At 36.3% G+C, this 72,089-nt stretch overlaps 2 protein-coding genes across 2 annotated transcripts; one reads left to right on the top strand and one right to left on the bottom strand.

Moving 5' to 3' along the window:
• The first annotated feature begins 30,296 nt into the window (after nt 1–30,296).
• Nucleotides 30,297–30,765, top strand: LOC131172981 (uncharacterized). Its single transcript, XM_058134616.1, has 2 exons — nt 30,297–30,300; nt 30,395–30,765. Exons 1-2 carry the CDS (start codon nt 30,297–30,299, stop codon nt 30,763–30,765), a joined length of 375 nt encoding a protein of 124 aa, XP_057990599.1.
• Nucleotides 30,766–42,745: 11,980 nt separating this feature from the next.
• LOC110661224 (uncharacterized protein At2g27730, mitochondrial) lies at nt 42,746–58,259 on the bottom strand. The gene is made up of 3 exons (XM_021819798.2): nt 58,024–58,259; nt 57,344–57,421; nt 42,746–43,018 (listed from the first exon to the last, which is right to left on the bottom strand). Exons 1-3 carry the CDS (start codon nt 58,162–58,164, stop codon nt 42,992–42,994), a joined length of 246 nt encoding a protein of 81 aa, XP_021675490.2. The 5' UTR covers nt 58,165–58,259; the 3' UTR covers nt 42,746–42,991.
• Nucleotides 58,260–72,089: the final 13,830 nt, after the last annotated feature.

Raw genomic sequence — 72,089 nt, 5'->3', positions numbered from 1 at the left:
ACACTTCATAAAACAGTAGCATGAACTCCTACAATAACACCTTTTGAGGTTCTCTAGTGCAAAATAATCTTTGAAGGAAGTTGCAGATGTATAAAGAACAAAGGAAGTGTGGAAAATAAACGTAAACAACAGTATGAGCTCTTACCTGTGAGGAGCCAAATATATTGAAATAACTATGAGATAGTAAATAGTGATGAAGATGGCGGATTGATCACCGAGAGTTGATGTCGATAATGAACAAACCGAAATATGGAGTTCCAGTATTCAAAACCTTTTCCAAGAAAACACTCCTGAAAACTAGTTTCAAAAGTCTTTTAATCACTACAAAACAGCAGAGTAACAAACTGAATGAAGTTTCAGAGTTCCTCCACTATAATAGCAGCCTCTTGCCTATATTTTTTGTCCGTCCTTTTTTTGTCCCTTGAACAGTTTTTCATGCAGGTATTTATAGGAATCGTGCTCCCATGAAGGGTCGATTCATTTTGAGGAGATGGAGGGTCAAGATTTTGAAGTACATGATCGGATGTTTAGGAATTAAAGAGAATCAAAACGAATGGTGAGATCGCTTCTCAAAATATTTGTCCTTTTCCTCTTTTAATCCGGACGGTCTTGAATCCTCTTGTCCGAATGATCCGAGGGTCGAGTGAAAACGCTGGTATTGTCGTCTTCTTTTGATCCAAGGGTTCGGATTCATCCTTACAAGTGAGACCAATGGTGGAGATTGGGATGTACAGGATCACATGACATACCTCGGCACTCACAAGATTAAGGCGATTCTTAGGCGTGCGGTGGAGATCTCGCCCGCCACGCTTTAACTACCTCGGCTCGATTCGACGACGGTTATCGGAATTTGTCTTATTCTTTTTGTCTTCCGATCCTCCCTAGCTCCCATTCCGATCTCTCATGCCGATCTCCTATCTCCGATCTCTTTTATCCCTTGATCGACCTGGATTCGGTCCAAGCATTAATTACATCTCGATTTTCAAGCGCCCGCTGCTTTCCGCGACATTAAATGCCCATTTTCCCTATATATACCTCGTTGATAGTGGCATTTCCTTCATTCGATTTTTCTCTTTCTCCTTGTTTCTTGGTTCTAGCTGCTCGGGAAAGTTCCGGCTACAACTGTGGTTTTGATCCTCTTCCGATGGAATTCCCTATTCCTCGACTGAAAATTTACGATCCCGGTGATTGGATGGTCCTAATTGACGATGGTGAGAGAACTGGATTTGATCAATCTGTATTGCGGACCTCGGTTGTACCGATCTCGAGTCGCTCAACCGAAGTTCATTCGCTTCTCATCACATTGAGTGTTCCGATGTCCGATCCACATTGGGTGTTCCGACAGCGGATGAAGCATCCGGTCGGCAATATCCTTGGGATCAGTTATAAACTGATCCTTGGAACACCTGGGAGTATCCTTGGGATTAGTTATAAACTGATCTTTAGATCACCTGGGAGTATCCTTGGGATCAGTTATAAACTGATCCTTAGATCAGCCTCTTCAGATAGGATTTTTCACCGGTCTCTAGAGATCGTCCAAATGATGTAATTTTTCAATGTAATCAGATCTCTAGAGATCGGCCACATGATGTAGCTAGACCTTTATTGTAATCCGATCCCTAGAGATCGCCCAAATGATGTAATCCGATCTTTTGAGAATAAAGACTTTATTTTGTCGGTTATCATCTTATTTTTGCATTGATTATTTTCCGATCTCTACTGTGTTTATCCGATCTGGTTCTTTACCTGAATGACACTTAACTGATCCTTTATTCAAAAATGTTTAACTCATTATGCCGATCTCTGATTAACCGATCTCAGAACATTCGGATGTTTGAGAAAAGTGTCAAAACAGCTGTCCAATCCCACCAATCGATGCGCTGCCTAGAACCTCGCGAGCATTAAATGCTCGGACTAGTATAAATAGGGGCGGGAGGGTTAGCCAGTTATTCTCTCATTTCATTTTCGCCTCCGCTCATAGCTTCAAGTTCTCTCATTTTCTCCGTTTCTCGACGCCGATTAGACTCAGTAAGGACTTTGATCTTCTTTTTTGTTTATGTTCTTTGTTTATTTTGAAAATGAGCGTGCCAAGGTCGAGAGCGCGAGCCCTCCTTCCATTGAGTTCTCTTGGTCATCGCCCGATGAAAAAGAGGCACGACCAAGCGCGCAACTGGACCCTTAGGGTCCTCGCCTGTGTCGTGGCGGGTCGTACCATTAAGGCGTACGCGCCCTTCTTCAAGGAGAGAGACCCTTCCTATAGACGAGCTTCCATCGGTTCTTCGGGAATCCGATCTGCAATCGTTTGTTCAAGAATACAACATTTGTCCTGATTCATATGAGCTGATCAAGTGCCATGGCGATCTTCGTGTCGATCATTCTTTTGAAGAGGATGACATGGTCATGGTGTACGAAGAACAGTTAAAGGCCGGTCTGAGGTTCCCTCTAGCCGATTTCTATAAGGAGGTCCTAAAATTTCACCGAATATCCATTGTTCAAATCCACCCCAACTCGTGGCGGATCTTGGTAGCTTTCCGAGGTCTATGCCGAGCTAAGGGAATCAGACCTACGGCTAAAGTGTTCGCCAAGCTGCACCGGCTAACTCACCGAAAGGACGATGACCACTGGTTCTTTCAGGCGAAACCCAATTGCGGGCTCTTTTCCGATCTGCCCTCGTCTCTTAAGAACTGGAAGAATCGTTTCTTCATTGTGAGGAGCAAAGATCCGAGCCATTTTGAGGACTTCCCCCGCAGCTGGTGGTACCAGGGACCTTTGCTTCAATCACATTACCTCGAGCGAAGAGGAAAGTTTGATAGTGATGGATCAAAAGTGAGGCTGCCACTAAAAATATTCTTGTTTGATTTCGGATCGCCGAGCCGCACCATTGGACTGCTCAGCCATCGCCAAGACCGCGAACTTCCGCTCTCTAACCTCGGCATCGGTATTTTCTATATCTCAATTCTCACGACCTTAGTGATCTCACTAACCTTTTCTTTGTGCAGGTATGGCGGGTGGTGAAGGTTCAAGGAAACGGAAGAAGGAGAGAGAGATCTCCCGGAAGATAAAGGAGATAAAGCGTTCGGAACGACTCCAAACGCCTGGCACGAACCCGGGAGATACAAAGAGATCCTCCCCAACCTTCGGTCCGCCGACCACCGGCTACCCGATCTCCTCCTAGATCGGAGGAGCAGCCTCCGACTCTTGCAGCTTGTTCCAAGCGAGGAAGGGGGCCTACTCAAGCTCAGGAGGACCTCTTCTCGGGCGCTCAAGTATTGATCGATCGCTGAGGAACAACCGGATCAAGGAGAACTCGATTTCGCCAAAGTCCCGGGTCTACCATCTTCTTCAGAGGATCGGACAGTTATCCTGCAATGGTCTCGACGACATATGGACTCGGACCATGAGCTTAACGTGGAGTGTCCGTGAACCGCACCATGATCCGAAAGGATTCAGCTTGGGTAAGGAGATCGGGAAGAAGAACCAGAAGTGGATTCTCCGATCCCAGCTCTCATCGGCTCGGGATTATATATCTCGTGTCGAGGGACGGGCAAAGCTCCATGAAGACCGGTTGGCGAATGTAACCGTATTTTGGATGAGAGGGACCGTGCTCTTAAGGAAGTCCAGGCGCTCCACGCCAATGAAGCCTCTCAGGTCGCTCAACTTATAGAGGAACTTGAGGCGAAGGATAAGGAGCTTAAGGAGAAAGACAAGGAGCTTAAGGAGAGGGATGAGGAGATGGTGACGGGAATAGCCGAGGCCTATGTGAAGGCTCACAAGGATCTCTTGGCCGCACTCCAGAGCGTTACCTAAGAAGACTTTTCTTGGATGGCCGATGTGGCTCCCGAGGACAATGATGAAGACAGTGAGGATGAAGCCGAGGGTGAGAGGGAGAGAGGAGTGATCCAAATAGATCAGTGGGGTGATCCCCACCAATAACTTTGTACAAATGATGACATGAAATGAAATGCCTTTTGTTCAATGAATGATTGTGATCGGAAAATTTTAAACCATTGTTTGTCTGAGTATTTGATTGTATGAGCACAGCAAAACAAAAACTAAATGTGATTATTAATCTAAGTATGAGAGATCGGAAAGCACTTTAAACATGAGATCGGTAGGGGAGAAATGCTGAACGGAACTTGACTGAAAATTTAACTCGAACACTTAAGATCGGGATCGAACCAAAACTTTAGCTCTTAAACTTTCGGAAAGGAGGTCGGCAATAAAACTGGCAGGAAAAGATCTAGTGCCAGTTCATTTCATTTATCAACAGAGATCAGGAATATTCTTGACAGGTCCGGGAATCCGACATCGGGTTTGAGAGGTCGGTAAAATGATTTTGAGAGATCGGCGAGGCTTTAATGAATGTGAGGACTTAGCATTGATTCAATTCTCTGTGAGGAGAAATCGGAAATGTGACCGTTTATCAAAGAGGGATCGGAAACGTGATTAGCTGTTCAAAAAAGAATTTTTATTGATTCTAGGGATCGGCCAAAATATGGTGTCGACAGCTGCCCCTCTTTACATAATTTCAATTAAAGGAAAAATTTCCGTATAGGAATTATGTAAAGATTCCGACTCATATTTTGGACGATTAGGTATTTGAAATTAGGGAACTAAAGCACACCTAAGTTAATGACCTAGAAAATTAAAATCAACTTGGATCTAGAAACCAGAGGTTGATAACAGGAATGTAAGTCGCATGACATTAAAATCAACTTGGATCAAGGAACCAGAGGTTGATAACAGAAATTTAAATCGCATGAAATTAAAATCAACTTAGATCAAGGAACCAGAGGTTGATAGCAGAAATTTAAATTGCAGGAAATTAAAATCAACTTGGATCAAGGATCCAGAGGTCGATGGTGGAATTGCAGGAAATTAAAATCAACTTGGATCAAGGATCCAGAGGTTGATGGTGGAATTGCAGGAAATTAAAATCAACTTGGATCAAGGATCCAGAGGTTGATAGCAGAAATTTAAATTGCAGGAAATTAAAATCAACTTGGATCAAGGATCCAGAGGTTGATGGTGGAATTGCAGGAAATTAAAATCAACTTGGATCAAGGATCCAGAGGTTGATGGTGGAATTGCAGGAAATTAAAATCAACTTGGATCAAGGATCCAGAGGTTGATGGTGGAATTGCAGGAAATTAAAATCAACTTGGATCAAGGATCCAGAGGTTGATAGCAGAAATTTAAATTGCAGGAAATTAAAATCAACTTGGATCAAGGATCCAGAGGTTGATGGTGGAATTACAGGAAATTAAAATTAACTTACAAGGCGAGTCTAACCCTGACACATGAAGTTCTTTCCCTGAAGAAGTGTACTTAACAAGATAGCGAAGGCGGATGATTAATGGAGGAGGAGTTGCAAGACCTGACCTATGATCTCATTCTTCCGGATGCCCCTTTTTCATTCCCGACTTTCTTCTTACTCTACGGAGAGCGCCCTTGCAGGTTTTCACTTTCTCTTCGTCCATTCGACTGCGCCTTTCGGGTTTTCACCTCTAGATCTCATTTTTTTTTTTTTTTTTTTTTTTTTTTGGAGGCTATTTCCTGCAAATCTCATAATAAAGTACGTGAGGTTATCAACTTTCAAATTCAAATCTTATGGCAAAAATTTTAACTAATTAATAGCGCATTAAACAAAGAGAAAGGATAGCATGGGGAAAATAACAACAGAAGGAACTTTATTAGAAAGAATAGACTTTCAAAGGAGAGGAAAAGGTACAAAGATAGATCTCACATATTCCTTATGGTTAGTTTTGAAGTCTTTTAACTGCCATTATTTCGAGTTCTCCGGAGTCTCATGCCTTAACGGTCTCTTCTCTATTCGCGGTTTCATACCCTCTTCCTTATTTCTCCACTTTGGTTCTTGGGACGCCCTTTTGGGTTTTCACCCAGAAGGTTTTTTTGTTTTTTTTTTTTTTTTTTTTTTGGATGCCCTTTCGGGTTTTCACCCTTTCCCCTTTTTATGCATAGTATCTCTTGACAGTGTCGGCATTGACTGGTCTCGGGAATTCTTCACCGTCTATGTGGGTCAAGATCAAGGCTCCTCCGGAAAATGTCTTTTTAACCACATAGGGTCCCTCATAGGTTGGTGACCACTTGCCCCGGGGGTCGTTTTGGTTCAGCAGCACTTTCTTCAGTACTAGGTCCCCGGGTTGGAATTCACGTGTGCGTACATTTTTATCAAATGCCCTGGCCATTCTTCTCTGGTATAATTGTCCGTGACATGTCGCGTTAACCTCTTCTCATCCAAAGAAGTTTAGCCGATCCAACCTTGATCGATCCATTCTCGACTCATCGATCCTCGATTCCTTCAAAATCCTTAGGGACGGATTTCAACCTCAATAGGCACAGCCTTCCATCCCGTAGACCGGTGAGTATGGCGTTGCCCTGGCCGAGGTTCTTACTAAGTCCGGTATGCGTGAAGAGCGTAGGAAGCATATCATCCCAAACCCTATATGTGACCGTCATTTTCCGGATTATTCTCTTGAGGTTTTTGTTTGCAGCTTCCACCGCTCCATTCATCTGGGGACGGTATGGGGAGGAATTGAGGTGTCGGATTTTGTATTGATCACATAATTCCTGAATCTTCGGACCATTCAAGTTCTTGGCATTATCAGTGACAATTTCATTCGGGAGACCATGCCGGCAGATGATATTGCTTCTGAAGAATTTGAGAAACGTGTTCTGCGTGATGTGAGCATAGGATGTCGCCTCGACCCACTTGGAGAAATAGTCGATGGCTACAAGAATGAATCTGTGCCCATTGGATGCCTTGGGATTGATGGGACCAATCACATCTATGCCCCACATTGCAAAAGGCCACGGTGAGACGAGATTGAATAGCTTGTGAGGTGGCACGTTTATCGGATCTGCAGAATCGACACTTGTGGCACTTCCTAAATACTCGATGCAATCCTTTTCCATTGTGGTCCAAAAATACCCACGTCGCATGATTTGCTTCGCCATCATGTGACCATTGGCGTGAGTGGCACAATTTCCCTCATGAGTTTCAAAGAGGATTCTCTTTGCTTCTTTTGCATCTACGCATCTCAGTAATTCGCCGTTGGAGCTTCTTTTGTATAGGGTTTCTCCACTGGGAAAGTACCCTAATGCTAACCTCCGAATCATCTTCTTTTCATTTTTGCTTGCCCCTGAAGGGAATTCTCTGGTTCTACAGTAGACCAGGATGTCATGATACCAAGGCTTTCCGTCGGGCTCTTCTTCAATCATGAAGCAATAGGCTGGCTCATCCCTTACCTTAATCTTCAACGTCTGAAACGTCTGCCCTTCTTCGATTTGAGCCATAACAGCTAGAGTAGCTAAGGCATCAGCAAATTGATTCTTGTCTCTACTCAGGTGAGTGAAAGAGATTTCTTCGAATTTCTTGATCAACTCCAGTAAGTACTTCTGATATGGGATCAACTTGGGATCCTTAGTTTGCCATTCTCCCTTGACTTGATAGATTATCAGAGCCGAGTCTCCGTACACCTCCAACTTTCTGATTTTCATCTCTATAGCGGCATGTAGACCCATTACACAAGCTTCATATTCTGCGACATTATTGGTACAGTCAAACCCCAATTTAGTAGCTATCGGGAAATGTTTTCCGTCCGGGGATACTAGTACAGCTCCGATTCCATTTCCTGATAAATTGACTGCTCCATCAAAATACATTTCCCATACATCGGTTGGCTCGTCTTCTTTGCAGTCTACCTCATTAATATGTTCATCAGGGAACTCGAAATTCAGAGCTTCATAATCCTGGATAGGGTTTTCTGCTAGGAGGTCAGCAATCACGCTACCTTTCACCGCTTTTCGGGTCATGTAGACTATGTCGTATTGGGAGAGTATAACCTGCCACTTGGCTATCCTTCCCGGCACGAATGGGCTTTCAAATACGTATCTGATAGGATCCATCCTGGAGATAAGCCATGTCTTGTGATTCAACATGTAGTGCTTAAGGCGATTTGCCGTCCAGGCTAACGCGCAGCAAGTCTTTTCTAAGAAAGAATACTTCGACTCACAATCATTGAACTTCTTGCTTAGGTAATAAATGGCCCTCTCTTTTCGGCCGGTATCATCATGCTGTCCCAAAACACACCCCATAGAATTCTGTTGGACTGCCAGGTAAAGGATCAGAGGCCTGCCTGCCACAGGCGGGACCAATACTGGTGGGTTTGACAGATACTGCTTGATTTTCTCAAAAGCCTCTTGACAAACTGAATCCCATTGAGTAGAGTTGTTTTTCCGGAGTAATCTGAAAATAGGCTCAGCTTTGGCAGTGAGATTAGAAATAAACCTCGAAATGTAGTTCAGCTTTCCCAAAATCGCGCACCTCCTTTCTGCTTTTGGGGACGGCATTTCTTGAATAGCTCAACCTTGTCGGATCTACTTCTATCCCTTTCTCGCTACTATGAATCCCAACTTTTCCCGATCTAGCTCCGAATATGCACTTTGCAGGTTCACTTCAATCGGTATTTCCGAGTCTTTCAAACACCCTCCTTATCACCGAACGTGGCTCTCTCCCGGATTTGATGATCATATCATCCACATACACCTCCACTTCTTTATGCATCATATCGTGGAATAATGTGACCATTGCGCTGGTAAGTAGCCCCGCATTCTTCAACCCGAAGGGCATGACCCGATAGCGTAATACCCCCATTGGGTGATAAAAGCGCTTTATCCTTGTCTTCCTCGCCCATTGGGATCTGACGATTGTACCGATGCCCCATCAATACACGAACATCCGCCCAAACCCGCGGCATTGTCAACTAACACATCAATGTGGGGAGAGGGAAATCGTCTTTCAAACTAGCTTTATTAAGATCCTCGTAGTCAACACACACCCGACTCTCCCGTCTTTCTTCATCACTGGACGACGTTAGCCACCCATTGGGGATATTTGACCACTTCTAAGAACCCGCCATATCGTTTCTTGACTTCATCCCGAACCTTGAGCAAGGTATCGATTCATTCTCCTCGATTCCGCTTCACCGGATCGTTCCCGGAATTAAAGGAATCTTGTGCGTCACTATCTGAGGGTCCAAACCGACCATGTCATCATAGCTCCAAGAGAACACGTCGAGAAATTCCTTAAGCAGACCGATCATATCTCCCAACTCCTCACTCTCCACTACCTTAAGTTCCCTTTTTACTTCTTCCGAGCCTAAGTTTATTGTGCGCGTTTCGTCTTCACAAGGCACGAGGGAGGGTTCATCTTTTTCATTGCTTTCCTCCTGTAAGGTCTTCCTCGTAATCACTTGCAGTAATGGCAGTTATGGGGATTTCAAAATTAACCAGAGTAATTTCTGAGTCTATTGGATTATTAGGTGTTAATTGATGAATTGTCCTGAAGGAATAAAGAATAGAACATGTTATAAGGATGAAAAAAAAAGGAAAGAAAAAGAGTATTGGATTAAAAATGCGCTATTAATTCATTAATATTAATGCCATAAGAAAAGATCCATTTACAGTATTACACTTGTCATCATGGACAAAATGATCAAGTGTAGATAACCAGAGGTACTTTACTCGAGATTGAGTACAGGGATATCCTCCGTTGTCCAGTTGTCAAGCTCCTGCTCTTCAGCCATTGGCGAAACTAGGGCCTCATACAAGGAATCCAGTTGGATGACATCTATGGATGGATCATCAGGTGATTCTTCCAGACTTGCTTGATGTTGAATGACCGGTTTAGTGAAGATTTCCGTGATTCTCGGGACTACTTTCACCTTTCCCATCTTCTGGTCAAATCTCTGATCCCGAAGCATTTTTCTCATCCAGAATCGCCCATCCGCGAGGGCATCCTCCTCATACCCCAAACCATAACGGCCTATCTTTTGAATGGCCGGTATAGGCTCGACAATCCCTTGTAATGTGGCGCCTAGGCCTTTACCCTCTTCATACCCACTTCTTGACATTACTTTGGCCACCATAGCCATGGCCCCCTCCTTCCCAGTATCTTGCAATTCAAGGGCCTGGAAAGAACTTTCCAATGACTCTCTACCGCTTCCACATAAGGGAGTGATTGCGGCTTGGTGACCAAGATGGCCTCTTCGCCTCACCGTGATGATTTTGCCGCCCTTAATGTATTTGATCTTCTGGTGCAAAGTAGAAGGAACAGCATTCGCAGAATGGATCCAAGGCCTCCCTAACAGCATGGTGTAGGCTGGCTCAATGTTCATCACTTGAAACGTGATATTGAAAGTACATGCACCGACCTGGATTGGCAAGTCAATGTCCCCCAGCACCTCTCTCCTTGTTCCACAAAAGCTCTCACCACCATAGTACTTTGACGTATGTCCGATTGGTCAACCGCAATCTAGCCAAGGTAGCGCTAGGCGAGACATTGAGGGTCGATCCGTTATCGATGAGGACCTTGGCCACTATACGCCTTTACATTTTACCGTTATATGCGAGCTTTATTATGCCCTAAGCCCGCAGGTCTACCTCCTCTTCGTAAAAGGCTACAGAGCCGATGCCCGGATTTGTCCCACTAACTTCTCAAACCGCCCGAGTAATGTCGTGGTTGACAAAGGCCCGATCCAGATTCTCTCGCAAGGCTTGTCTGCACTTCCGAACTCAAAATCAGCGATAAATAAATCCGAAGCGGGTGTCTTTCTCAACTGCTCCACCACGCCATACTCGCTCTGCTTCATTATTTGGAGCAACAGCTTCTTCATCTTCTCTATGCTCAATGTGCTCGCTTCCCTCGCTTTCTCAACCTCCTCTTCCGTGTTTCTTGATGACTCTCCCATCTTTACTTTCCCTTTTCTCTTTTCTCTTTCCTCGTTCCCGTAACACCTCCCACTTCGGGTTATAAACTCGACTTCTTGCTCAGGTGGAGAGGGTTTTATTGCAATAACAGGCTGGGGACTTGTTTGGGGAGCGATGTTGCTGGCAGGTCCAGCATAAGTCATCCTGAAGTGCTCGTGAGGAGCGAAACATGGCTTTGGTAGTGCCGGAGGTGAGGCAAGGCTAGGAGCGGATGTGCTGCTTGACGCTCCCTGAGTAAAAACTTGGAAATTATAGTTCCAAGGGACAGCATGAGTGTTGGTGATGGGGAGCCGTATGAGTCCAATAATCATATCGTGGTGAGGCTACTGGGGGTGAGAAGGTGATTCTGGGCTTGGAGGTAGAAGCAGTTTGGCTGAATCTTGTGGTGTTCACTTCCCCTTCCGTTTTTGACCTCTTCTGACATCTCAACACCTTAAAAGACAATAAGTTCCGGACCTCTTGCCTGAACCCCTCACAATCTCGCAGCTCGTGGTCAGCTGCCCCTCCGTGATAAGGACACCCCGTATCCTCCTCAGCTCCCGCTACCTGAGGGGAAAGATAACCTTCCCTCATTGCTATAGCAAAAATCTCCTCAAAGTATGGAACCAGCTCATCCACTTCAGGTGTTGATCCCTTTCCCTTAGATTCGATCATATTTACACCACTACCCGCATTATGGTTGGGCAGTGGATTTGAGGTGACATTGGGGAGGGAACCATTCCCCTCAATCTTCAACCACCCGTTCCGGATTAAAGCGTGCACTCTCCCTCTGAGTGCCCCGCAGTTGTCAGTTGAATGCCCTTGTGCTCCTCCATGATACTCACAACGGGCTGTGGCATCATACCACCTGGGATATGGCGGCCGGATTGGGTCTAAAGGGACTGGTACGATTTGGTTTATACCGACAAGGTATCGGTATATTTCACTGAGAGGGAGGGGAAGGGGTGGATCAGGATTCCTTGGAGGTCTTGGGTTATTCAGTGGTGGCCGTGGTTGAGCTGGAGGAGGAGGTGGTCTTGGTTGGAAATTTGTGGGTGGGGCGTATTGTGGGCGTGTTTGTGGATAATTAGGGAAAGGAGGTGGAATGTTGGCGATGGTTTGGCCATGAGAGGGGGAATATGGCCGGTAGTTATTTTGGGGGTAATTATTTGGACGGGTGACAGAGTGTACATCACCTTCCTTCTTTTTGCCAAAATTGGCGGGCCTCTTCACAGGGTTTTCAGCCAACTCCTGTAGTCTTCCTATTCTCAGATTAGCTTCAATTCTCTCACCGGCTTGGATGATATCTGAGAAGCTATTGGAGGTATTGCCAATCATCAGGTTGAAGTAGGGAGCCTTCAATGTTTCGATGAATAGGAGCAAAGTTCATTGTTTGGCCACCGAGGATGTACTTCGCAGCCTTCTCCTCCATCGTTGGGCGTCGCTTGAAACTTTCCCGGTCTTTTCTGCACTGTGTTCCGAGGTCCTCCTTGTGGGTGCCGCATCACAATTAAATTTATATTGCTTCGTAAAGGTATCGGCTAAATCCTTCCAGAGTGTAGCTTGCTCGCCCAATTGTATGCACCATCTCGAGCCGCCCGAGAGGCTCGTGAAAGAAGTGAATGAGAAGTCTATCGCCTTCCGTTAAGGCGGACATTTTGGCAATGTAGGTTGCCGTGTGGATGCGGGATCCGAGTTTCCGGTACTTGTTGAAATCCGAACCTTGAATTTGGGTGGTACCACCACATCCGCACCAATCTCGGATTTACACATCGATCGAACCATAAATGTTCACCTCTATTGCTCTCGATCTTTCTTCTAGGCGAGATAGTTTCTCGTTATCTCTCGCCCTATGTTCTCCTTCCATCAGATGATATGCTCCTCAACCGAGCCGAGGGGTGGAGTAAACTGGAGGATCGGGATTGAATGGTGAGGCTCGGATTTGAGACGGCCGGGTAATAGGGAAAAGGTGGGTCATTATTTATGATCACCGGATTGACAAAGTGATTGTCGGTCCGAATGGGAGACCAAAGGTAAAAGAGGTTGAAGCTTGTTGAGGATCATTTGTCGTAGGGGCGGAGGAGGTAATGGTGGGCTAGATTCTCAAGTAGGTTTGTTGAGACATTTCCTTCATTAGTCTCATAATTTGTAAAGTCGATCTTTCAACTCGGAGACCTGCCCCTGTAGGTTCTGTACTTGCTCCTGATTTTCCATTATCTTCCTTGTTCGAGATCTTGTTAAGTACACTCGCTTGGGTTGAACCGTGTGTTTGGTCAGACTTGCCTTGTTCGAATCAATATTGATTTCCTGTGAGGGATAAAAAAAATTTAAATGAATTTGAGTTTTGCAAAGAAACTAAAAGCCCTGGTCTGGACGAAGGATACAGTGGCATTTGAGAGCCAGGTTGGAATCTGCAAAAGGATAATCGCCTCAACTTTACCATGGCATCGTTCGATAGTCTGACCGTGAATGACGGGATTGAATGCGCATTTATGATACCTGTCCATATAGCGCATTTCAATTTTTCACATAACCCTAGCGAGGAAGTTCCTACGGGAGTCATACTATTCATTCACAATTTTTGCTAAACAATGGTCCAAAAATCACTTCATTAACTGAGTAATTTGTACATCGTATCTTTTACATTGGCCTAGGCTCTGGAAGATTCTTTATAATAAGATGACATTTTCTGAGATACTCATATAACCTTTCTTCTTGCTTGGCAGGGTCGAACACTTTCAGAGCATACTCGGATTCAGGTAATAGTTCCTTTTTTCCCTGTGCTATCATCTTCTCCAACTGGTCCACATTTTCTTTCAGTCCTTGATAGAGAGCAGCTTGTTTTTCTTTCTCTTTCCTTTCTTTAGCACACTCTTTCAAGATATCGTTGATGAGTAGTGCTTGTTCTTTCAATTCGAGCTTCTTCTTCTTGTTTTCCTGTTTATACTCTTCAACGAGTACCTCTTGGTACTTCATCCTTTCCTGAAGCTTACTATTCTGCCCTTTCATCTCTTTGACCTCAGCTTGGAGAGAGTTTCTTTCTTTTTCCCACTGTACCTCTTGCTCTTCGAACCCTATCCTTTCGGCCCTTGCCTCTTCCCTGAGCTTTCTTATCCTCCTCTTAATTTTCTGCTGTTGGTCCTTCAGCTGTTTTATTTGTTCCTGCAGTTGTGAGTTCTCGGTATTTGCCTTTTGTAACGAGTCAACCAGGCGATTATCAGCTTCCTCTAATAGGGCGTCTTGGCGAGGGTTGTCGCCCTTGAATTCTACGGTAGAGCGTTCTTGGTCCCTATCAGCTCTCCATTTAAGGTAATCGTTCGAGGCACTCGGGCCTCTGGGTGATTTCTCCATTAGAGTGATGTTTTCCCAGGACTTGCGAGCCATTTTCAACCCTTCTTCTTCCTTGAGCTCATGGTAGAAGTGACCTTGGTGGTATTTTTTAATGTTGAACATGGACTGTGTTGAGCCAAACTGCCTCGTTACCAGCGCTGGAGTGTAATTTGTATACCCGGTTATTCCAATTAGGGACACCGACTGAATACCTCCTGTACCAATCAAGACAGGTTGGCTTGACGTCCACAGCTTCCTCCAACAGTAATCATGGCTATTGAAACTCGTAATCCGCTCCCGCCATCGCTTTTTCATTCTTGGGCTTATCACTAACCGGTCATCTTCTCAATGGGAGGTGGTCAAGGTACCAAGTCAATCCTTTTGTCTCCTCGGGACACATGTGGTGATAGTCCAGGTATAATAACCGAGAGCAACACTTAATGGACCCTTTCCTGTTGTCTGCAGTAGTTAGGTTAACAAGGTTTCGCAAGGATTGCCGTGATCGGGTTGATCCTCGCTTTCTCTTGTCCAAAATACCTCTCTTGCATCGCTAGTGATGATCCCCAATGGCCCCGGAACAGGATCGGACCATAGATTCCCAAAGGCGAGTGCTACGGAAGCTTGATCCCATCGTTTCTCTTGGAGGTGATGATCTAACCGCTTCTCAAGGTACGCCCAATACCATCCATACGTGTTCCCTTTGATCGCTCTGGACTTTACTTCTTCCGGGGAAAACCCAACATGTGTGCCAACCGCTTCCGTGTCCGCTTCATGCTCGAGGTGTAAGTAGATCCGGTTACGCAGGAGTATGGGATCCCCGGAATGCCGATATTCTTCCATAGTGGGGACCGTGTCAATATCATTGAAAGAGAATACTCCGTGCCTTAGGATTCCAAACCGACAACATGGCTTTTAATGCCGGGATTTGGACCTTGACTTGCATTAAGGTTTCAATCCTTCCGTACTTTTCTTCAAACTGTACCTTGACCTGATCGGGAAGCGACCTCCATCTACTAGACAGACCCTCGAGGTTGTTCATTTTGACCTCTATTTTATCCAAATCCAGTGAAGGTAGCGAGCTAGCAGGCGCCTCGAAAGCATCATTTTGGGAGGGTACCGGACTATGAGCCGATTCAGACCAAAGTTTAGCATTCTGAACCTTTTCTGCCGACTGACTCGAGGATGCCATGATAAAAATGATGCCTATCCTTTTACAGACCCTCGGTTTGGTAATGCCTGCGGGAAGATTCGTTAGTAAGACAAATTAGGGTAATTTTGAATCATACTGTTGACAGAGTGACACGTACACATTTATCAAAGTAGGAAAATGTGTAAGTGTTTCAGTAGAATTCAAGATTACCCTCACAAAATGAACGAAAGGAAATCAAAAGAGAGCAAGGTAAGAGTAAACATGTCCCTTTTTGTCCTATAATAGGGAGACTCCTGATACCGGGTAAGCGCTACCTATCTGGATGGTTCTATCTTATGAGGCAGTTTACTACGGCTTTCAGCTATCGTGACGGTTTAGCTCAGGATCTAATTTTTCTAATAGCCACAGGTTCCCAAATTGCCCCTCAGAACAGTAGAGCCCCATTCTACCCCCATGATATTGTCGGGAAAATTCCACGAGTATCACAATGGATAGAACGAGTTTCAATTTGAGCAGGAGCCTTCACGGATACTAACGGGGTAAAACCCACGGGCACCGCTACATGACCCCCTCCTACTTTCCTAAAAGGGTAAGAAAGCCCGGGTTAGGACCATAGTGTGTGAGGACATTGTGTGAGTGTTCAGTGTGTGAAGGGACACTTTTACCTCTTCCCAATTCAGGGGGATTTTATTTTTCCATTTTTTTTCTTTTCCTTTTTCTTTGAAATGAAGAGCGCTGTAGGAGATAGAACAGGCAAAACAAAATAGTTAGTAGCAATAATAATTAGCATATAAGACATCGCCAAGTGAGCCCCTCTAAATATAATTTGATCGGACAGAAATTAAGCCTACTTTTGGACCTCTAGACCGGGTTAAGTCGATAATGAGATATAGAGTCCCCAGCGGAGTCGCCAAGCTGTCGCAATGGGATTTTGCGGTCGCCCGGACGATCACTCACCGAAGTGGGAAAGAGTGAGGAGTCGCCACCTTAGTTTTGAGGGAAACTAAAGAAAACCATTTGAGAAGTTAAATTAAAAAATGAAACCACTTCAAAGCAGAGATTCTAAGTTCGGGGTCCGTAAACGGGTGGGGAAGGTGTTAGGCACCCCACCTCGTCCCTTAATAAGGGTAAGTAGATTTAATTCTGCGTCCTTTACAAATTAGTTAGAGGGGCTTAGGCGGCAATGTTAATCCTTTTGGTGGAAGGAATGTTTGATTTTTCACTAAATTTGGATCACCCAGATACATAAGTAAATGAGACAACCTTAGTGAACGGGTGTGAGAATCGGATAAGAACTCTCCTCCGACCTTTTTTTGAGTTGTTCATTAAAATTTTGAGGGGAGACCGGATAAGAACCCTCCTCCGGTCTCTTTTAAGTTATTTATTTGAAGTTTTGAGGATGAGACCGGATAAGAACTCTCCTCCGATCTCTTTCAGATGTTTATTAAAATTTGAGGTTGAGACCGGATAAGAACCCTCCTCCGATCCCTATTTAATGTTTATTAAAATTTTGAAGGGAGACCGGATAAGAATCCTCCTCCGATCTCTTTTAGAGTTATTCGTTAATGTTTTGAGTTGAGACCGGATAAGAACTCTCTTCCGACCCCTACTTAATGTTTATCAAAATTTGAAGGGAGACCGGATAAGAACCCTCCTCCGATCTCCTTTAAGAGTTTACTTAAAGCTTTTAGGCAAGGATAGGATAAGGACTCTTCCGACCCCTTCTATTTTGATGAGACTCGGACGAAGACTTCTCCGACCTTTAAAAATTTAACCACAGCTACGGGTCTTAAGAACCTAAAACTAAGAATTCTGACCTTCAAAAATGCCGGGGATAAGGTTTATGGATATCCTGTGGCTGAACGGGGAACACTAGACTTGATTCACTGACCTTTTCATGTAGTCATTTTACCAATATCTATTAATGACCTATCCAAACTGTTTAGATTAATTTGGTCTTATTCCATTTCATGACATCTTTGTCGAATTGCTGTTTACGTTGGCCTAATAGTTCGGCTATCTTCCTGACGTGTTATTCATGTTCTCTCTTTTAAAAGAGACCTCTAAGTTGCAGCTACCTACGTTTACCCAACCATTTACATACTACAAAGAGTTAGAAAACTGGTTTTCAGAAATGACGGAAATCAATAAAACAAACTGATCACAAAAAATGATTTGAGAGTGACTTTCTGTGGGATCGCTTGTGCAGAAAAGTAAACTTGAAGAAAATCGCAGATGTAAGAAAACAAGGAAAATGCGGAAAATAAACGTGGACACTTCATAAAACAGTAGCATGAACTCCTACAATAACACCTTTTGAGGTTCTCTAGTGCAAAATAATCTTTGAAGGAAGTTGCAGATGTATAAAGAACAAAGGAAGTGTGGAAAAATAAACGTAAACAACAGTATGAGCTCTTACCTGTGAGGAGCCAAATATATTGAAATAACTATGAGATGGTAAATAGTGATGAAGATGGCGGATTGATCAGCCTGAGAGTTGATGTCAGATAATGAACAAACTGGAAATATGGAGTTCCAGTATTCAAAACCTTTTCCAAGAAAACACTCCTGAAAACTAGTTTCAAAAGTCTTTTAATCACTACAAAACAGCAGAGTAACAAACTGAATGAAGTTTCAGAGTTCCTCCACTATAATAGCAGCCTCTTGCCTATATTTTTTGTGTCCCTTTTTTCGTCCCTTGAACAGTTTTTCATGCAGGTATTTATAGGAATCGGGTGCTCCCCATGAAGGGTCAGGATTCATTTTGAGGGAGATGGAGGGTCAAGATTTTGAAGTACATGATCGGATGTTTAGGAATTAAAGAGAATCAAAACGAATGGCTGAGATCGCTTCTCAAAATATTTGTCCTTTTCCTCTTTTAATCCGACGGTCTTGAATCCTCTTGTCCGGAATGATCTGAGGGCTGAGAGTGAAAACGCCGTATTGTCGTCTTCTCTTTTGATCCAAGGGTTCCGATTCATCCTTACAAGTGAGACCAACGGTGGAGATTGGGATGTACAGGATCACATGACATACCGCACTGTCGGATTATGCGGGCGATTCTTAGGCGTGCGGTGGAGATCTCGTCTGCCACGCTTTAACTACCTCGGCTCTGATTCTGACGACGGTTATCGGAATTTGTCTTATTCTTTTTGTCTTCCGATCCCTCCCCTAGCTCCCATTCCGATCTCTCATGCTGATCTCCTATCTCCCGATCTCTTTTATCCCTTGATCAGTCTGGATTCGGTCCAAGCATTAATTACATCTCGATTTTCGAAGCGTCCGCTTGCTTTCCGCCATTAAATGCCCATTTTCCCTATATATACCCCGTTGATAGTGGCATTTCCTTCATTCGATTTTCTCTCTTTCTCCTTGTTTCTTGGTTCTAGGCTCGGGAAAGTTCCGGCTACAACTGTGGTTTTGATCCTCTTCCGATGGAATTCCCTATTCCTCGACTGAAAATTTACGATCCCGGTGATTGGATGGTCCTAATTGACGATGGTGAGAGAACTGGATTTGATCAATCTGTATTGCGGACCTCGGTTGTACCGATCTCGAGTCGCTCAACTGAGTTCATTCGGCTTCTCATCACATTAAGTGTTCCGACAAATGATGTCGATCCACATTGGGTGTTCCGGCAAGGATGAAGCATCCGGCAATATCCTTGGGATCGCTTATAAACTGATCCTTGGAACACCTGGGAGTATCCTTGGGATTAGTTATAAACTGATCTTTAGATCACCTGGGAGTATCCTTGGGATCAGTTATAAACTGATCCTTAGATCAGCCTCTTCAGATAGGATTTTTCACCGGTCTCTAGAGATCGTCCAAATGATGTAATTTTTCAATGTAATCAGATCTCTAGAGATCGGCCACATGATGTAGCTAGACCTTTATTGTAATACGATCCCTAGATATCGCCCAAATGATGTAATCCGATCTTTAGAGAATAAAGACTTTATTTTCGGTTATCATCTTATTTTTGCATTGATTATTTTCCGATCTCTACTGTGTTTATCCGATCTGGTTCTTTACCTGAATGACACTTAACTGATCCTTTATTCAAAAATGTTTAACTCATTATGCCGATCTCTGATTAACCGATCTCAGAACATTCGGATGTTTGAGAAAAGTGTCAAAACAGCTGTCCAATCCCACCAATCGATGCACGCTTAGAACCTCGCGAGCATTAAATGCTCGGACTAGTATAAATAGGGCGGGAGGGTTAGCCGCTTATTCTCTCATTTCATTTTCGTCTCCCGCTCATAGCTTCAAGTTCTCTCATTTTCTCCGTTTCTCGACGCGATTAGACTCGTAAGGACTTTGATCTTCTTTTTTGTTTAAGTTCTTTGTTTCTTTTGAAAATGAGCGGTGCCAAGGTCGAGAGCGCGAGCCCTCCTTCCATTGAGTTCTCTTGGTCATCGTCGATGAAAAAGAGGCCGGGCTAAGCGCGCAACTGGACCCCTTAGGGTCCTCGCCTGTGTCGGGGGGTCGTACCATTAAGGCGCACGCCCTTCTTCAAGGAGAGACCCATCCTATAGACGAGCTTCCATCGGTTCTTCGGGAATCCGATCTGCAATCGTTTGTTCAAGAATACAACATTTGTCCTGATTCATATGAGCTGATCAAGTGCCATGGCGATCTTCGTGTCGATCATTCTTTTGAAGAGGATGACATGGTCATGGTGTACGAAGAACAGTTAAAGGCCGGTCTGAGGTTCCCTCTAGCCGATTTCTATAAGGAGGTCCTAAAATTTCACCGAATATCCATTGTTCAAATCCACCCCAACTCGTGGCGGATCTTGGTAGCTTTCCGAGGTCTATGCCGAGCTAAGGGAATCAGACCTACGGCTAAAGTGTTCGCCAAGCTGCACCGGCTAACTCACCGAAAGGACGATGACCACTGGTTCTTTCAGGCGAAACCCAATTGCGGGCTCTTTTCCGATCTGCCCTCGTCTCTTAAGAACTGGAAGAATCGTTTCTTCATTGTGAGGAGCAAAGATCCGAGCCATTTTGAGGACTTCCCCCGCAGCTGGTGGTACCAGGGACCTTTGCTTCCGAATCACATTACCCTGAGCGAAGAGGAAAGTTTGATAGTGATGGATCTGAAAAGTGAGGCTGCCACTAAAAAATATTCTTGTTTGGATTCGGTGACTGCCGAGCTGCACCATTGGACTGTTCACCGCCATCGCCAAGACCGCGAACTTCCGCTCTCTAACCTCGGCATCGGTATTTTCTATATCTCAATTCTCACGACCTTAGTGATCTCACTAACCTTTTCTTTGTGCAGGTATGGCGGGTGGTGAAGGTTCAAGGAAACGGAAGAAGGAGAGAGAGATCTCCCGGAAGATAAAGGAGATAAAGCGTTCGGAACGACTCCAAACGCCCGGTCACGAACCTGGGGAGATACAAAGAGATCCTCCCCAACCTTCGGGTCCGCCGACCACCGGCTACCCGATCTCCTCCTAGATCGGAGGAGCAGCCTCCGACTCTTGCAGTTGTTCCAAGCAGGGAAGGGGGGCCTACTCAAGCTTCTGGGAGGACCTCTTCTCGGGGCGCTCAAGTATTGATCGACTGCTTGAGGAACAACCGGACTGTCAAGGAGAACTCTGATTTCGCCAAAGTCCTGGGGTCTACCATCTTCTTTGAGGAGGATCGGGACAAAGCTATCCTGCAATGGTCTCGACGACATATTGACTCGGACCATGAGCTTAAACGTGGAGTGTCTGGTGAACCAGACCATGATCCGGGAAAGGATTCAGCGCTTGGGTAAGGAGATCGGGAAGAAGAACCAGGAAGTGGATTCCCTCCGATCCCAGCTCTCATCGGCTCGGGATTATATATCTCAGGTCGAGGGACGGGCAAAGCTCCATGAAGACCGGTTGGCCGAACAGAACCGTATTTTGGATGAGAGGGACCGCGCTCTTAAGGAAGTCCAGGCGCTCCACGCCAATGAAGCCTCTCAGGTCGCTCAACTTATAGAGGAACTTGAGGCGAAGGATAAGGAGCTTAAGGAGAAAGACAAGGAGCTTAAGGAGAGGGATGAGGAGATGGTGACGGGAATAGCCGAGGCCTATGTGAAGGCTCACAAGGATCTCTTGGCCGCAGTCGTTGAGCGTTACCCATAAGAAGACTTTTCTTGGATGGCCGATGTGGCTCCGAGGACAATGATGAAGACAGTGAGGATGAAGCCGAGGGTGAGAGGGAGAGAGGGAGTGATCCAAATGTAGATCAGGCTGGGGGTGATCCCCCAGCCGAATAACTTTGTACAAATTATGACATGAAATGAAATGCCTTTTGTTCAATGAATGATTGTGATCGGAAAATTTTAAACCATTGTTTGTCTGAGTATTTGATTGTATGATAAAATAAAAACAAAAACTAAATGTGATTATTAATCTAAGTATGAGAGATCGGAAAGCACTTTAAACATGAGATCGGTAGGGGAGAAATGCTGAACGGAACTTGACTGAAAATTTAACTCGAACACTTAAGATCGGGATCGAACCAAAACTTTAGCTCTTAAACTTTCGGAAAGGAGGTCGGCAATAAACCGCGGGGAAAAGATCTAGTGCCGTTCATTTCATTTATCAACAGAGATCAGGAATATTCTTGACAGGTCCGGGAATCCGACATCGGGTTTGAGAGGTCGGTAAAATGATTTTGAGAGATCGGCGAGGCTTTAATGAATGTGAGGACTTAGCATTGATTCAATTCTCTGTGAGGAGAAATCGGAAATGTGACCGTTTATCAAAGAGGGATCGGAAACGTGATTAGCTGTTCAAAAAAGAATTTTTATTGATTCTAGGGATCGGCCAAAATATGGTGTCGACAATTGGCAATGGCTGTAGCAACCCTGCAGGCACTTGGTGTTCTGCCTTTACTTGCTGACAAGTTAGGCATTTGGCAACATATTCTGTAATGTGTTTCTTCATTCCTCTCCACCAATAGTGCTCTTTCACACTTCTATACATTTTGGTTCCACCAAGGTGCATTGCAAAAGGTGAATCATGTGCTTCCTTTAAAATGGTCTGCCTCAGTTCAACATTCTCAGGAATGCACATTCTGCCCTTATATAACAACAAGCTCTCATCATTTACTAATAATTCTGGTTTCTTGCCATCTCGAGCCTCTTCCATCAACTTTACATACTTATCATCCTTCTGTGCAACTGCTTTAATTTGTTCTGCCAGCATTGGCTTCACTTGCCAAGTAACTACCATCTGCCCATCTTCATTAATCTCCAAATTAGCATGCAATGCCCTTAATTTATGCACCATGGATAAAGGAGAAACCCTCAAACCAGCCATAGTCTTGCGACTTAAAGCATCAGCTACAACATTAGCTTTTCCAGGCTGATAGTCTATCAAATAATCATAATCTTTTATCAGCTCTAACCATCTCCTTTGCCTCAAATTTAACTCCTTTTGTGTGCCCAAGTACTTCAAACTTTTATGATCTGTGTATATATAACATCTCTCCCCATACAAGTAATGTCTCCAGATCTTCAAGGCAAAGACAATGGCTGCTAGCTCCAAGTCATGTGTAGGATAATTCCTCTCATGCGGTTTAAGTTGGCGTGAAGCATAGGCAATGACGTTTCTATCTTGCATCAACACACAGCCTAATCCGTTATGAGAAGCATCACTGTAGATGGTATACTCCTTACCCAAAGTGGGCAAGGTTAAGACTGGAGCTTCAGTTAAATGCCTCTTTAACTCATCAAAACTTTCCTGGCATCGATCAGTCCACTGAAATTTTACATCCTTCCTAAGTAGCTTGGTCAGTGGAGATGCTAGTATGGAGAATCCTTTCACAAACCTTCGATAATACCCAGCTAAACTAAGGAAACTTCGAACTTCCGTGACATTTCTAGGTGGCTTCCAATTAAGAATGGCTTCTACTTTGCTAGGATCCACCTGGATACCTTCTGCAGATACAATATGCCCCAAAAATGAAATCTCCTTTAGCCAAAACTCACATTTCGACAGTTTGGCATACAACTGTTTCTCCCTCAAAGTCTGCAATACTATCCTCAAGTGCTTGTCGTGTTCCTCTGCATTCTTTGAGTACACCAAAATATCATCAATGAACACCACAACAAACTGGTCCAAATATGGCCTGAAGATAGTGTTCGTTAGGCCTATAAAAGCAGCTGGAGCATTAGTCAACCCGAATGGCATTACCAAGAACTCATAGTGGCCATACCGAGTCCTAAAGGCAGTTTTAGGAATACTTTGCTCCTGCACCCTCAACTGGTAGTAGCCCGATCTCAAGTCAATTTTGGAGAATACAGTTGCATCCTTCAACTGATCAAACAAATCATCGATCCGTGGCAAAGGATATCTATTCTTTATGGTCACCTTATTCAACTGTCTGTAGTCTATGCATAGGCGGAGAGTACCATCCTTCATCTTCATAAATAATACTGGTGCTCCCCAAGGTGACACGCTAGGGCGAATGAAACCCTTATCTAACAATTCCTGCAATTGTACCTTCAACTCTTTCAACTCAGCAGGTGCCATCCTGTAAGGAGTGATGGAGATTGGCTCCACACCAGGCATAGTCTCAATTTCAAACTGCACCTCTCTTTCTGGAGGCAATCCCGGTAATTCTTTCGGAAAGATATCCGGAAAATCCCATACTGTAGGAATATCTTTAAGATCTGGACTCCCTACCTGGGTGTCTATCACATGAGCTAGATAAGCTTCACATCCCTTTCTAATCATCTTTCTAGCAAGTGCAGCTGAAATGATGTTGGATGGCAATAACTGCCTCTCCCCGTGTATCACTACATCTGCATACTCGGGAAGACCAAAAGTGACTGTCTTCAGTCTACAGTCGATCATGGCGTGATGCCTGACTAACCAATCCATGCCCAAGATGATATCATAATCTCGGAAGGGCATGTCAATTAAGTCTGATAGGAATGTATGTCCTTGGATCACCAAAGGACAATCCTTATACAATTTGTTCACCCTAACCTCTTGTCCTAAAGGACTAGTCACTAGCACATCATAATCCAATTTCACACAAGGAATAGCAATAGAGCATGCAATCGGCACTAGCATAAGAATGTGTAGAACCAGGTCAAACAAAGACATATACATCTCTATCGAAAATGGAGAAAGTACCAGCCACAACATCCGATGTCTCACTTCATCCTCTCGCACATGGTGTACACCCCGATCGTGCACCACTGCTCTGGTTGGCTCATCAGGCCCTGCCGCCGTGTTACCTCTACCCCTGCCTCTGCCTCTACTAGTCGTCTGTTGTCCTCTGGAAGCAGAACCTTGAACAAATCTCTCAGTGGTAGTAGGAGGTCCAAATTTGCAGGCACTAGTGCAATCTCTAGCAAAATGCCCACTTCCACCACAGTTGTAACAGGCTCCTATAGCCTTATAACATACTCCTCCATGAGTCCTGCCACAAGTTTCACAAGCACGGGTAGGAAAGGAACCCCTAGATGTCTGCTGTCCGGATCTAGGTGGCCTCTGCCCTGAGAATCTTCCCCTACTAGATCCTCTGTTACTTGGTCCCCCAAAGCTCTTCCTCTTACCCGAATTGTTACTTGGACTCTGACTTGTAGGCTTACTGCTCTTCTCTTTTTTAGTGGTTACCTTCTCAGATGCCCCTTCCAGTTCTATCCTTTCCAATTCAAGGGCCTGTGATATCAACCCAGAGAAGTTGTCATGTCGAAACCCAACCACTTGCAATCTCAAACTAGGCCTCAAACCAGCCTCAAACCGTTTGCATCTGTCTCTACTGGTAGTGAGTAGGCTTCCAGCATAGTGGCTGAGGAGAGAAAAGTCTCTCTCATACTCGGCTACAGTCTTGTTCCCTTGCTTCAAACTGAGAAACTCCTGTAGCTTCATATCCACATAGGTATCAGGAACATACTTCTGTCTAAACTCCCTTAGAAAGTCATCCCATGTCAGCACTGGCGGCTCAGCCAAACTGTGGGGAATGGTCTTCCACCACTCATATGCATCTCCATGCAGCAAGGAAATTGAATATTCAAACTTCAACTCATCTGTGCAGTGTAATTTCTTGAAGACCCTCTCCATCCGTTCTAACCATTGCTCAGCTTCCAATGGGTCCATGCACTTTGAACTCTGTTGCCCCATACTTCATTAACTTGTCATATTGTCCGGTGGGGATGGTGGTTGCACCGAGGTGCTTGCACAGAGCTTGGATCGTATATTGCCGACCATTTGCTGAAATAGTGCGACCATCTGTGGCGAGTAGGAAACTGCATGGGTGGGATGGGTGCAGCCGATCCACTGGCATTCTGAGGAGCTGGGGCTTCCCCCTGTACCTCAGCTGCTACTGATTGCTCTACTGTGTGATCCCCCTCTTCCATATTGAATCACAAGGAATTCTACTCCCTGAACAACCAACACAAGGAGATTTCCCTCCATTAGTCCATATTTATGATGTAATGCACTATATGTATCAATAATGACAATTGAGCAGTTGTACTTATCAAAAATTTTCAAACATGCAATTTCAAAACTTGTATAAAAACCAAAGCTCTGATACCACTAAAACATGTCACACCCTATCCCTTATAAGGCACGACATGTTCCCGTAGCATACCTAATGAATTACCAAACTCCACCTACAGATAACCCATTAGTTATGCTACAAAGGATTTTAAAACAAACCATAAATTTTTATCTTATCAATTCTTTTGAAAACTGCATGAGAATAGTTAAAATTCCATGTAAACATTCATTGGAAATAATGATAGACTAAATATTACAAAAGTTACATTTTCATAAGTCTCAAAGTAAAATACAAAATAGTTACAAACTCAAAATGAGATAGCAATGCAATGCTTTTAAATACAAACTGCTCAATATCCGTACATCCATACATATAGGTACAAAATACATCCAAAGGAATCACAAGGGTATACCTAACGTAAATACCCACAAACAATACCAAAATGCTGCTTTCAAGTCTCTCACTCGGCAGCCTTCTCCTTTCCCTTACCTGCGACAGCATAAAGAAGCTATCGCTGAGTATATCACTCAGTGGTGCACAACTAATAACTTTAAAACTTAAGGTAAAACACAATTTATCAAAGCATAATAAATCACATTTTTCTTAAGCATGAAAACTTCACAAGAGTTCTAAGTTCATAAGAGCCATTTATTAGAATAACATTGCAAATGAGAAATCATACTTCATAAATCACAATTCACAAAGCATTAGTGTTGCCAACATCAACACACAGTTCAGGCCATGACACAAAATTTCACGATCAGTGCCGTGTTGTACACCACGACAAAGCAATCTCAACCTCACTAACCGTTATTAATGAGGGAAGGGCTAGCTAGCTAATGAGTACTCATATAGTCTTACCCCACTAACCGTTATTAATGGGAGACATAATCAATATCAATTACCAACCCCAAGTAGCCGTTACTACTGGGGAGTTCCGAAAGGGACTGTCATGCTAACTGTGGTTTCAAAACAGTTTCCAAAAATTTTCCATTCAACAATCACATTTATAAACCAATAAACACATTTAAATTCATCATAATATCCAAATAAAGGTAGCAACACCTAAATTTCTTAAATGCAAGAGAAAAACCATATTTCAGTCAAAGTAAACTTGTTCAAAGCAAACTCATTCAATTTAACACATTCCAAGCAATTTACAAATTTAAAAACGAAGAAAATGTTAGTTGTGCACAAACCTTCAATGCTCTCCTTTATTGTTACCTACTTCTCCTTGTCCGTTCCAACTTCTTTTTCTACTGAAAATACACAAATAGAATACCTCAATACCAATCTCAATTGCTGCCAAGAACTCATTATATGCATGTCTAATGCATCCCAAGTTAGCTTTGAAAATTTTAGAATATTTTGGTTTTGGGACAGCTTGGTGCCCCAATCTTTGAACCCAATTTTTACCTAGTTTCGATCATAATTTGGTGAGGTGTTCTTCATGAAAATTGTTTATTTAGGTCTTAACTTTATTTTCCTTTTTGAATCGCCTAATTCGGAGCTGTGTAGCTCAAGTTATGCCCAAACACCATTACTGTTCACGTCACTGTTAATGCTGCAGATTTTGTTCTGGCATATTTATCGATCCAACTTCGTTCAGCAATTTGACCAAGTTAACTCCATAATTTGGTCTAATATTCTTCACATGAAATGTTCTACTATGTCTTAGGTTTCCATCGCTTTAAGAATCGCCTAAATCGGAGTTTTCTAGAGAGAGTTATAGCCTTGCAAAGTTTACTGTTAATTTGGTCAATTTTAGGTGCCCAGATTCTGGCAGATTCGGTGACCCAAATTCGTTTCACAATTTGAACGAATTAAGTTCATAATTTGGCCTAACATTCTTCATATGAAATATTCTACTATGTCTTAGGTTTCCATCAGTTCAAGAATCGCCTAAATCGGAGTTTTCTAGAGAGAGTTATAGCCATTGAAACTTTACTGCTCATATGGAAATTCTGCAGTTTTGCAGATTCAATAACTCAACTTTGCTCAATAATTTGATTGGGTTAATGGAATAATTTGGGTTTGTGTTCTTCATGAAAGTTTTAGGTCTATATCTCATCTAACTAATGGTAAAATTTCAGGTCATTTTGACCTGCCTAGCTCGAGTTATGACCCAAACACGATTACTGTTCATGTGTACTGTTCATACTGCAGTTTTTCAAGTTTGATCAGTTTGTTCACTAGGTTTTGGTCACTTTTTGGGCATGCTTCCTAAATGAAAATTGTGTCATTTAGAGCCTATTTTCAGTCCCAATTGGTCCCATATCAATTGGACTTGTAAAATTTCATTTTTGATCCCTCAAAGTTGACTTTTGGTCATGCTTCATACCCAATCCGAATTTGGCTTTGATTTAAATACTTCTAACACACTTAATTAGGTCACAAATGGCCATTTCTTTCCTTAAACTATGTCAAAGACATCATTTAGCACTTCTTCACATTTTTTATCTCTAAACCCTAATGTTCAAAACCCTAATTTTTCTCCCATTTGGCCAAAACCCTAATTTAGGTTCCATATAAGTTTTCTTTCATTTTCTTATGAAATTTCATCATAAAGTAACTTCATTCCAAGCTTATATAACTAATCTAACATGAAAAGAAAATTACCTCTTGTTGATTTCTTTCCAACTTCACTTTTCTTCCAATTCTTGTTCTCCTTGCTTTTAATCTCTCAATCAAAGATCTCTTTGATGTTTTCTTTTAGTGGGCTATGGAATTTATGAAGGGAATTTAAGGGAATTAAAACTTGGGAGGGGAAATCAATGAGGGGAAGAAGTGGAAGAAGAAGAGAAAAAGAGAGAGAGAGAGGAAGAGAGAGAAGAGGGTGGTGGCCTCTTATGAAAAAAAAGAAATGAAGAAGACATTTGTCTTCTTATATATATATATATATATATATATATATATATATATATCCCCAAAATTAGCTTATTAAAATTATAAATTTTAATTGTGTCATAAGGATAATTAAACTTAAATTTTTATTCCCTTTTATTTTTTTTTACATTTACACTTAATTTTTCCTTTTAATTAAATAATTAAATTTAACTATCAAAAGCCCATAAGTCTTTCATTTTAATTTTGTCATAATGGAAATGAAAGTTTAAGTTTTCATTTCTTAAATTTTCTCTTACATATTTTTACTTGAATTTTTCTTCAATTTTTACCCCATAATTCAATTCATTAATTTCATTTAATTTAATTGACGTTTTGGTCAAAAGTTAACTCTTGAGGTGAATTGACCAAAATGCCACTCATCGGGTCATAATCCTTCTTTTTATAATACCCGATGAGTCCTTAGCTTTTTTGTTCACTAGAATTTTTATTGTGTCTATCTCAATCAATTTTTTATTTATTTTTGGTCCTCAAGGTGTCTTTGAATAGTATTAGTTACGGACCAAAAATTGTACTATTCATAACTCGGAGGTTCGGGGTGTTACATTAGATGGATCAAAATTATTATCTAATTATTTACAAAAAAATTGAATAAAATACTTATTACACTTACTATGCACTTAATTATAATGTAAGAGATAAAGTTAATAAAAATTAAATTTTATATTATTTTTTATTTTATGTTAACATATTAATTATATTGTATTAGTCGGCAATTTATCAATCTTATGTCTAATATATATAATTAAATATTATATTTAGAATGAGAATATATATATGTATATGAAATTATAATGAATTTATTTTATATAATTAAATTTAATAAATTTTGGTAATTTAATGATCTTCATGTCTAAATTTAAATTTTATATAATTCTACTTAATTTATTAAAAAAATACTAATTCATTTTCTATGGGTTCATATTTTGAAATAAAAAATATAATTTTTGTTTTCAGCGATTATTTTTTTTGTTAAGCTCCACCACCGAGTGAAATGAATCATGAATATATATATATATATATATATATATATATATATACACACACACACACTTAAGTTAGCAATTCTAATTCATTGATTTAGGGAACTGGCTGGATTATAAGGCCTTTCTTGTCTCGAGATGTCAATTTTAATTTCAATTCAATTTTGATTTATCTAATTTTAATTAAATCTAAAAATTGATTTTTTTTAGAGAAGAAAAAATTGATTTTAACTCGAAATTAGTTCGACCAAATCCTTCTAGTCCGGCTCAAAGTCGATTTAAGTTAAACCGATTTTAGTTCATTTTGAATTCAAGCTAAATTGGTTCGATTTTAAATCTAAACCGGACCGGCCATGTCCATCGAAAACCTTCCATGTACATAATTTTCCGTTGAACTTTTAAACTCATGCGTTACTCCTCTCTCTCTCTCTCTCTCCGCATACCAATATAAACCTTAGCCTTTTTAAATCTTTGACTTATGATTCTTGTTTTTGTCACCTTTCTTTCTCCAAAACTTTCAATATGTATGGAAGCTCACAGTTTTTTTAGCATGCTGAATTAGGTCTCCACCACCTCAACCCAGATGAAGTCTCAATCCACTTCCTCTTCTTCCTCCTCCTCCTCCTCCTCCGCCTCATCATCATCATCATCATGGGTACATACAAAACCCACTAACAGCACTCCCATTTCTGACTTCAGCGATCTTTCTCTTGAAGAGACTTCTTTATCATCGTCCTTCTATTTTCTAGATGCACAATTATCCTTATCATCCCTCTTTTCTTCATCATCATTTGAGCTTAATTCCCTGCTAGCAGAAACCGATGAAAAAGATGACATGTATAAGAAAGAAGAGATTCATCATTTGAAGAATTTATCATCTGGGAAGCCATTAACAAGAGGAAGATTATTTCCCCCACCAATTTCTTGCTTAAAAATATTTAAGACAGGGAGGCCTTACACATACCTTTCATTCAATGAAGAAGATGATAGCTTTGTCCTTGAGGAGATACGAATCCCTAACAGTGACATCTTTCGTGCTAGTAGAGAAGATGGGAGGTTGAGGCTGTTCTTTGATCATTCAGGGAAAGAAGAAGAAGAAGAAGAAGAAGAAGAGAATTAATAATATGAAGTTGAATGGTTAAAATGTACGGAATTTTCTTGAGCAAATTTGTTTGTTTGTGTGTGTCTGTGTGTGCGTGTCTTGAGAGACTTTGCTTCTTTCTGTTTGCCTTGCATGATGTCGTTACCAAGAAAGAATGGCAACTTAATGTTTTCCTTTTACATAGAATCTCCCTTTCATTAAGTTAGCTCTAAAAAAAAGCTTCTTCATTCCATGTCCCATTATTGTCATCACAAAGAGGATGGAAGTGTTAAAAATAGACAAAGAAAAAATAAAAGTTTGATGGTGGGAAGAAAATTAAAAATTAATTACATTAACTCGCACAAAAATAGTATCACAAAAAAATTATATCATTTTATTTTTCGATTATATATATATATATATATATATATATGGAGAGGAAAGTTGATTCTAAATCTCTTAAATTCAACATATATATAGCTACAACTCCGCTATACTTATTGTTACAAAAATTATATAAATTTTAATCAATAAAGAATAAATCATATTTATAATTAGACTAAACCTTTAAATTAGTTATTAGTTGCTCTAAATACTTTTTATGAATATTAATTTTTTTTATGTGATTTTAATATTATTTATTAAATAATTATTGAATTACATAAATGGTTAGTCTAATAATTCAATTCCTTTATTACTAAAATTATAATTTAAGAGAAACTCTAATCTCTTTATATTTTCAATTTTTTCAATGTAAAAAAAAAAAAAATCATACAATATAATAAAATTTGGATATGACCGTTAAGAAACAATTAGTTAGCAATAACTATAACTCAATTTCTTATTTTTTTTTTTTTAATTTTGTACAAATGATATAAGCTGAAATTATATATAGAGACACACCATATGCCAACAAAGATTAATGATGATGAGATGAGAGAGTGCAATAAATAAGGTTAGAAACTTAAACACTAACTCTTTAATTGTAAAGGAGGAAGCTATTAAATGCAACCAACATTTGTATGGTAGGCCATTTAGAACTTAACGAACCGTGAAAACTTCATATGGTTGAGTTTGGCAGGGTAATGCATGACATCACGTGGCCTTTCAATGGCACTCTCTTTGTTGACTGTGCCGGTGAACGTAAATTATGCAGCTATTTGTTTTTTTTTTTTTTTTTTTTGAGAATTATGCAGCTCTTGCTTTTGGAGAAATTATATTATGTAGGATTAATATATATGGAATAGTAAATAACTATAAATTGATTAAGTAAGTCAAAAAATTAGTTATAATTTAATAAAAAAATAGGTTTTAAAATATGAATAACTAAATTTTGTGAAATCCACTAATATTTATTTACTATTCTATAATTAATTTTCCATGTCATATGTACAGATTTACTTTAAATAATGAAGTTATCTTAGTTATTGCTGATACTTTCTTTCGTACTATTATTGAGCTATAGATTTTTTTTCGTTTAAATGCAGTTAATTGAATAAATTACAAATATTATGTGTTTATAGTCTTAAGGTCAAAGAGTGTCTATGATTATACCAAATAATTAATTTAATTCTTTAATTAGAATCTTAAGATTTTTAATGTTCGCATAATTTATTTTAATTTTATTGCTATTGGTGCCGTTGCTGGGGATTGATACTTTAATATCAAGATAGTTAATTTTACTAGTAATCTAAATTTTTTTTTTCTTTTGAATTTTATTCTTATGTATTTTTATCTTATTTTTCTTGTGAGATACTTCATGATGTTTTATCAACCAGTACTCTGCAAGTTTTGTTCAACGACACTAGGAATCGTTATATATTGTTTGAGGAAGATTCAATGAAATGGTAGAGTAATTTACAAATTATAATCTTCCAAATCATATTTTTATTCTTAGTTTCTACAGTAGTTTGAATGAAGTGACAAGAAGTTTGATAGATAATGGAGCTTGGGCAACTGGTAGTCATGAGGATGCAATTTACTTACAAAATGATATGATAGATTTTGGCTACCATTGACTTTGGGTCCTTCACTACAGGGATGGAGTCATCTCTCAGCCTATTGTTATAGACCATTCAATTGAGCATCAGGAAAAGAAGAGTTCAAGACGAGAAGAGTTCAAGACTCGAAGAGATAATTGCTCAATTGGAAGAAGCAATGAAAAAAAATATATATTTTGTGTGGGAGGATAATGAAAATCAAAAGATGAAACAAAGTTGGGATAATGAGGGCACTTCATGGGAATTTAAGCATCAGTTGGAAGAGAAGAATTTGAGATTTAAAGAGGTGTTTACTTAATTTGTAATTTTTGATAACCAATCTAGAGTGGAGAATGAGACTTTTGATAGTCCAGTGGTGCATAATGAGGTGCTACTCTATGATGATGACTCAAATACTTAATGTTCGGAGAAAGAGAAAGTTTCATGGGAATTTGAACCTACAGAAGAGATAGAGCCTAAAGTGGAAGAGCAATATTCCTATGAAGTTGAGTTATCAAGAGAATTCCCACATGAATATGAGCACCAATAGAGTTGATGGGTGAGGAAAAATATAAGACCATCAATTTAAGCTCATTGATGGCACTATTAAATACACTTCCTGAGGATCCTTATTTCCAATGATACCACCTTCACCGCACTATGTCTTTGTTGAGCTAAAAGAAAAATTAAAGTACTCTTCCATGCAAATCATTCCAAGCTAAGTGTTTTTCATGCTAGGTCCATAGTATTTAGTTTAATTAATTTTGTTGTTTTTGGTTATTTTGAGTGCTTTAGTTAGTAGTTTTTTTTTTTATTCATATATATATATATATATGGTTAATAGCAATTTTGTTAATTTTATTGCTCTTAGTTTAATTTTAGTGTTTTCACATTGTTCTAGATAAAAAAAGGTCATGAATTGTTAAAGTCAAGTTAAGGCAATCATTTGGGAGCATTTTAGTGCACAAAATTTATGCCTAGCCATGAATGGAGAGGTATTCCACCCCCAGGCCATGAAACTTCTGCATAATTTGGAGAAAAATTAAAGAATTAAAGAGCAAAGTGGAGGCACACCCCCAGGGTCTGAAAATTCCAAAACTGAGTTTTTCTCTTTGTAACGATTTGGACATGTGGGGAGAAAGGAGGGGAGCATAAAAAATGACTAGACCTACATTTTTATCAACCATTCTCATCCATTCTTGACTCTTAAGCTCCCAAACACACTAAAAGTTCTATCTTTGAGCTGGAACAAGGCTTTAGAGAGGAGAAATTTTGAGAAGATTGGAGCAAGTGTTCTTCACAGGTCTTCAAACTTCTTAGAGTTTTTTTTTTTCTACTCTTTCCTTTTCTTTAATTTTTGTTTAGTAACCCATTTGTTATTGTTATGATTGAATACAATTTTCTTAAGTTTGTGTTGATTTTTAATAATATGAATAGCTAAATCTTTTAGCTAGAGATTTTGATGTAGCTCGACCTAAGTAATTTTATCAATTTTGATATTTTCTCTATTTTAATGATTAATTATTATTCTTGTTTTTAATGCTTTTGGATGTTAGGAATAATGATTGAATGATCCTTGATTCATGATTTGGCTGAGAAATAGATTGTGAATCTTGCTTGAATAACCATTAACATAGATTTTTAGCAAAGAGTGAAAATTAAGGCTAAATGCTATCGGGTAATTTTTGATAACTTGGGGTTTAATGCTTTGGTTAACTAAATATCTCGTATTGGGAAATTTGGGTTGTTTTTGTTAATTGAGGCTTAATATTACCCAGGAAGGACTATTAAGCATGTTTGTGTTATTGCCCTTGCTAGGATAGTTAAATTGATTATATGACAAAATTGAGTATAATTGCATAATGGGTCAAGTGAAATCAAAATCCTCTAATCTTGTTTTCATTGTTTTTAATATTAATCCTTGTTGCATTTGCTACCTAATTTCCAATTAAAAGTCAATTTTAGTTTTATTCAGTTAATCTTTGCTTATAATTCACTTTTAATTTCTTTTAATCTTAAAATAATTGATAAATGTCTAGATATTGATAAAATTGATATAAATTTTGGTAATTAGAGATAATTCATGTGCAAATGATATCTTATTCATCACTGTATCACTTGTGTGATTCCGTGCACTTTTAGTCGCGTAATTACTATTTTAGTTAAATTGATAAAGATCAAAACCTGTTTCTTATTAACTAAAATTTAATTTTATTAGAAATACTTTAAAATTATTTATAAATTTTAAATATATTAAACTAATATAAAGGGAATATATTTTTAAAATGCTTGATGAAAAGATTTTGTTTTAATATACTAAATTAATCTAAAAATACTTCTAACCATTAAAAAAGAAATTATTATTAAATTATATGTTTCATGGTCCCTTCCTCTAAAATATCAAAAGAAATCCAGCTTCTTTAATCTATTACTATGAGTCAAAACAATACAAACAATATAATATCACTCAATTCTTCCATCAATAATCACTTATCTCTGTATTATCCATTTTGCATGTGTATCCATGTGAAAATATTAATTCACCCAATGTATCTTTCTTAAATTCTTCATTTGGATTGAGGGAAATTAAAGAAGATAAATGAAAGGCAATTTTAATTTCTCTAACTTTTTTTTGTTTAGACATTAAATAAAGGACAAAAAATGGAGAATAGATGAAAATTTTCATTTCCTAAATCCTCTTAATTTACCCAAAATATTTCCTTCAAATTGAAGTGAAATGGAGAGAAATGGAAACAAATGTGGAAATAAAAGCATTATTTGTATTAAAATTATTTAAAAGCCCTCATACTTCAAGAAAAATGTAACATCCTTGAATATTGGAAGAGTTTGTATAGTTATGTAGCATAAATTGAATATATATTTATATGTGTGTGTGTGTGTAAAATAAAAGGAAAACCTATTATCAAGTGAAGGAATCAAAATTTTCAAGTGAATAAATTAAGAATTCTTAGAAATGGAGGGACTAAGCAAGGAGTTTTTCCATCCCATCAATAGTAGATTGACAAGTGTTTAAATCTCTACCAAGTAAAAAATAAAAAACAAAAAGAAAAAGAAAAATCCAAGTGTTTTATTGTGGTAAAATGATTAGTTAAACTTTAGAAACATCTCTAAATGCAAACCATACAGCTGTGGTGTTGCATGATATTGATTCTTTCGAAGAGCCTTTTCCAATAGGAGTGATTGAAGAGAGATCAAATCTTCTATCTCAAAAGGAAGCTAGTACTAAGCCCCTGATCATGTGAAAGGTACTACGCTTCACAAATGCAACAAAGTGAAGTTTAAAGCTAAACCCTCTAGTAAAGGGTTCAAATCCTAATAAAGGATGTTATGAGAGACATTTCTAAGAATTTGAGAATAGTTTTAAAGGTTGAAGGAGGTAGGTTCGAACAAAATGCCCTCTTCATCATTGAGGATGATGAGATTGATATTACTAATGGTAATGGGGAGGGCCTTAGAGGTTTTGATCGAGTTTCTTCCTTCCTCTATTTGTTTATGTTTATGAATTGTAATTGTTTGGTATGGAATTGCCAGGGGGCAATTAGCAATAGATTTCATAGAGTAGTTAAGAAGTTTGTGATGAAATACAAGAATTTTTTTTTTTTTTTGGCTATTATTAATACAAACACAAGCAGTACCCAGGTTGTAGAAGTATTGCTAGGCTAGGTTTCGATTTCTTACATCAAGTGGAGGTTAAGGGATTCTTATGAGGGTTTTGGTTATTGTGGCATTGCAATTGGAAAGTTGATGTGATTCTTAATAACTCTTAATTCATTCATATGGAGGAGTGGATGGCATGGATAATTTGATTTGGTTCACTATTGTGTATGGGAGTCCCAATTCCAGGATAAGGAATTTACTTTAGCCTAAGGTGGGTAGGATTATGGAGAATTATTGTGTTCCTTAGTGTGTTGCTGATGATTTTAATGCTTTGCTAAGCTCTAATGAGAAAAGAGGTGGCAACACTCGTAATGATGGTGTGTTGGTTGAATTTCAAAACTAGTTTGATCATACTAGGCTAGTGGACATAGGTTATGAAGGTCCTCATTTCATTTGGAGAAGAGGAACGCTGCTTGAAAGGCTTGATAGGGCTTTGTGCAATATTGAGTGGATATCTAAATTCAACTCAATTAAAGTTTTACATTTAATGAGAGTAAAGTCGAACCATAGACATATTTTAATTTCCATGTGTTTAGATAAAGGTAGAAGGCCGGTGAGCAATTCTTTTAAGTTTTTAGTTACTTGGCAGCAATGGTGACTTCTTTAACTTCCTTCAATCGAATTGGATAGTGGGGGGGAAATATAGTGAGGTCCCTATCTGAACTCACTTCTAAACTATCAATTAACATAAGTAATTGGATGTCATTCATAGGAAGTTGGAAATTAGGAAAAATGCCTTTTTTGAAGAATTTGGAGTCCGAGTTACTTAAACAATATGAAGAGATATGGGAAGAATTATTCTAGCTGAAGAATCAAGATTGAAATGGTTAACCTATGGGGATAGAAATTCCATACACTTCCACACTTTGGCCCTTGGCGAATAAAGGAGGAATAAGGTTATGGTCCTTCAAAATGATGATGGTTTGCGGTGTGCGAATCAAACCATGTTGAGAAATAAAATTGTTGATTGTCTCTCAATGCTCTACTCTAAGGATAGAATAAATTTTGAGAACTGTTCTTTTCCTAATATGTTTAACACAATTTCACAAGAGGAAACATATGTTATGGGAAGAGATATTGATGATCAAGAAATTAAGGTTGCTCTTTTTTAGATGGAGCCCCCTAAAGGCCCCAAGCAATGATTGTTTCAACTCTTCTTTCAAAAAATTGGCTTGTGATGGGGTTGGATGTTAGCAAGGCAGTTAAGGGAATGTTTGATAAGGAGTTTAATTAGGAGGATTTTAATCAAATGATTATTGTCCTTATTCCTAAAATGGATAAACCATCCAAGATATCCTAGTTTAGGTCAATTAGCCTTTATAACACTCTGTACAAAGTGCTTTCAAAAGCAATTGCCAATAAATTAAAGCCAATCATGGGGAAATTAATTGGGTAGCCTCAGGCTAGTTTTGTTCCTGCACCACATAATGAAAAATATTGTTATTACTCAGGAGATCATTCACTCTACGCAAATTGAAAGGCAAGAGAAGAAAGGGATGGCAATAAAAGTTGATCTCTAAAAAGCCTATGACTAGCTGGGTAAGGTTTTTATTAAAAGAACTCTAATGGTAAATGGCATTCCTTAGAGAATTATTGGTATTATCATAAGATGTGTGGAACATACTTTTATGAGCATTCTCTAAAATAGGGAAACTTCAGCTACCTCCTCCCCTTCAAGGGGCAGTCAGACAAGGGGATCCCTTGTCTCCATACATTTTTGCATGGTATATGTCAAGCAATGGATGGAAAATTTTGGAAGCTTATTAGAATTTCCAAAGGAGGGCCAAGCATCTCTCATATCTTTTTAGTTAATGACCTCCTTTTATCTATGAAGGCTTCAATCTCTCAAATGGATGTTATGCTTAAGGTACATTTTGATTTTTCTAAATCCTCAGGTCAGTGAGCATTTATAAAACTGTTATGTTATGTTCAAAGAATGTTAGAGTGCAAGAAGCTGAGGCTATTAGTAGGCATAGTGGATTTGAACTTACTATGGATTTTGGGTGATACTTAAGTGTCCCCTTATTGCATGGAAGAGTTGGGTGTAGCACCTATAGTTTTATCTTGGATAAAGTCAGGAATAAGCTCTCGAAATGGAGGCTAGGGCTTTGACTTATTATACTCACTAAGTTGGTGTTATTAGCCATCCCTATTTATGTGCTTCAAACAAGATCTCTACCCATTTGATATGTAGAGCTATTAAGAGGCATTGTAGAAAGTTCATTTGGGTAGGTAACTCTAAGAATATAGGTATCTCTATGTTCAAATGGAGTATGGTTTGCCAACCTAAAGAATGTGGTGGTTTGGGAATAAGGGATATTGGAAAATTTAATGAAGCTTTCATGACGAAATTGGCCTAGGGATTTCTAACTCAAATAGGCAAACTGTGGGTTCAAGTCATTAGAGTTAAATACTATTTGGAGGATGTTTTAATTCCCTAGAGGTTTAGAAATAACAATTCTTCTTAGCTCTAGAAAGGAAACTTTAAAGTTTGGTATGCTATGCTGTGAGTGATCAAATAAAGCTTAGGATATGGTGTTTTAGTTTGCTTTTGGAGGGATATTTGGGTTCAAGATTACAAGCGATTTCTTAATTATTCTTTCATTCCCATTTTCAAGTAGAAGTCTTAATGAGTTGTGAAGGATTCTGTGCATGCTAATGGTAATTGGAATTGGGGTATGTTCAGCCATCTTCTCCCTTCGAAGGTTCTTTATAAAATTACAGAGATGTTGCCTCCTTCTAATCTCGACTCAACTGTTTCTATTTATTTAGGAGTGTCTAGGCATGGTAATTTTTCAGTTAAAATGATGTACTTTGCATTAACTGAGAATAACTGGCTACAAAATGAAAGAAAGTGGAGTTGTGTTTCGAATTGGCAAGGGCCTGAGAGGGTGCATGCTTTCCTTTGGTTAGTTGTTCAACAAAGACTTCTCACCAATTCTAAAAGGAAGTGCAACCATTTAATTCAAGGGGATGGTTGCCCTATGTGTGTGTTTTTATTTTGAATCAATTATGCATATCCTAAAAGATTGCTTAATTGCAGCAGATGCATGGAATGCGATAGTTCCTACTTCTCTAGCTCCTCATTTTTTGATGAGAACAATTTTGACTCATGGATTGATGTGAATATTAAGAAGTCAGAAGTGTTAGTGGAGCAGCTCCTTGGCAATTGCCCTTTAGAGTGTCTTATTGGTTTATTTAGAAATGGGGCAATAATTCAATGTTTGAGGTGGAAAGCAATAGGTCGAGAGATTACAAACTAGTCATTCCAAATTTATGTAAAGAATTTGTGTATGCTTCCTCTTACATGGATCTCAATGTTGAGGCTTATCGTCAAAGGGAAAGAGTGTGGCTAAGCTAGATTCCTCCGACGACTAGGTGGTGTAAACTTAACACTGATAGGTCTTTTAGTTCACCTTCTTGTCTTGCTTTTATAGGTGGGGTTATTAGAGATTGTGTGGGATCTTGGCTTGGGGGCTTTGCCACCAATTTGGGATTTTGCTCTATTGTATCTACTAAGCTTTAGGCATTCCTTATTAGTCTTTGTTATACTTGGGATAAGGGGTTTAGGTATCTTTGTGCTAAAGCTGATAGCTCCACTATTGTCTTCTTAATTAGCGAGAACGTTAAAGTTAATTCTTTTGCTACTCTAATCCATAGTATTAAGATCTTTTGCATAGAGACTGGAGAGTTAAGGTTAAGTATATCTATGACTGTGTTTACAGCTTGCTCGGGCAATTTACTCCCTCTAGGCACTCACCTGTACGAGGATCCTCTTCTAGGAATAAGTTCTCTCTTGCTTCATGATATCTGTGGGGTATCCTACCTTAGAATGTATTTGATGTAAGCTCTCTGTCTCTTCCTCCCCTCCCAGCCCCCCCAAAAAAAAAAAAACATTTAAAAAATATTTACATATTAGTTAATTTAGAAACTGTAGAAAATATTTACATATGAGTCTGTAGGATTTGTATCATTTACTATTGTATAAGGATTTTGAATGTGACAAGAAAAAAGGTTTTTCCTCTTTCTTTTAAGAGAAATTGTATTTGTCTTATATTTTACTAATCTATTTGAACAAAAAAAAAAAAAAAATCTTTCTCTTCTTTTCTCTTCATTTCCCTTATTCAATTTATCTTAATTTTCTTTGCATAATTAAGGATGAAAAAAAGGGAAAGTGATTTGGGAGGGAAATGAAGGAGTTTGGTGTTCTTTTGATCTCATGAATCAACACAGCACAAGTGATGGTTTAACAGTTAATATTCTGCAAGAAACTTTTCAAAAGTTAAAGGAAAAGAAAAGAAGAGAGTTGGAATCAAAAGAAATCCATATTACATGACCATATAAAAAATAAAAAGAAGAAGAAAAAGAAGAAGAAGCACGCAGCTTCCATGGATTAAGGGAGTTGCTTAAAAATAAGAGTTAAAATAAAATTATGAATAAAAAAAAATCAAAATGAAATTAAAAAAAAAATTGTGCAAGCAGAACCTAAGATCCGTAGTTAGAGAGAAATTATGAGCTTCATAGTTATGGGAACTTAGACCTTAATCTTTGGAAAAGTAAGTAAATAATACAAAATTGCTTTCAAAAGTACATAGAAAGTGGGTAAGGTAATGTGGGGATGTTGGTGGGAATAAAGAGCAAAAGGAGGAGAGAGAAGTGAAATTGAGAGGAGGAAGGAATTATGGAGTTAAAATTACATCATATTATAAGGAGTATTATTAGATATTTGTTTCATTTGTTTTGCCAAAAATAGTTTGTATATAAAAAATATTTTCTATGAAAATTGTTTTCTAAGAAAATTATTTTTCATGAAAATATTTTTCATTATTTAGTCACAATGTTAAATTCATTTTATGTGATTATGTCATAATTGTATTCACATTTTAAAAGATTGTAAAAATTTTTAAAATGACTTTTTTAAAAGAAAATTATTTTTTCAAAAATAATTTTATTTTTCATTTTACCGAGAAAATAATTTTTCCAAAACAAACTCAGCGTTGAAAATTAAAAATGAAGATGACTTCGTAGGCCAAAAAGTGGACCATATGGTGTTTTTGAGTCGCGAAGTTTTTCGTTATGAACATGGACATATTATATTTTGAGTTTCAAAGATGCCCAGGGCTACGTATAAATTACGGTAAAAGACTATAGCAGCTAGGTAAAAAAAATATCAAACCGCGTAAAATTTATATTCTCTTTATTTTTTTTTTATTGCTCTTTTCGTTTATTCTATGTGTATGCGTAATATTATTTTTCAACAAATATTTAATGCCTTTTTTTTAAATTATTCATATTCGGTTTAAAATATCAATTGCTAAAGTATTGAAAAATTTAACAGGGTGGGTTTTTTAAAGCATTTTTCCATACAAATATCAACGGGTTGTTAGGCCACATTCTTTACATTAACAAATGATATCAATAAAAACCATCAGCAAGTACAAAGGTGTAATTACAGCATTGAACAGATAATAGTTTGACCTCACTCCACCACCAGTCCCTTCAATTTGTAAATACCACAGCATTCTTTCTCCATCTGGACCTGCCCCAACTAACAATTGAAAGACGCCAGAGTATAACAATCAGGGCAAGAATTGCTTCTCCTACCATCAGCTTCAATTGGAGATTCTGCAGCCACATTTTCCGTCGCAGTTGTCTTCACTGACTCTGGAAACTGTCAGTGTGAAATTCAATAGATATCCACAAAACTGAATTATTACAAGCTCGCACATACTTTTCAGACCTAGTCAAATAAGGGACAACATGTACCTGAAACTGCAGGTTCTCTGTTTTGTCTACCAGAAGTTCAACTTTCTCCCCAAGGATAAAAACCTGCAATTCGTTGGATTAGTCCACTCGACCAATTAAAAAGCTTCTAATCACTTGGCTGCTTGACTAAAAAGTGCAAGCGTTAAGTGCAATGGTAAGGCTCATTGCCCTCTCAAGGCCAGAACTTAGATTTGATCCTTGAATAAGGTATTGTTGAAAGGAACAAGCACAATTTCCAAAGCTATTAATTTTCTATATAACCTAAAATGGACATAAAGATATCATGATGGAAAAAAGAAAAAAAAAAAAAAGAGAATAACACAACCATATAAAACTTTCAAACCCTAACTCAGTGTATTTTCCGAATGTCTCACAAATGTAAGATAAAAAACTGAATATCTCACAAATCTACCACAGAAAGCAAAATTTATACTAGTCCATACTGTCAAAGGCAACGAAGTCCAAAACTTATACCACATAAAATAACACATATAGTTGGATTTATAGGGTTATCAATATTACAGATATGTAGTTTTTATCTAATTTCATATTAATACATTTCTTTGTTCAGATACTTAGATAGCAAAAGAAAGAAATTGTAGAAGCTCAAATCAATATAAGGAAAAGAAAGATTTTAGGTTTTTAGAAGATAAACAACCACATAAACAACTCTTACAATTTCGAGTTTACAACAGTTCAAGAAACATTAGCAAGATCCTCACTATATACAAAGACCATATCTCACAAGTCACGAGTCAAGTCACATCTTTATTTTTTATGATTATTCCACAATCATGATTATTCCACAACAAGATTGTCCTCATCAAGTGCAATTGATGAATTCAACCCTTCTGGTTCCCTTCAGTTTTCTGCAAAAGAGAATAAACAAGAATATGAAACTGATACTGATGTATCTTTAAAGACAATGAAAGATTTAGTCTGTCAATAATTTGAAACAGAAACAGAATAAGGTATAACGAACAACGAAAGTGCGAGGCAAGAATTACTCAGTTGAGCTAAAATTTTCTGCTTCATAAATAGAGTCAACCAACATTGTACCACCAATGTGTATGATTAGTATTCTTCAGGCACACAACCTAGACGTAGGTCAGATGACTCAGAATGAAAAAATGGTAGATGTTTATCTAAACATAAAAATCCTCCATTTGAGCCACTCTCATTCATTATCTTAGAGTTTAACATCAGACCTCAAACTAATGAAATTGGTAGTTTAAGTGAAAATAACATAATCTATAAGCATAGATTAAATGCAGAAGTAGCATAGTAGATCGCCAAAATTTAAAATCAATATTTAAACTTTTCCGACACAGTGTTGCAATTATTTTTTTACCTTAAATGGAAAACTTGCAAATTTTTTTTCCAAGACATTTTTAAAAATTAATGTAGCCAGATAAAATGGTACAGATTTATGTCCTTCAAAATGATCTAAGCTGAAACAATTTTCATAATCAATAATGTAAAAGTCAAATAAAAGCAGAATCAGTTATGAGCTTATTGGGATGCATGTTTGATAGCACATCCTCCTAGGCTAAGACCATTAAAAGAGACCAAGGATCCTGATTATTTCAGGTAAGCTCCCTGGCTAATATTCAATTCGCACAAGGAAAAGAGAAAAATTAATTAGCAATCAGTACACCTCAAAGATTGCAGTACCCTAGGGTGACATTAGTAACCGAGTATTTTCACCATATCATCCTCAACACTATTACCAGGTTTGATTTTCCAACCAGCAAAAGCTAAAGTCAAATTTTCAATTCATTCTCCCATCCCCAACGAGGATTAACAAATACCCCTTCTTTTTATTCTAAGTTTTTCCACTCTTTTTAAATCTTTACTCCAAATTCTTATTACCAACAGCTGCAGACTTTGGGTAACATCCAGATATCTTGTGTAGACATTTACTCTATTTTTAATTCGACAATCTTACTTCAATTAAAAACACTTAAAAATTAACACCAAATCACAGATATATTAGCTTCCGCTAAGGCAACCTTAACACTGACACGTGTTTGCCTGGCTTGGTGGAAGACAAATTAAATGCCCAAGTTGAATATGTGCTCATCAATAACCAGGACTCAATAAGACAAATAAGTTTAATTTCTGAGCCTAAAACATTCATTTAGCTTGCCAAGAGACAGTTTTTTTCATGGAAATCAACAAGATCATAGGAATGTTCGTGAGATGATTCAAGATGCAATTGCACAAGAAGCTCCAATCACAAGGACTAAAGTTAAGAAGTTGCAAGAGTTGATTGAGAAAGCAGTTGCACAAGAAACTAAATATGGAGATACAATCAATAAATTGGGGTTACAAGAAGATAGAAAGTGGCTTAATTTGATCCAAGTTTGCGTGAGTGGTGATCAGGAAATATTTGGACAGAATTAATGGATTTTTATGCAAATTTAATGCGTTTTTTTTTTTTATCTAGGACAAGTCTGAATAGTTTTATTTAATTATTTTTTGTCAGATATATGTTTTGGGCCTTAGATAGCAGTACAACCCACTCCAGTTTTTTTATTAGTTTTTAGGATTTTATTTTAGTTTTTTTTTTTTTAGTTGAGGGAATTAGGGTTTTAGCCGCATATATAAAGCTAACTTAACACTTTTTCAAGAGAACAATACTTTTGATTAAATTAATATAAGAGAGGGATTTTTCCTAAGTTCTTTCTTGAACTAAACTAAATTCTTCAAGAGTAATTAATCTTGTAAAGTTTAACAATATTGATATTCTTGGTTCTTGTTTTATTATAAACTTTGGGTTAAGAATCCTTAATTCTACCTTTGAATTATATTAGTTTTCAATTCTATATAATTGATAGGTCAAGGTTTCTTTGGTGTTTGAATTTGATTTTGGCTTTCTTGGGATTATAAACCAAGCCTGTTCAAGACATCGTTTTTGAGGTTTGTATCAAATGTGGTATCCGAGCGTTCGCTCTAAATCAGGTTCTGTCTATCATTTTGTGTTTTCTTTGTGTTATTTGTTCATCGTACAATTTCGTTTTGTGACTTGTTCATCAATTTTCTTGTTTCCTTAAGTTTTGCGTTTTCTTCAATAATTCTTAATATGAATTTTTTTTTCCTTTCTTTCCTTTTGTGTCTCTTGTTCTTCTCAAAAAAAAAAAAATGCAGATTATTTTCTGCAGATTTTCAAATCTGCCACTAGAGTGAAAAAAAAAAAAAAAACTGCAGAATTTTTTATTTTTTTTATTTATTTTTTTTTTTTTACAGAATTTCAAATCTGCTGCTAGAGTAAAAAAAAAAAAAAAAAACAGCTGCAGAATTTTTTTTTTGGCAGAATTTCAGATCTGCCACTGGAGTAAAAAAAAATTGAATTGCAGCAGCTTATAAAAAAAACTACAGATTTTTTCTGCAGAATTTCAAAATTGCCACTAGAGAAAAAAAAAAAAAAAAAAAAAAAAAAAAAAAAAGAATTGTAGAATTTTAGGTCTGCTACTAGCGCCCCCCCCACAACCCACTCCAGTTTTTTTATTAGTTTTTAGGATTTTATTTTAGTTTTTTTTTTTTTAGTTGAGGGAATTAGGGTTTTAGCCGCATATATAAAGCTAACTTAACACTTTTTCAAGAGAACATTACTTTTGATTAAATTAATACAAGAGAGGGATTTTTCCTAAGTTCTTTCTTGAACTAAACTAAATTCTTCAAGAGTAATTAATCTTGTAAAGTTTAACAATTTTGATATTCTTGATTCTTGTTTGATTATAAACTTTGGATCAAGAATTCTTAATTCTTCCTTTGAATTATATTAGTTTTCAATTCTATATAATTGATAGGTCAAGGTATTTTTTGGTGTTTGAACTTGATTTTGGCTTTCTTGGGATTATAAACCAAACCTGTTCAAGATATCATTCTTGAGATTTGCATCAATTTTGGTATCAGAGCGTTCGCTCTAAATCAGGTTCTATCTATCATTTTGTGTTTTCTTTGTATTATTTGTTCATCGTACAATTTCGTTTTGTGACTTGTTCATCAATTTTCTTTTTTCTTTAAGTTTTACGTTTTCTTCCGTAATTCTTAATATGAAATTTTTTTTCCTTTCTTTCCTTTTGTGTCTCTTGTTCTTCTCAAAAAAAAAAAAAAAGCAGATTATTTTCTGCAGAATTTCAAATCTGCCACTAGAGTGAAAAAAAAAAAAGAACTGCAGAATTTTTTTTTTTTTTTTTTTTTACAGATTTTAAAATATGCTGCTAGAATAAAAAAAAAAAAACAACTGCAGAAATTTTTTTTTTTTTTTTTTGCAGAATTTCAGATCTGTCACTAGAGTAAAAAAAAATTGAATTGCAGCAGCTTATAAAAAAAAAAACTACAGATTTTTTTCCGCAGAATTTCATATCTGCCACTAGAAAAAAAAAAAAAAACTAGAATTTTAGGTCTGCTACTAGCCAAAAAAAAAAAAAAAGGCAGATTTGGTGTGGCACAATTAGGTTTTACTACACACCCTCAATTGTTGAATTTTTACCAAGGCTTTTGCTTCTTTATTGTTTCGTTTGTTTTGGTTTCTAATAATTTGGTATCTTATTCCGTTTCTTTGAATTCTAGAGTCCCTTATCATTCTATCTTTGTGCTCGTCTTTCTGTTGCTTGTCTTTATTTCATGTCTTCAGTCTTGTCTTGAATTTCAATTTTATTGAATATTATAAGTTGGTTACTTTGAGCGAGTTTAGTTAGTTCCTTAAAAAGTAAAAAGGAAAAATTAAATAATGAAAAAAGGTAAAAAGTGTGTGAGCACATAAGGGGGTAAAATCCTTGTAATGGAAAGTCAATCACTATATTATTTCTCTGTATATCTGTATTCTTATTTAGGATTTCTTCCTAATTAGTAGAACACAATTATAGGAATCAATTATATATATATATATATACTCAAGTACAGATTAATTGAAATTAAGGAGAATCATCTCTTTATACATGATATCAGAGCAAGTCATCTATCTAAGGTGACTATTTGTTCTCACCACCCAGCTCAGGAGAGACCTTGGCCGCCGACCGGCCGTTTCGACTCCGATCAACATCGCCGGCGTCGCCTCAACCCCTTCATTCCACCACTGTGTGCTGTTGCCTGATCCAATACACCATTAAAGGACTTCTAAGGTTTGGCTCTCAGATCTTATTTTGGTATTTGCTTGATTTGTGATTTTGGGTTATTTTGCTACTGTAAGCACTTTGAATTAGCATTTCGGTTAGTTTTCTTTGTCTCAACAAATGGCAAACAATAAGAATGTTATTTTTGATGTGATTCCAGTAATGACTAAGATCACGGAACACAAACTTAATGTTTTAAATTACCTGAAGTATAGTAAGACTGTTAGGGTCTATTTGCGTAGCATTGATAAGGATGATCACCTTACTAAAAATCCACCTACTAATGATACACGACAAACTTGGCTAAGGGAGGATGCTCAGTTGTTTTTGCAGCTTCGGAACTCGATTCACAGTGAAGTAATTAGTTTAATTAATCACTGTGAATTTGTTAAGGAATTGATGGATTACTTAGATTTTCTGTATTCTGGTAAAGGGAATATCACCCGTATTTATGATGTTTGTAAGGCATTCTACCTTGCTGAGAAAGAGGATAAGTCTCTCACGGCTTATTTTATGGATTTTAAATGGATATATAAGGAACTTAATGTATTGTTACCTTTTACTCCTGATGTGAAAGTTCAGCAGGCCCAACGGGAGCAACTGGCTGTCATGAGTTTTCTTGCAGGCCTTCCTTCAGAGTATGAGACTGCTAAATCTTAGATTCTCTCCAGTTCTAAGATTTCCTCTTTGCATGAAACGTTCACACTGGTCCTTCGTACAGAGAGTACCCAATCTTCACAGCCTGCCAATAGTGCTCTTATTAGCCGTAATCCAAATGGACAACAGGGTAATAGAAGAGGAAGTAGAGGAGGAATTACAGGCAACAAAATTAATCAACGTAATGGAAAGGCTAGTTTTAATCAGGACTCGAGAGGAGTCATTTGTTATTATTGCCATGAGCCTGGCCATACAAAATATAATTGTCCGCAACTTCAGAGGAAAAATCAGCGATCACAGATGACAAATATGGCAGCAAAGGATTCTACAGTATCTTCCTTTGATAAAACTGTTTTGGTATCTGCAGAGGATTTTGCACAGTTTTTCCAGTATCAGGCATCTTTAAAGCCTACCAGTTCCCCTGTCACTGCGATTGCTAAGTCAGGTAAATCCACTACATGCCTTGTGTCTTCCTCATCCAAATGGGTTATTGATTCTAGTGCGACAGATCACATGACAGGTAATTCTAGTCTTCTATCTACTTTTCAGTCTAATCTCACTTCCTCTACTGTTACTTTAGCTAGCAGTTCTACTTCTTGTGTCATGAGTTCTGGAACTGCGAACCCGACTTCGTCAATTTCTTTATCATCTCTTTTGTGTCTACCAAAATTTTCTTTTAATCCACTTTCTGTTAGTAAACTTACTCGTACTTTAAATTGTTCTTTTTCCTTTTTTCCTGACAAGTGTTTGTTTCAGGATCTTACGACGAAGCAGATTATTGATAGAGGACATGAGTCAGGTGGTCTCTACATTCTGAAAAATAATGTTCCGCGGTCGCTTGTTTGCTCAAATATCTTAACACCTCTTGAAGCTCATGGTAGATTGGGCCATCCTTCTTTGTTTACCATGAAAAAGCTGTGTCCTCAATTTCAGTCATTATCAGTACTAGAATGTGAGTCGTGTCAGTTTGCAAAATATCATCGTTTGCCTTCTGTGTCTAGAGTCAATAAACGGGCTTCATTCCCTTTTGAGTTAGTTCATTCTGATGTTTGGGGTCCTTGTTCTGTTACTTCTAAAACTGGATTTCGTTATTTTGTTACTTTTGTTGATGATTATTCTCGTGTTACCTGGTTATATTTACTGAAGAATCGTTCTAAGTTGTTTTCTATCTTTTGTGCCTTTTGTAATGAAATCAAAACTCAATTTAATATTTCTCTGCGCATATTAAGAAGTGACAATGCCAAAGAATACTTTTCAGCACAATTTCAGCCTTATATGATAAAAAATAGCATTCTTTATCAGTCTTTCTGTGTGGATATCCCATCTCAAAATGGCGTGGCCGAAAGAAAAAATCGGCATCTTCTTGAGGTAACTCGTGCTCCTTTTTCATATGAAAGTTCCTAAACACTTTTGGGCAGATGCAGTTTCTACGGCATGTTTTTTATCAATCGTATGCCATTTTCTGTCCTTAATGAGGATATTCCTTATGCTGCTTTGTTTCCTACAAAATCTTTGTTCCCTGTTGAACCCTGTATTTTTTATTGTACCTGTTTTGTGCGTGATGTTCGTCCACAGGTTACTAAATTGGATCCCAAGTCTCTCAAATGTGTCTTCCTTGGGTACTCCTTGCTCCAAAAAGGGTACCGCCGTTTCTCTCCTACTCTTAATCGTTATCTTTTTTCTGCAGATGTCACATTTTTTTAGTCCACTCCATTTTTTCCTCAATCATCTATGAGAGTCAAGTGGAGGAGGATGATCTCTTAATATATATTGTCCAATCAATGTCTAGTCCTCTCCCACAGCTTGTTCCTTCTGTCTCTAGACCTACTCGACCTCCTGTTGTTCATGTTTGCTCCAGAAGATTGGAGATTCCTGACTCAGATCCTCCACCAGCTACTTCGTTGGGAGATCCTGTACCTCATACTGATCATGATTTTGATCTAGACTTACACATTGCTCTTCGTAAAAGTAAACGTTCATGTACTTACCCTATCTCTTCTTTTATTTCTTATAATCAATTGTCTTCTTGTTCTCGGTGTTTTGTTACTTCTTTAGACTCTGTTCCTATCCCTAATTCTGTTGGTGAGGCATTGTCTCATCCTGACTGGTGTGCTGCTATGAAAGAGGAAATGGAGGCTTTAGATGCTAATGGTACATGGAAACTATTACCTTTGCCCACTGGTAAGAAAGCTATTGATTGCAAATGGATATTTACAGTAAAGGTAGATACTGATGGTTTTGTGGCTAGGTTAAAAGCACGCCTTGTAGCAAAAGGATATGCTCAGACATAGGGGGTTGATTACTCTGACACTTTTTCTCCTGTAGTTAAACTTACTTCTGTTCGCTTATTTATCTCTTTAGCAGCTACATATGATTGGCCCCTACGCCAATTGGATATCAAAAATGCTTTCCTTCATAGTGATCTTCAGAAGGAGGTGTATATGGAGCAACCACCTGGGTTTGTTGCTCAGAGGGAGTTGGGTAAAGTTTGTAGGCTTCAGAAGTCTCTTTATAGCTTGAAACAAAGTCCTAGGGCATGGTTTGGGAGATTCAGTGAAGCAATATAGGAATTTGGTATGCAAAAGAGTAAGTGTGATCACTCAGTATTTTATAGGCAATCTGAGGCTGGTCTAATTCTCCTGATAGTCTATGTGGATAACATTGTCATCACTGGGAGTGACTCTGCAAGTATTTCATCTCTTTAAACTTTCCTCCAAATCCAGTTTCAAACCAAAGACTTGAGATTATTAAAGTATTTCTTGGGTATTGAAGTTATGAGAAGTAAGAAGGTATTTTCTTGTCTCAAAGAAAATATGTCCTCTATCTATTGACAGAGACAGAAAAATTAGGTGCTAAGTCTTGTAGTGTACCAATGACTCCAAATTTACAACTGTTAGCAGGGGATTGTGAGTTGTTTGAAGATCCAGAGAGATACAGAAGATTGGTAGGAAAATTAAACTACCTTACAGTCACTTGTCCTGACATTGCTTATGTCGTTAGTGTGGTAAGTCAGTTTATGTCTTCCTCAACTGTTGCTCATTGGGAAGCCTTGGGACAAATCTTGTGTTATCTGAAGGGCGCTCCAAGAAGAGGTTTGTTATATGGTAATCATGGGCATTTGAATATTGAATGTTTTTCAGATGCCGACTCAATTGGATCTAAGGTTGACAGGACGTCAACTACTGGATATTGCGTTTTTGTTTGAGGAAATTTGGTGTCTTGGAGAAGCAAGAAGCAGAGTGTAGTTTCTCGATCTAATGCTGAATCCAAATACAGAGCCATGGCACAATCAGTATGTGAGGTAATGTGGATACTTCAATTACTAAATGAGACAAGTTTTAAGACCTTCCTGCCTACGAAATTGTGGTGTGATAATCAAGCTGCTCTCCATATTGCTTCCAATCCGGTGTTTCATGAGCGGGCAAAACATATTGAGATTGATTGTCACTTTGTTCATGAAAAGATTCAACAACAGATCATCTTAACAGGACACATCAAAACTGGAGAGCAGTTAGGAGATATTTTCACAAAAGCTCTGAATAGAGCTAGGATTGACTACATTTGTAACAAGTTGGGCATAATTAACATCTATGCTCCAACTTGAGGGGGAGTGTTATGGAAAGTCAATCACTATATTATTTCTCTGTATATTCTGTATTATGTATTCCTATTTAGGATTTCTTATTTAGGATTTCTTCCTAATTAGTAGAACACAATTATGAGAATCAATTATATATATATACCCATGTATAGATTAATTGAAATTAAGGATAATCATCTCTTTCTACAATCCTAAATTGTATGAAACACGAGTAGAGTTACATTGATTGAGTGTAAACACGTGAGGGAGCGTTATGAGGATATTTGCCAACATTCTTTTGCAGGTTTTATAATTATGTCACACAAAAATAGTGAAGAAGAGAAATCAAATCAGTTCTTCATAATTCAAGCTATTCAACAAAAGTATGAGCAATTCACTTTGATGCTTGGAGACATGAGGAATCAAATGGAAAAGCAAGAGACTAGACTAAATAGGCAAGATGCTACTATAAGTAACTTGCAGAGAAAGAGGCCTAATGCTAAGAGGCAAGCTAAACACAACAACAATAACCCTCCCCCTAAAAAGTTAAAAGATGAGCAAGATGAGGAAGATGAGAATAATGATGATTGGGCTTTGATCATAAATGAGGGCAGATTTTATCAGAGGAGAGAAAGGCATAAAAAAGGCTGAGGAAAGATGATAGAGGTAGAAATGGTGTTGATCGAAACATTGGGAGCATTAAAATGAGAATTCCATCTTTCTAAGGAAAGAATGATCCAGATGTTTACCTTGAGTGGAAACGCAAAGTTAAGCTAGTCTTTGACTGTTACAACTATTCAGAAGAGAAAAAGGTAAAACCCGCTGCTGTTGAATTTATTGACTATGCTCTTGTATGGTGGAATCAAAGGTTGCAAAGACTCACACAAGGGACAGAGTGTGAAAGAATACCATAAGGAGATGGAGATGGCTATGATTCCGGCAAATGTTGAGGAGGACAAAGAAGCCACAATGGCTGGATTCCTAAGTGGTTTGAATAAAGAAATAGCTGATTTAGTTGAGTTAAAGCATTATGTGGAGCTAGAGGACATGGTACATATGGCTATGAAAATTGAAAAATAGCTCAGGAGGAAAGGGACACCAAGGTATGGGAGTAGCACAAGTTCGGTTCTTGGGAGCTCATGGAAATTGAACTGGCCCAAGGAGGAGGATAAAGCTGTTTATAAGCCTAAGCATAAAAAAAAGTAGGAGTAAGCCTCATGAGGATAATAAAGATAGAAGTATGAACTCTTCCCAATCTCAAAGAAATATGGATATAAAGTGCTTTAGATGTTTGGGGATAGGTCATATTGCTTCACAATGCCCCAATAAAAGGGCAATTATCTTAAGGGATAATGGAGATATAGAGACTGAGAGTGATGAAGATAGTGATTATATGCCTCCATTAGAAGATGCTACTGATGTGGAGTATGCTGTAGAGGGGAGTGCATTAGTCACTAGGAGAGCATTGAATATGCAAGTGAAAGGAGAGGTTAGTGAAGAGGAGCAAAGGGAAAATATATTTCATACAAGATACCTCATTTAGGATGAAACATGCAGTATGATAATAAATAGAGGTAGTTGTACCAATGTAGCTAGTACACTATTGGTTGAGAAATTGAAGTTGCCTACTTTGAAACACCCTAGGCCATGCAAGTTACAATAGTTGAATGAATGTGGAGAAGTTAAGGTGACTAAGCAAGCACTAGTTGCTTTTTCCATTAGTAGATATCATGATTAGGTTATATTTGATGTGGTGCCTACGTATGCTGGTCATCTGTTGATTTGTAGACCGTGGCAGTTTGATAGGCTAATGGTAGATGATGGTTACAGAAATTGGCATTCTTTTGAAAAGGATGGCTGAAAGGTAACATTGGCTCCATTAACTCCTAGACAAGTATATGAGGATCAAGTGAAGTTGAGGAGATCAATTAAGAAGGAAAACACTAGTGAGACTGAGACCAAAAGTGTAGAAAAAGGAGAGGCCGAGAGTTCTTGTGAGGAGAAGAGAGTGATTGAGAGTAAAAATAAAGAGAAAAATAAAGAGAGGAGTGAAAAGTCATTGAGTGAGACTAGAAAGAAAGTGAGTTCAGTGTAAAAGGAGAGGAAAGAGAGAAGAGTAAGTTTTTTTGCCCAAAAAAAGAGATGTTAAGAGTGCATTCTATGCTAGAGTCAATGATTGTACTTATTTACAAGTAGGCTTATTTGAATCTTACTGACCTTAATACTTCTTTGCCTAGTTCTGCTGTTTCTCTTTTACAGGAGTTTAAAGATGTCTTTCCTGAGGAGATGCCTAATGAGTTGCCAACTATTAGAGGGATCAAACATCAGATTGATTTTGTTCTTAGAACAGTAATTCCTAATCGACCAGCTTACAGAAGTAATCCTGAGGAGACGAAAGAACTTCAGAAGCAAGTTGAGGGGTTGTTAGCAAAAGGGCATGTGAGAGAGAGCATGAGTCCATATGCAGTTCCAGTGCTACTAGTGTCTAACAAGGATGGTTATTGGAGGATGTATGTTGACTGTCGAGCTGTCAACAAGATTACGGTAAAGTATAAACATTACATTCTTAAGCTAGATGACATATTAGATGAATTACATGATGTTTGTGTCTTTTCGAAAATTGATTTGAAAAGTAGATACCACCAGATTATGATGAAAGTAGGAGATGAATGGAAAATTGCTTTCAAAACAAAATATAATTTATATGAGTGGTTAGTTATGCCTTTTAGATTGACTAAAGGACCTATTACATTCATGAGATTAGTGAACCATGTTTTGCGTGCATTCATTGTTAAGTTTATAGTGGTATACATTGATGATATATTGGTGTACAGTAAAAATATGGAAGAATATATGCTTCATTTGAGGCGTGTGTTTGAATTGCTTAGAAAAGAGAAACTGTATGCTAATATTAAAAAGTGTACTTTTTGCATGGAAAGAGTTGTGTTTTTGGGCTATGTAATTAATACAAAGGGTATTGAGGTGGATGAAGAGAAGGTGAAAGCTATTCGTGACTCGCCAATTCCTACATCTGTTACTGAGGTACGTAGTTTTCATGGTTTAGCTAGCTTTTATAAAAGGTTTGTTAAGAATTTCAGTACTTTAGCTGCACCCTTGATTGAGGTTGTTAACAAAAATGTTGGCTTCACATGGGTGAGAAACAAAATCGTGCTTTCAAGTTAATCAAAGATAAGTTATGTTCTGCTCCATTACTGAATCTTCCTGATTTCACTAAAACATTTGAAATAGAATGTGATGCTTTTGGGATTGGTATAGGTGTTGTTTTGATGCAGGAGAGACGTCCCATTACATATTTTAGTGAAAAGCTAAATGGTGCGGCATTGAACTACTCAACATATGACAAAGAGCTTTATGCCTTGGTGCAAGAGTTGGAGACATGGCAGCACTATTTGTGGCCAAAGGAGTTCGTGATTCATTTGGACCACAAGTCATTGAGATACTCGAAAGGGCAAAATAAGCTCAACCGTAGACATGCCAAGCGAGTGGAATTTATTGAGACTTTTCCTTATGTTATCCAGTATAAGGAAGGTAAGAAAAATGTAGTTGTTGATGCATTCTCATGCAAGTATGCTCTTATCTCTACTCTTAATGCTAAACTGTTAAGTTTTGAGTATGTGAAGAAGTTGTATGCTAAAGATTTTGATTTTGCTGCTGTTTATGATGCGTGAGAAAACTATTTTTCAAAAGTTTTATAGGCATAATGGGTTTTTATTTCGTGAGAATAAATTATGTGTACCTAATTGCTCTATGAGGGAGTTACTTGTGCATGAATCACATGGTGGTGGTCTCATGGGACATTTTGAGGTTACGAAGACTTTGGATACATTGAGAGAATACTTCTTTTGGCCTCATATGAAGAGAGATATGAAGAATGTGTGTTCTAGGTGTATCACACGTAAGAAAGCAAAGTCTAAGGTCTTACCTCAAGGCTTATATACACCTTTGCCTGTACCTAGTGAACCATGAATTGATTTGTCTATGAACTTTATTTTGGGATTACCTAGGTCTAGGGAAGGTAAAGATTCTACATTTTTGGTAGTTAACAGATTTTCTAAAATGGCACATTCCATTCTTTGCCATAAAACTAATGATGCCACAAATATTGCTGATTTATTCTTTAAGGAAGTTATGAGGTTGCATGGCATCCCTAGGAGCATTATTAGTGATAGAGATGTTAAGTTTCTAAGCTACTTTTGGAAAGTATTGTGGGGTAAATTGGCTACTAAGCTACTATTTTTTACTACATGTCACCCACAGATTGATGGACAAACTAAAGTAGTTAATAGAACTTTAACAATTCTTTTGCGTGTTGTTGTTAAAAAGAATTTGAAATCATGGGAAGGATGTATACCATTTGTTAAATTTGTATATAATCAAAGTGCGCATTTTTCTACGAGTTTTTCACCTTTTGAGATTGTTTATGGGTTTAATTCTTTAACTCCATTAGATTTGATTTCTTTGCCTGTGCATGAGATTTCAAGTTAAGATGGCAAGAAGAAAGCTGAGTTAGTTAAAAGGATCCATGAACAAGCTAAACAGCACATTGAGAAAAAGAATAAGAGATATGCAGCCCAAGCTAATAAAGGAAGAAAGTGAATTACTTTCCAACCAGGAGATTGGGTTTGCGCGCATATGAGGAAGGAAAGATTTCCAATTCAAAGAAAGTCTAAACTTCATTCCAGAGGAGATGGTCCATTATAAATGGTGGCCAAGATTAATAAAAATGCTTATAAGTTGGATCTTCCTGGTGAGTACAATGTGAGTGCTACTTTTAATGTTGTTGATCTTTCCCCTTTTGATGTAGGTGAAGATTCGAGGACAAATGCTTTTGAAGAGGGAGGAGATGATGGAAATCAACAAGAACAACAAGATCCTAGGAATGTTCATGAGATGATTCAAGATGCTCTGATACCAAATGATATGAACATGCCTAACTCCACCTCAAAAGCTAGCTCGCAAGGGAAGGTTTGCAAACCCATATATATAACACCCAATACCTCTCTACAAAACCGATGTGGGGACGCATCATTCCCGAACCCTTTAGATAGAACGTCCTCGTGAAGCAACCAGAGTCATGACTCGTTCACCCTAACCTCTCCTAAAGAACGTCAGAGAGCCTTTGTACATGGCCTATCGACCCATAGGAGGTGAGGCTCTGATACCAAATGATGTAAACCTGCCAAACTCCACCTCAATGCTAACTCACAAAGGGAAATTTGTAAATCCATATATATAACACCCAAAACCTCCGTGTAGAACCGATGTGGGACACATCAGTTTTTCAAATTGAAAGGAAGAAAAAACTAAGGTCACATTAGTTTAAAAACCACAAAACAGAAAGCAGTCCAAAATCATGTAACAAAATCCAATGAAAATTAAGACATACACTTCATCAGGAAATTATATGGTTAACAAGCCATATTCATCAACTAATTCTGAATTTTGATGCTTATAAATTAAACAATTAAAAAATGTAGGTTTGCATTAACAATACGCTCAGTTATTTTAATCCATCTTAACCAACAGAGCAGCTCTGTTCTTAGGGTAGCTCCCCTTTTATCCTTTTCAATTTCAAAAGCAATTAACACAACTCATAAGAACAGATTAGGTACAGGAGAGACCTTGAACAACGAAATCAACCCATGAATATGTTAAAAATCACAGAAAAACTGCTTCTTTACCTATGCTATGAAAAAGTCTGTGTATCCAAATTGAAAATGTAAGCTAGATGCAAAACACATACCTACTAAACAAATTATAAAAACACACAGCTTTTGAATCCTTGAATACAAAATCATGGAACATTCTGTCTATACCTTGTCAGCACTGTCTTTCTCTGCCTTTTCTTTCTCAGCCCTCCGCTTCAGCTTCTCCAGCCTCTCCCTTTCCATTTTCTTAATACAAATGTTCAAAAATCATCAAACAACACTCAAAAAAATATACAGAATTGGGAATATCAATCACAAAAACAGAATCATACAAATAAATGTGGAAATTAAAATCCGCCTGGTTAATCCATGTCTCAGATTAGACGAAATGGAGGAAATCAAAACATGAATATCATCTTAATCTTACACAAACAAATCATCTTAATATAGTTCTAAAATCACTTTGCTCCTACAAGCAGTCACACTAATAAGCTCAATATTTCATTTTGCTCTCTATTCCTACATTTTCCTGGGAACCAAACGGAGCTCTATAGTTTTTTTTTTTTTTCTTCTAAACAAAATCTATCACTTGTTATTAATAAAGAGAAGCCGATGGATTGACCGGACCACCACAGAACCACCTGAACCCAGCTGATCAAACAGTTCACCGAATCATTCTTTACAAAAATTAACATATCTCACTTAAAAGAAGCAAGATAGTTATATCTAGCTTATAATACTTCGATTTTCTTCTATTTTCCTAGACTTTCTCAACAGCAAACAGGAACTCAATCAAAAACTAACAAAAGTGTTGAAAAATTTTAAGAGAGAGAAGAAGAGAAAGAAACCTGGATATAGACGTTCTCAGCGGCGCGTTCCTCTTCGCTCAGGATACGGCCCTTGCTATCGCTGTAGTAGCGAGTTGCCCCCCGAGTTGTCTCCATCGAGCGAGTGATACAGAGTCGGCTCAGAGCGAATCTGGTTGCCATTTCCTGAGTTTTCGTGACAAGTTAAAATGAATAAACTGTTTGTCGGTTGGATGCATTTTGAGGGTGTTAAGCAAGGATTTATTAACCGTCCTCCTTCGCCATCATCCAAATTGATTCTTCTCTTATCCATTTTAATATTATTTAATTTTTTTATATAAAATTAATAATTTATTGAAATATTTTTATAATTTTATTAAATTATAAAAAAAGTTAAAAATAAATATGTTAATAATAAAATTAGAGAAAAAAAATATTTTATTAATAATTATAATAAACTTATTGTGGAGATGATAATATTATAAAATTTTCCGTGATAAGGGCCATATATCTATTTTGGAATTCTAGACGCCCGTATTGTGAATTCTAGAGGCTGGTATTGTGTAGGAGGATGACTGTTTTTTGTTGTAATCCACTGCTCATTATTCGTTTTTTAAGTTTGCTCACAGTTGACTTGTGTTTTTGTTTCATAATCTTTGGATAGACATGAATGAAATCCTTTTTTATGCGTTTATAAAAAATAAAAAAAAATTGAAAAAAAAATTGGATAGACATAGAAGCATGTCGACTAACTCATACAATAGTATTTATTTTTTAAGTGAAAAAAAAAATTTTAACTATAATGATCATTTCCTTCTTAATCCTTTACATGAATCTGCATAATTTAATTAGTTCTTAATTTAACCTTGTATGAGAATTTACTATTGAGTTACAGTGAATTGAACATCTAAAGAGTCATAAATATAGATTATTCATAATCAATTCACTCATCCGCTTAATAAAAATAATATTTAATTTTAAAATAGGTATAAATAATCAAATTAGAGTAAGGTACTTCTATCTCTCAATACTTATTACTAAGCCACTACACCTAATGGTTCATTCAATAGAATTAACACACTAATATTTGAGCTAACATGCATTCACAGGATGAATTATGATATTAAAATATATAATCTATTAATATAAGTTTACCATACGTACTATGTATTTAGTTGCACTAATTTTTCGTTTTAATGATGTTGCGGAGTATTTTTATTTTATTTTACAAAATTTATTAATTAATAATAGAAATAAAATAATTAATAGATAAAACTTTTTATTTCTTTTATTATATAAAAATAAATTTTTAATCCATCTGAAATTATAATCTATTTCATTTTAAAAGGTAATTAATTTATTAGTTTTGTTATGATTTATTCATATTTAATATATTTTTATTAATAAATATGTCACTAATCAATTGTAGTTAGAGTATGTATATTTAAAAAAGAATAAATAAATTTGATTACTTTCATATATTCAAGTTTCGAAAAAAAAAATTGTAAATAATATGAAGTAAGCAATTTAAAAATATATGTTTAATTATTATAGAGTTTAATTTTAAAAATTTTGTAAAAAAAATTTAAAAAGTTGAAAAAAACAGTATCATAATGTGTCAAAGGATTAAAAAAACAAAAATTATATGAACAGTGTCGTAGTTATTATTAAATTAAAATATTTAAAAAAAATATTATATATTAGTTGATAAATTTTATTATGATTTAGTCTTTCAAATCTGATCAACTGATGAATAAGCCGACACTTTTTTACTAAAAAATAAATAATTATAAAAATAAAATATTGCCAATCTTAAAATTGAATTATTTTGAGTCTAAATTGTTTACAAAGTGTTTATGTTTTCTTACTCATTAAAGAAAATAATAAAAGCTAATAAATAAATCTTATTATACCTTAATCTTTTAAATCGGATCATCTAATGGATGGATTAACACTTTTATTAAAAATAAATAAATAATTTAAAAATATATATATAATTTAAAATATTTGCAATCATAAAATTAAATTTTTTGTAACTTGAATTATATACAAACTTCAGAATTTATCACTTATCAAGTGACTCATTGAGGAAAAAAAAAAAATTAAGGTATCGCTTATTAATTAATAAATTTTAGACATTTTAAATGGAATCAATTGACAGGTAAACTGCTATTTTTATAAAAAAGTAAATAATTAAAAAAATAAAAACTTATTAAAATACCCACAGTGATTTGGAACTTCAATTTTTTTTTTATTTTTTCAATTTCAAGTTTACCATTTTTTTTACACATTAATGGCATTATGAACATATTATAAATTTAACTTTACCAAAAATTGGATTTTATCACTTTGTGATAACTATTTCACTAATGATAAAATGACAACACTTGCAATGGTTTTTGTGGCCTTACGTGTATTCTGCACTAATGAAGTGCAAATTCTCTTATCGGTAGAGGTGAGCATTCGGTTCAAACTGAATCGAATTGAATTGAATCGAATCGAATTAAATCGAATTAAATTATGAAAATCGAATTATATATTTTAGAAATTGAACCGAACAGAAATTAATGAAAAATAAATCGAACCGAACCACTCTATTTCGGTTTGGTTAGGTTCAAATTAATCGGTTTTGATTTTTTAATTTAGACTTGATTTTTAAGTTATTTGGTCTAATTTTGATTTTGGTTTGAACCTAATAACCATTAATCAATAAAATTAAACAATTTATATATAAAAAATTAAATATAATTCATAAATTTTTCATAAAAATAAATCAATTCGGTTCGATTTAATTCGATTTAAATATATAAAATTACTATTCGATTCAGTTTAATAGATTTTTTTCCTTCAAAATCGAACCAAACCGAAATAACAGAAATTTTTATAATATAAAACCGAACCAAATTGATTGAATTTTAAAAGCGAACCGAACAGAAATAATCAAAATTTTTATAATATAAAATCGAACGAATTAATTGAATTTTAAAACCAAACTGAATTGATTCGATTCGGTTTATTTTTTCAGTTTAAACCGAAATCTGCTCACCCCTACTTATTGGACACAATTATCTTATCATCTTTTTCGAATTGAAAAAATACATTAAAAAAATCATTTTTACAAGTTTTTTGTAATCATTATATATACTCATAATTTAATTTTTATATATATAATTTTTTATATGTAATATAATATTATCATAATATATAAATTTTCAATAATCAATCAAACTTATTTTTCTAATAATAAATTTTTTTGTTAAATAAACATTTTAGTAATAAACATTTATATTTTAACCCAATACATCATCACACATCATACTATTTATTTTTTACCTCTCATGTACCTGAAGTAAATTTCAAACTTGTTCGACACTTTAATTTAAAAAAAAAAATTAATACTTAAATATAAATTTACATAAATCGGGCATGTGTTTAACACATAAGCTGACCTGTCAATGACCTATTAAAAAAATTAATAGTGGATTCAATTGTTGCTGATTGTGCTCTACAAAATGATAAAGTTACCCCTCACATTATCTTTATCATCCTAGACTTTTTGAACCCAAACATGGTTCTCGTAAAAGCACAAACATGATCAAGCCTATCTTCTTCTTCTTCTTCTTCTTCTTCTTCTTTTTTTAACTCATCAGCTTTGGCTAAAGGCTTTAAAAGATGATCATCTACCCAAATCAAGCTATATAAAAGTTTCAGCATTTAGCATCACTGGAAGCTATGCAAAATTCCTTCCTACCTGTGTTCACCTTTATTTTTGGTAACTTTCTAAATAATTTATATCGTTCAGTATGTTTTTTTTTTCTTTTTTTTTTTTTCACTTGTTTGTTTTGATTTTAACCTACTAGACTGACTGAAATTAGTCCAAGAGTTGCAAAGAGAAGGAGCACAACAAATCGCTGGCATTTCAATAACTGAGAGGATTTCTTTAGCATGGTGCAAAGAATATTGCAGATATGCAGATTGAAGTGTCTATAACCATTCCAACTTTATAGTAGTATTTAAATATTGGGCAAAACAAAGAAAAAACAAAATATGTAAATTTGATAATATTAAATATTAGCTTCAAGAGGTTACTTACAATGATGCAATATTATTGATTCATAATGAGACGCATATAATAATAATAATAATAATAATAATAATAATAATAATAATAATAATAATAATAATAATAATAATAATAATAATAAGTGCAGCTATTTCTATACATCCCCATATAATCAATACCTTTATAATGTATTGGAAAGGATAGTCCGTGTCACTTAGCAAAATCATTGGTAGATTAAGGAGCTCTACTTGAAAAATTTACAGCCACTCACTATAACCCAAAAAATAATTAGCAATCGATTGAATCGATTAGTAATCTATTAAAATCGATTACTAATTGATATAGTAATTGATTCAATCGGTTACAATAAGGCTAGTTGCTAAATCGATTAGTAATTGATTGATAAATCAATTGTTCACAACTGAAAATTGGTTACAAATAACAACCGAAAACAGAATCGATTGCTAAAATAATCAATTTTTTTTAAACAAAATTTTAATAAAAAAATTATCGATTGCTACTAGCAATCAATTTAGTAACTGAAATTGGCTTCTAATAGCAGTCAATGTATAATCGATTGCAAAAAAAATATCAGTGCCTTTAGTTTGACAATTTTGGAACCACTTTGTAAGTCGGTTGCTATTTGTAACCGATTTAGTAACCGATTGACCACTGCTAATTTAAAAAGAAATTTTAATTTTCAAATTACAAATAAAAAGTTTCATAAATAAATTGTTCTAAAAATTACCAAAGCATTAATTTATTAATAAAAATTAGTTCTACAAAATTAGTATAAAAATATTATAAAAAACAAATCACTAATAATAATAATTAACCAAAATAATAAAAAAATAAATATAAAAATATATTTAGAAGACAAATTAGTAAAAAAATTTACATACATACATGTATCTCTCTCTCTCTCTCTCTCTCTCTCTCTCTCTCTCTCTCTCTCTATATATATATATATATATATATATATATTACAATAAAAATTAAGAAAAAATTAATTAGCACTAAAAATAAATTATAATTAAAAACAAATTTAATAAAAAAGATAAGAAAAAAAAAGATGAAGAAGAAAAATGAGAAAAAAAAAAGATGATGAAGAAGAAAATAGATAAGAAATGAAAAGATGATAAATAAAATAGATGAAAAAGAAAAAGATAATGAAGAAAATAAGAGAAAAAAGAAGAAAAAGAAAAAAAAAAGAAAATAAGTAGCGAGGAAAGAAAATAAATAATGAGTTATATAAATGACGTAGCAATCGATTGTCGGTTGCTAATTTTTTAAAAAAATTAAGCAAAATTTTTTGAGAAAAAAATTTTGCAAGTGATTCGCAATCGATTGCAAAATTAGTTGCTAATAATAACTAATTTCAATCATTGCAAAAATCGGTTGTTGTTAGCAACTGATTCACGAATTTGTTGATGTTAGCAATTAATTCGAAAGTCGGTTGCAAATTGATGTATTCACATTTTATAGGCATTTAAAGACAACATGTGTTGCATTTTTATTTATATTTAGCTAATTAGTAATTTAGTTTAAGCATTTTTAATTATATTTTTAGAAAACTCATTAATTCAATCTAATTCCTTTATTTTTATATCATATGAAGCGTGTTGATGAATCTCGTAAACCAAGGGCGCATCTTGAAGAAAATCGAAGGCTAAAAGTCAAGTTTTGGAGGCAAAAGAGATTGCACTTGGCATGTAATTACATTACACGGCCTGTGCAACACATCACTTCAAACAACTGAAGTACATGGCCCATGCAACTGGACTCATGCAACATACCGAGCCCCGTGTAACTGGCTGAGAAAAGGAAATTTGAGAAGCATTATGGAAAAAAAAATTATATGGCCTTAGTTCACGTAAATAAGAGAAAATGCACGAGCCATGTAGTGACTCCAGATATGACTTTTAGTCCAGCTTTTCTCCTATCTCACCTATTCTTGGAGGACTTATAAGGCTAAATCTAATAAGCATTATGAAACAGCAAATTACATGGCCCAAGCCCATTTAAAATCAGAGAAAATGCACAAGCCATGCAGTGACTCCAGACATGAATTTTAGCCCAACTTTTCTCTCTTCTCACCCATTCTTGGAGGACTTCTAAGACTTTTAGGATTCTGAAACAATGGTTTTTACACCATATATAAATATAATAAGTAAGGGTCTTAGAGAGGATCAACTTTTTACATTCAAGAGAGAACTTTACTTCTGAGAAGGCTAGGGAAGAAATCAATTTGGCGAGACTTGCTAGAGGAGATTTTTAGCTGAAGTTCCAAAAGTCTAGGTCTGCATTCTCATTCTGGATTCTTTCACTCTATATTATTCTCATGTTTTTTTTTTCTTTTTTTTTTTTACACAAAGTTGATTGTAAAACTCACAATGTGTGAGTAGTTTCCTTTATTATAGGATTAGAGATGTAGCACTTTCAATTCAGTTATGGATTTAATTTGATTTTATTTTAATAAATTGGGTTTTTATTCTTTGATTCAATTTCTTTTGATCTTAATGCATGCTATGTGCTGGTGCCTACCTAGTATTAAATTTTAGATATTAATTGAAAGACTTAAAGGTGAAAATTAGTATTGGATAAATTAGAATTTTGAGCTTAGATTTCTTGATATATAGATAAGTTGAAATTCTATGTGGAACTAGTAATTAATCAATGAACTTAATGGGTTTTAATTAATTTAATTATTACGAAAGTAGGTTTTAAGTTAATTAAGATACAACTTAAGTGTCTTGAGAGAGAACTTGAATTAATATAGGATTAATTTCCTTCAAAGTTATAATTTCCCATTTATTGAATAGATAAATTGAGTCTATAATTGATTAAAGTGTGAACATTAACTCTGGAATGTCTTAATTTATTAGTATTTTAGTTTAGTTAATTAGCTCATATTAGCCTTTTAGTAATAATTAGTTTAGGTTTAATCATCTCTCTCGAATTTGGTAGTATATATAATTATAATTGTTATGTAGTTTGGTACTCAACATGAGGCTGTGTTGAGTATCAAACTACATAACAATTGTAATCATCTAGACAATCAAATTACAGATAAATAGTAATTAAATCTAAATTAAATGAAATAAAATCTAAAATAATTAACTAAATTTGAATATCAATTAATAAAAGTATTCTAGAGTTAGGGGTTCATACTTCAATCAATTATAGATATAATCTAATTCATTCAATAAATGGGAAATTATTACTTTAAATGAAATGAATCCTAAGTATCTTAAGTCTACTCTCAAGACACTCAAGATGTATATTAATCAACTTTCATGGTGATTAAATCAATTAAAATCCATTAAGTTCTTTGATTAATTATTAGATCTACATAGAATTCTAGTCTATCTCTACATCAAAAACCCTAAGTTCAAAATCTTATTATTCCAATATTAATTTTCACCTTTTAGTCCTTCAATTAATATCTAGAATTAATACTAAGTGGAGCTCAAGATAAAGTATGTATTAAGTGTAACACCCTCACTGTAGCAATTCCGTATATTCTATTGTTCCGGTGACCGGTGTCGGTCCGGACAGCTAGAACGTCTGGAACTATATGTAAACTAGAGTGAGGAGTCATAAATAACTCAAATATTAATAAGAAAAATTTAGGAAAAATTTTAGAAATAAAATACAATCAAGTTAAATGAGCTTGTGCCCTAGCGATGGGTAACCTAGTGGGAAGTTGCGGTTCTCGCAGCTAGGAGCCCTAAACCAGGGAGAAAATTCATAAAATAATTTTTGAGACTCCAGAGAAGAGTCATTGAGGTTTCGATGGTATTAGAATGCTAAGAAAATACTTTGAAAAATTTTTAGATCGGTACAGACAATTTTGGCTCAATAAGCCAAACAGAGGGCATTTTAGTCATTTCATCTTCAGAGATGATTTTTGACCGACTTATCCAATTAAGTAAATAATTATTATGATTTAAAATATGAATAAATATTGCTAAAAATTAAATTAAAATTGAGTAGAAAAGAAAAGAAAAGAAAATGAATTAAAATTACAAATTTGACCTCATGCTTATGTCACTAAGCACTCCCACCCAATCACATTATGACACCTATCTATAAACATAATTAAAAGCCTAAAATGGGCAGAAAAATTGAAGAAACAATTTGCCTTCTTCTTCTTCCCAAAACTAGCCGTAACCCACTTCATTTCTCTCTTCCACCATTAAAAACTTCACCCAAGCTTCATATCACCTACCAAACCACCTCAAAACCCCATTTTTTCTTCACAAAAACTTGTCATCACCACTAGAGCAAGCTAAGGGCAGCAACTAGAAGAAGAAAAAGTGAGGTTTACCAAGCTTAGAAGTGACTCCATTCAAGGTTAGTGCTGAATCTCTTACTTTTCTCTTTATGTTTTTTATTTGAACTTTGAGTTAAGTTAGAAAATAGAGAAAATTTGAAGAAAATATGCATGTTAAGAACATTCTAATTTTCAACAGTCATGGAGGAAGGTTGAGAATTGTTGATTTGATTGAATTAAATTGCTTGGGAATGATGTTTGATAATTATATTAAAGTTAGATGTTGATTTGTGTATGTTAGATGAAGTGATGGATTGTTAGAGTTAGGGTTTGGGCACCAAATTTTGGATTTTGTTTATTTATTGGTGAAAAGAGGTTGTAATGGTCAATTAGTGACCATTTGGTCATGTTTGAGTAGGAAATTAAGTGAATTGTGTCAAGGGAATTGAGGTTGGGTGTGCTGCCTTGAGTGCCCTGCAGGTCTAGATGTGAGTCTAGCATGTTTGGGTAGCTATAACTTGGGTTGTGTAGGTTTAATTGGTGCAAGGCCAATTGAAAATGAAATTAGATACATAATGGCACAACTTTGATGAAGGAAACCTGTCCAGAAAACAAACTTAGGATGCCCTAAAAATTGACCAAATCCGAGTAGCATCAATTCTATCTGTACAAAATGACCAAATAAACAGTGTTCATTCATTTAGTTATAACTCAGTGTAGAAAGGTCCAATTGACCTAGAATTTATATCAATGGAAAGCTTAGGCAAATTAGAACAACTTTCATGTAGAACATAAACTCAAATTTTGGACTTAACTAAATAAAATTGCTAGCCAAATTTGAACTACCAAATCTAGCAGAACCAAAATTACCCAGAAATTATGGGTAAAGGCAATCCGACCAGTTATGGTAAAATAGTCATAACTTGAGCTAGAAAACTCCAAATGGAGTGATTCAAAAAGTGAAATGTAACTAGACACAATAAGAACAACTTTGATGAAGAACATTTGGCCAAATTCTCACTATAGAATGGCCTAATGGAATAGTGAACTCTAGCACCTAAAACTGAAATTTCTGATTTATTCTCCATTGGTTAGAAGCAATGATTGGCAACTAATGCCAACACTTTTGGGAACCAAAATGTGGTAAATCTATGTGATTAAAACTCATGTAACAATTATATATGAAAAAGTCAATATTTTGACTTAAATGACCAAGTGAATAGTAACCCCAATGATATAGGAAATGATATACTAAATTAGAAAAACTATTAGAATGGTTAATATAGTTAATGTGATTAATGAAACAATTATTATAAATTGTGATCAATATGAATGACATAATAAATGAATAATTAAATCATATTAATATATGAATGAGACATTAGTTCTCATTATTGAAAGAAGGACAAGAGAAAGTATTTTGAGTACAATGGTGCATGAGAATTATTGTTTTGAATTGTGATCATTATGGATAACATAATGAATATATAAATTACGATGAATGCATAAATTATGTAAATATTAGACTTAGAGATTTATGTTTATATCATGAAAAAGATTAAAATGCTAGAAATTATAATTAGAACCTATAATGAAATAATGAAACTTATGAACACTTAATGGTACTATGTGCCCATGTATTACCTAGATATGCGTGTCAGATTGGATAGATTGGCATGCCAATAGGGTATTGTTTTAGCAGTACTGCGAAAGGCTTTATGCCCATATTCATGGCTTTATGCCCATATTCATGGCTTTATGCCCGCACTCATTGTAACACCCCTACATTCGGTAGTGCGTTCTACTATTCCGGTGACCAGTGTCTGTCCGGACAGCTAGAATGCCTGGAACTACTCTTAAATGTTAGTGAGGAAACATGAAATAATGAAATACAATAGAGAAAAATACAAGAAAAATAAAGGAAAAATAAGAGCAATGAAATATAACTAAGTTAAATGAGCAAAAAACCGTATCGATGGGTGACCGCACCGAGAAGTTGTGGCGAGGACCATTGACTAGCCCTGGACCGCGGGGAACCCTGAGAAATATTTTTAAGACTTAAATAAATATCTATTGAGGTATAATTGACTTAGAAAATGTCAAAGAAAAATTAATTAATTAGAACAAAGAAAAACGGAAAATCGAGAAATCGACAAAAATCGGTGTTACAGAAAAATCGGGAATACAAACCGAATAGGGGCATTTTGGCCAATTGACACCCCGAGTTGACTTTTGACCTAAATGTCCATTAAAAAAATAAGTGATATTAAACATAGAAAATGTCATGAAAATAAGAAATGTGGTACCTAATATAATTAGTAAAAGTTTGGTGGCAAATTTGCAAATTATGGAATTTGCAAATTAATTAAACAAAAACTAAGTTAGTGCTCCACTAACCTCAGTTTATGGGACATAAAAAAACAGCATTTGGGACAGAAAATTGTCATCTTCAACCTCACTTCAAACCAGCCGAAACTTCCCAAGGAATTTCCTCCATAGCCGAACCTTGAAAGACCTCCATGCAACCATGAGTTTCACCTCCATTCCACTTGATTGCTTCATTAAAGTTGATCAACACACTTAGGGAAAGATAGTGGCAACAACAAAGAAGAGATTTGGTGAGTTTTTTACAAGCTTCATAAAAGAGGTAAGTATCCATTTCTTCATCCTTTCTTTGTTAAAGTTTGTGTTGGTGTTGTGGTGAGTTGATTTATGGAAGAAATTGGATGAATTGATGAGTTAAGGAGGCGTTCCATTTTTGGCAGCCATGGAAGTTCAAAGTGTTTAGCTTGCTTTTACATTTAATTGATGGGAAATCATGTTGATTAAGGTCATAAGATGTTTTAGCCTATGTATTTTATGTGTATGTGTGAATTGAGCAATTGAAATTAAGGGTTTGAAAGGGAAATTCAATACCTTAGTAAATTGCCATTTTTGGATAGCCTTTAAACTCATGAATTTATGTATGATATCATGAAACTTATTGATGAATTATGGTGGTGATGATGTAGGGGCAGTATGTATAATTAATGATGGGAGTTATATGCAATAGTTAGGAGTGTTATGTGTATATATTGTTTAGAATTGGATATTGTGAATTGGAAGTGTAATTGGTGCATTGTCAATTGATTATATTCTGCCCAAAGTGACTATAATGTAAAGTGATTGATGAATGTGGTAATGTACCAAATCAGAATTGGGTAGAGAAGTGGACTTATAGCAAGGTAAATGTGCAATTGATAGATGTTTAAGCAATGTATTTAAGGACAGTATGCAAATGAGCCTATAACCCTAAATGTGTGACTCCAATTGGTATGAGGCCAATTGGAGGTGAAACTATGCACAAAATGTGCCAACTTTCATATTGGAAGCATACCAAAATTCTGTCCGGAAAGTGACACTAAAACTGACCTAATCCGGAATTGCAAACTTGGTAACCCAGAAATTGACCATTTGAACAGCAGTCAGTCTTTTGGCCATAACTCACTCAAAATAAGTCCAAATGACCTGAAATTTATACCGTTGGAAAGCTTAGACGTAGGGCTACATCTTTTGTAGAGATCACAAAATCCAGAAATGACCATAAGCAAGTCAAAATGCTTGTACAAGTTTGGGTATAAAGCCTGCAAGAATTGGAAATGACCTAAAAATGACCTAAGTTCACAATAAAAAGGCAATTTGACCAGCAATAGTAAAATGACCATAACTTGGTCTAGAAAACTCCAAATGATATGAAAATAGTGTCAAAATGTCAATAAGACATAAATCTACAAATTTGCTCTTTTGACCAGAACCTAAAAACCAAGGAAAATAAGACATTTAGCTAGAGCAATCTAGCATATAAAATCTGGAAAATAGCAATAAAATGCAATAAGCTTTAACATATACCAACACTTAGAGACTATAAAATGTGACAAATTAGAAACAATTTAAATGTACTGAAACACTTTAAATTGTGTGTTTCAGTTAGCAAAGACTCAGGGAAGCAGAATGAACCACTGAGTCAAGGCCAAGAGGCTACTCATCAGAGGTTTGTGCACAACAATTATTTTTTTGAATTTTCAATTGAAATAAATTATGACAATTTATATGTTATTTCTTAAATTGTGGAAAATTTGTTTGAATGGAATTTGATGGATACTTATTGCTTGAAAAATATTGCAAATGGTTTGAAACCACAGCTATCATGTATATTTGATTGAATTCCTCGCTAGCTTGTCTAGTGGGACAAATTGGCTTTGAATTCCCTCTCTGGCTGAAGTGTTGAGGTGTGTGCCAGTTGAGGACGAATAGGATGAGTACTCATATAATTGCTAGCTAGCTATGTTATTCCTCATTAGCCATTGGCTTTTAAGACGAATTAGACTTTGAAATCATAATTAAGCTGTGTGTGTGATTTATTGGTATTTATTGAGACATTGTGAAATGGAATTTAATTCTTTATGACATTCTCTGTCTTTTGAAATTAACTATGGTTTTAAGTATCCACAGTTCATGTAATTTATGGTTTATGGTTTTAAATTGCATTTTCTTAATGTTGTGCACCACTGAGACATTGGCTCAGCGATAGCTTTTTCATTGCTGTCGTAGGTCGACAGACAGATAAAGCAACAGAGTAGGCTGCTTGTGCTACACCTTTTGGATTTTGCTGGGTATATTGAGTATACCACCTCCTTGTAATTTTTGTTGTAATGTATGTGAACTGTATGTATATATTGTACTTGGTCTTGAGCAGTTGTAAACTAAAGTTGTAAATTATTTTGGCCTGTAAAAATGTTGTATTATACTTCTCTCATCTCAGCTTTTAAACTACTAAGTCATTTTGCATTCTAATTTAATTTCACATCACAAAATCAACTCACCAGGTCGGATAAAATATAAAAGTAAATGAGTATATATATATACAGTAGATGTAATAATAATAATAATAATAATAATAATAATAATAATAATAATAATAATAATTATTATTATTATTATTATTATTATTATTATTATTGTCATGAAAAGTTATGTTAGTGAAATTGAAATGAATCAATAGATATTGAATTTGTTACATAATCAAAACATACAAACCCAATGGGCCTAAGCCCACTCATAGTGTACCATAGGAAGAAGAAGAATGTTGAGTATTATGAGATTTGAATGTTGGGTTTTTATTGTTCTGTGCTTTACCCAATGTATTTGGGTTTCATTTTATTTATATTTTTAGACTTTAAACCCTTTTATGAAATAATAAATTATATTTTACTAGGAAAAACAAATAATTATGCCTTTATAAAAATTGGGTTTCAACGTCCATGCAACAAGCTATAGCAAATCAATTTACAATAATAACATTAATTAAGTATTAATCTCAAACTAGTTGCAACCGGCTATATAAATCAAGTTTTATTAGATACCAAATCTACATCAATATCCAAAACTTGCATTTCCGTTCACGTCATCTTATTATGTTTGCCCCTCCCTATACTCGCTTCTTTCTTTACTAACTTATCACACTTCAATTTATTATTATTGCAATTGAACCGATTCATCATTAGTATTGCGACATCCCTGTAGTCTTTTGAACAAGACAAGAACCAAGCAAGTTGCATGGGAAAAAAGTTGATAAAGCGCTCAATATGAGTCATATGTGAGTTTTGCTAGCACAAAGACTGAAATTACAAAATTGATCCACCCAATAATGGGATAAAGAATAAAAACAAGTGAAACTATGGCCAAAGAAATGCCAATAAGCAAATTATGCCTATCATTGAGTTGTATGAA

This window comes from Hevea brasiliensis, chromosome 14, assembly GCF_030052815.1.
Source record: "Hevea brasiliensis isolate MT/VB/25A 57/8 chromosome 14, ASM3005281v1, whole genome shotgun sequence".
In the NCBI taxonomy this organism is placed as follows: domain Eukaryota; kingdom Viridiplantae; phylum Streptophyta; class Magnoliopsida; order Malpighiales; family Euphorbiaceae; genus Hevea; species Hevea brasiliensis.
This window is presented reverse-complemented; position numbering and strand designations above follow the sequence as displayed.

Coding starts and splice junctions, on each gene's coding strand:
- LOC110661224 (XM_021819798.2), bottom strand. CDS start 58,164: ATGGCAACCAGATTCGCTCTGAGCCGACTCTGTATCACTCGCTCGATG. Junction 57,422..58,023: donor CTGAGAACGTCTATATCCAG/GTTTCTTTCTCT, acceptor ATTTGTATTAAG/AAAATGGAAAGGGAGAGGCT. Junction 43,019..57,343: donor AGAAAGACAGTGCTGACAAG/GTATAGACAGAA, acceptor TCTCTTTTGCAG/AAAACTGAAGGGAACCAGAA.